Source organism: Nelumbo lutea, chromosome 8 (assembly GCF_056320005.1).
Source record: "Nelumbo lutea isolate HS-2025 chromosome 8, American lotus-T2T, whole genome shotgun sequence".
Classification (NCBI taxonomy): domain Eukaryota; kingdom Viridiplantae; phylum Streptophyta; class Magnoliopsida; order Proteales; family Nelumbonaceae; genus Nelumbo; species Nelumbo lutea.
This window is the reverse complement of record NC_142691.1, coordinates 42,922,093-42,994,181: the sequence shown is the minus strand read 5'-3', so window position 1 is coordinate 42,994,181 and position 72,089 is coordinate 42,922,093. Positions and strand designations below refer to the sequence as shown.

Sequence of the window (72,089 nt, the reverse complement as noted above, 5' to 3'; positions counted from 1 at the left end):
CAGTGTATGTGCACAAAACCGAAGTAATTCTGATCTGAAACCAACTAGCCAACACAATAGTAGCTGTCTGTAGATCTCTAACCCCCTTAGAACTCTGAGAACAGCTTTAAAACAAAACTGATATGCTAGGGAAAGTTAGGGTTTTAATCAGTCCTGAAAGGAAGCAATTCAGTCGCACAGTCCAAACTATATAGATGATCTTTCAGTAGGGTTTTAATCAGTCCTGAGAGGAAGCAATTCAGTCACACAGTCCAAACTGTATAGATGAGCTTGCAGTAGGGTTAATAAGAAACCCTAGAATCTGATCGGATCTACCAATCAACTTAAGAGTAGCTCTAGGTAGATCATAGAGTTCAGTCAACCACTAGAGCTTGCTGCAGATCACTTTCAAACCCTAGAGTAGAAAGAAACACAGTTCGGTCCAGGGTTTGATGTAAAACCCTAGGAAATCAAAGAGAGAAAGAGCTAGAATGATTCAGCCTTCCCCTCCAGATAGGTCCAACCTATCTTCTCTGAAAGAACTTCTATTAAAAAATAACAACTTACAAGGAAAAAATAGTTCACTGCCTTCTAGGGTTACCTGAACCCTAGTCTTCTCTGGTCCTTCCTGACCACCAACAGTCTGCAACCCTAGCAAGTTTCTAACAGCTGCTTGTACCTCTGGTGATCTCCAAGAATCAGTCTGTGAACTCCTCCTTTTCAGCTTTCAGTCCTAGGAGATTCTCATGTGGTCAACTGGTATTAGACTCAAATGAAAAACCCTAACTTGGCTCTGATACCATGTAGGTTTTCAAGACTGCTATTCAGTCTTGATCACTAAGAGATTTTAGGTTCAATGAGAAGAGAAAGTGAAGAAGATGTAGAAGAAAGAGTGATGGAAGAGCAATAGAACACAGATTTTGAGGAGAAGAACAGAATGTCAATCATTTTGCTGCCGCCACTTTAAGTTAATATATATAGGTTATGCTAGTTACGTGAAAGGACATATCTACCCTTGGTGTTTACATCATAATTGTGACTAGATAACAACCAATATAAAACTGAAACTAGAAATAACAAAACAACAAAATAACCACACCTGTGACTAGATACATTCTACCCTACGGACAAAGTGGTACCACAGCTGTGGGGCCCACATCAATGTTCTCTACAAAGAGTGCATCCCCGATCATTACCTTTGTCTGACAAAGGGGCTGATCCTGTCACTATGATCACCCACTCAGATGAATTCTCAGACTGTCCCAACATACCCAGGTTTTGACCCCCGCTAAGGATCTCACTGATTGGTACATCAAAGACAGCCCAATCCGACACCTAGTGCAGTATCATAATCAAGTCTAGGGGTCAGGTGTAACTTTCCAGTTTTGCCCATCAATCTCCAAGGTCCAGGGCAATACTGAAAATCTGGTCCAGTTCAAAGATTCAATTAATCCCACACTGTATGTGCATAGGGTCTCACCCTGGCAGCTGAGACAAGCCACCCCAACCGACTTGGTGGCACTACAGTGTTAGCTTTGTTAGGATAGGTCTCCTCAGACCGACCCACTCGCTATGAACATTCTAAACTAACACGAGTCTCATTAAGTGTCCAGTTTAAGCGTATTACACAGAATCATACCAAGGGAACATGAATCAAATATGCACTTTTATTCATTTACAATAAATTCATAAAGTACATCATTTTGATTGATGCTAAGGGCATACAAAACAGTCTAACAGCTCCCACTTGCACTTAGGTCCAATCAGGTACTAGCTAGAGTCCCATACTTTCCATGTGTTTCTCAAACACTTTCTGTGATAGTGGCTTTGTCAATGGGTCTTCTACATTTTCTGCTGATGCTACCTTCTGAATCAGGACGTCCCCTCTACCAACAATCTCCCTCAGTACATGGTACTTCCTCCCGATGTGCTTCAAATTCGAGTGGGCTCGTGGCTCCTTAGCCTGAGCAATAGCTCCATTGTTGTCACACAACAATGGGATGGGTGATGTCCTGGATGGAACTACTCCCAACTCGTGAACGAAGTTCTTCATCCACAGGACTTCCTTGGTAGCCTCACTTGCGGCAATGTACTTGGCCTCGGTCGTGGAGTCTGCAGTGGACCCCTGTTTGCTGCTTTTCCAGCAAACAGCACACAATCCTATCGTGAAAACATATCCAGATGTAGACTTTCTATCATCTGGATCCGACTGAAATCGGCATCTGTATACCCTTGGATCTATAGTGATCTACTATCAAATACTAGACAAAACTCTTTTGTCCTTCGAAAGTACTTAAGTATGTTTTTCACAGCAGCCCAATGCTCCTGCCTTGGGTTGGCCTGAAATCTGTTTACTACACTCACCCCGTGAGCAATGTCAGGGTGAGTGCACAACATGGCATACATGATGCTCCCTACGACAGAGGCATAGGGAACGTCTTTCATGCCATCAATCTCCTCAAAAGTCTTGGGAGACATTTTCTTGGAGAGAGTGACTCCGTGCCTGAAAGGAACATTTCCTTTCTTGGAGTTTTCCATGTTGTATCTTTTGACTATTTTGTCAATGTAGGCAGATTGGGGTAATCCTATTATCCGCTTCAATCTATCTCTATAGAGTCGAAGACCCAATATATAGGAGGCCTCTCCAAGGTCTTTCATGGAGAATTGTTGTGAAAGCCATATTTTCACGGTAGTCAACATTCCTACATCATTCCAAATGAGTAGAATGTCATCTACATACAGAACCAAGAAGGTAACCTTATCTCCACTGTACTTCTTGTAAACATAGGGTTGATTCGAATTCTATTCGAAGTCAGACGATTTGATGGCAGAGTGAAAACGGATGTTCCAACTTCTAGAAGCTTGCTAAAGTCCATAAATGGATCTATTATGTTTACATTCCATGTTTTCCTGACCCGCAGCTATGAAACCTTGCGGCTGCTGCATATAGATATCTTCAGTAAGATCTCCATTCAGGAATGCAGTTTTGACATCCATTTGCCAAATCTCATATTCATGGTATGCTACTACAGCTAGCAGGATTCTAATGGATTTAAGTTGGTCACTACCTGGTGATAACCATAACGGACTGGTGGCTTGGATACCCGAGTGTATCTTCTTGGTTGGTCACTACCTGGAACTTGTGGGACATCTCCCACTGCTCCTGAGCTCTCATCATCAAGAACAATTTCATGACGATGGGTGTCCAGGATATAATCGGTCTCCAAGAACTGGGCATTTCGACTGCAGAACACTTTCTGCTCACTTTGGTCATACAAAAGGTAACCTACAGAGCCTTTTGGGTAGCCTACAAATATGCAACGACTGGTCTTGGATTCCAACTTGTCCGCACTCATTCTTTTAACGTGTGCTGGACAACCCCAAATCTTCAAGTGTATAACACTTGGTTTCTTTCCGTTCCAAAGTTCATATGGAGTGTTCGGAACCGGTTTGGTTGGAACCCGATTCAACACGTAAATCGCAGTCTAATGCGTAACCCCAAAAGGATGTGGGCAACTCTGAGTGTATGAGAAGTGACCAGACCACATCCAATAAGGTCCTATTCCTCCTCTCTAAAACACCGTTAAGTAGTCCCTAAACTCGTTAGAGAGTCACTCGCCACCTCGATCAGATCGAAGGGCTTTAATTTCTCTCCCCAACTGTTTCTCGACCTCTTGTCTAAACTCTTTGAACTTTTCAAAGGATTCAGACTCATGTCTCATTAGGTACACGTAACCATATCGTGAGAAATCATCTGTGAAGGTGATGAAATACATGTATTGATTCTGTGTCCTAACACTCAGGGGACCACATACATCAGTATGTATTAGGTCAAGTGTGCCTGTACATCTTTCAGGCATACCGTTAAATGACCGTTTCGTCATCTTGCCTTGTAGGCAAGGCTCACAGGTGGGAAGATCTTCTACAGTTAAAAAATCCAAAAGACCATCCTTTACCAACCTTGTGATTCGGTCAACACCGATGTGACCAAGTTGATAATGCCACAGACACGTAAGATTAATTGTATCACGGGCTCTCTTTTTGGGGATTTCAACCGATGTAGTTTCGGTTTTGTTAGTTTCTAGAGAAGGATGTAGAACATAGAGACCGTTCTCCAGTTCCCCGTATGCGATGAATCTATTATTTCTTTTAATAATAATTATATTACTAAAGAAGACAGAATAACCATCTACACACAGTTTTGAAAGAAAAATCAAATTTCTTCTGGAGTTTTGTACCTAAAGACAATCTTTGAGTACAATCTTTCCTTTTCTAAAAGTTAACTCCACGGTTCCTATTGCCGCGGTTGCAATAGTTGCAGAAGTTTCCAAGTAGAGAGTGACTTCTCCTTCACTCAGCCTTCTACTTACCTTGAACCCTTGCAGTGAGTTACACGCATGAGTTGAAGCCCCGGAGTCAATACACCAGGACGCAGAATCTACCAATAAATTGGTTCTATAACATAAGATTCGAAATTACCTTTCTTGGATTCCAAGTAGGCAGGACAATTCAGTTTCCAGTGGCCGGTCTTCTTGCAGAAGTGACAGGCATTTGATGCTTTGTCTTTCTTCTACCTTTTGCCCTTGGTGGCTTTCTTCTGAGGCTTCTTTGCCTTCCTCTTTCTCTTGCCCGTTTTGCTAGCTTCAACAAGCATAGTTACAGGCTCATCCTTTTTAATCAGTTCTTCAGCTCTTTGCAACATATTGATGAGCTCTTGCAAGCTGACATTCAGCTTGTTCATGTTATAGTTCTTGATGAACAGATTAAAGGAAGGAGGCAAAGAATTAAGGATAGCATCTATCTGGGTTGCAAGGTCCAGCCCGGATCTAAGAGCCTCCAGTTCGTTGATGTAACCCATCATCCGAAGACAATGGTCGTGAACTTGTTGGCCCTTAGACATTTGAGTGGTCATGAACTGATTCAAGACCTTTTGCCGAGTAGAACGATTCTGCTCTACATACATCGTCCTCAGGCTGTCCAATATGTCATTGGCAAGTTCGATCTGATCGAACTGCCTCTGTATTGGGTTGTCCAAGGAGGCGATGATGTAACACCGGGCTAGGGAGTTTTTCTCCTCCCATTCCTGATAGTCTCTCCTTCGGGCCTCAGAAGCCCTGTCTCCGGGATGCTGCAAGGCAGGATTCTTTGCCACTTTGTCCAACTTTTCTGAAACTAGGCCCTTAAGCTTGTTGTCATCAAGAAGCTTTGCAAAAGATTCGTTTGCCATTTTCTGATAAAAGAGTAAACATCAGTCCACAACCTAATTTGATTCATGTTCATTTCATAGATATGGCTTTTAATCTTTGATCCATTTCCATTTATTCATCTCTGAGATTTTCCTCATTTTTCAGTGATGGATACTACGGGTTGTCTCTGGAAATGTGGGAAATCACATAGGGTGCATGGAGCCAACTGTTTCAGTTGCATAACCCCACCACCTTTCTATGAAGGATCATATCCACTCATCATATGAGTTTTCCCTTTGGCCTCTGTCATACAAGGTTCAGAGCCATTTTCAGGTAAACCTTTCTGTCTAGTGAGTGCTTACCCATCATATTCGTGAATGCCAAGGTACCATGAGAGAGTTCCCATTTTCTGGTGAAGCCCCTCCCACATCGGTCTATGACGCCCCTATCATCTTATGAAACACTCAGACAAGCCCAACAGCAAATGGATAGCCCATTTTTTGGTGCGTTTCCTCATTACCGAAGGACCCATCCTCATGCTAATCATGGAAGGCCTTTAGAGAGTTCATCATATGAATCTCCCTATCACTTGCACTCATATTAGCTGGAGGGAACAAATAACTATGCCCTTGTTTTATTTAGGTTAAAACAAAGTGGCTCCCACTAACTTTCATAAAACCAGATTTCGATGGGCCATAAATCGGCTAGGGTTCCACACGTAACCTCTCGATGACATGTGGGGCCCACCCCTGAGGGAGGTCATCCAATGACCAAAAGGGACACCATAGCAATGATGTGCATTCAGCCATGGTGTGCGCAAGTGCCACTGTCGAATGAGCATGGGCCAAGAACTTATGGCTCATGTACGCAGCACATCATACATCCATACATCTCATGCAGGGTTAAATTGATTCAATCATTTAATTATTTGTAAGGCCCATTGGAAGCCCGTTAAAATTCTATAATATTAACCATTAATATTATCTAGGTATATGGGCTGATTTAGGGTAACCCAGTTCGGCCCATATAGCTTTATCCTTTAAATGGGCTTAGAGTAGTTTTAACTATTCTAAACTGGGCCTTTACAAGTTGGGCCGAATTAACCATTTAATTAAATATCAACCCTTAGGCCCATTAGTGGGGAAAATTAGGGCTGACTTTCAGCCTTGAATAACCCTATTATTGGTCCAATTAGTTCGAACCAATCTTGGTTCGAATGGGTCTAGGGTTTGATTTTTAATTAAATCCTTAATTCAAGAAAATAATCTAAAATTAAATAATTGATAAAAGAAAAACAAAATAAGTTAATTAGGGCTGTTCGCACACTCCATCCTGTAAAACAAAGTGATGAACTTACAATTTATCTATAATTTTTGAGGACTTTAGCATGGATTTTTATGCCGGTTTTATTAATTTTTGCCTTAATTTAGCTTAATGCTAAGAATAGGTTCAGGGATAATCAATCCAAGAAAAGGAAGGAAAAAGGCAAGAAAAGAAGGTTCAAAAAGACCAATTTCAGTCCAGCCCGGTCGTGGAAGCAAGAGAGAGCACTTCGGCCCAAAAAGAGCAAGTGAATTCCTTGAGAAAACCCAAGAAAATAAAGCCTAGCTATGAGGAGAATTCGGCCCAGCAAGGAAGGCCCATTTTTAGCCCAAATAACAGCCTAGAGTGTAGCCCACATGAGCTCAAAAGCAAGATAAGTTGTAGCCCAAATAGCAGCCCAAAGGGAGCTAGGGGCGGCAACTTCTAGGAGTTTCTTGAAGAGAAGGAGGGAGCACTCCAGAAGGTTCATGAGGGGTGTAATACACCCCATTCTAGAGGCTTCAAGAAGGGGCAAGAGCCCCTTTGAAAAACTATATAAGGAGGCCTCTAGGAGGGGAGAAAGTTGTTCAATTGCTTGAGAGGAAGGCTCTCCCACTCTTAGAGGTTCGGCCACCTTGAGAGAAGAGAAGAGAAGAAGGCTAGGCGCAAGGAAGAAGAAGAAGAAGGGCTGAAGGAAGTTCAAGACAAGCAAGCTAGAAGAAGAAGGTGAGTTCGAATTGAGAGTTTGTGATTCAAAGATCTTCTGTAATAAATCATTTGTAGTTTCATTCTCTTTTGATTTGAATTCAGTTTCTTAGTTATATGTTCTTTCTTCTTTCTCCTTGTTTCCATTCTTCCTTGATGTATTTCAGCTTGTAAAATTTCAGTTCAGCAATCTAATTCTTTTTGATTCATTCAAATGGTCATGCATTGTATTTGAAGTTTCTTGAATAAGGGTGTGATTGTAGATTAATTCGGCCAACTAACCTTCAAAACTCAGATCTGAATTCTCAGATCTGAGATTGCAAGATCTGAATTGCTTGAAAGAGAATTCAGATATGCAATTTTCAGATTGGGCGAATTAATCTACAGCTTGGAATTCCTAGAGTGCTTGAGAGAGACTCTAGGAATTCAGATCTACTATTCAAGAACTGAATTGAGTGCAAGGTTAGATATAACTTGCACAATTCAGTTGGTGATCAATTCAGATTTGAATTGATGCCTTAGAAGTGTTTGAAGAAATGCATGCATGGGGATTAGATTCTTGTTAGAGATAGAAGAGCCGTCACTCATGCATAGGATGAACATGCACTCGAGAGAGGCTGTTCATGACCTTGGGGTTTCACCCAACCAAGGCTCAATCATGATTCATTCGAATGATCCAAATTGATAGATTACTGAATTCTGAGATTGACATTTACTGCTTACTCTTCTAACCTGATTTGAAGGCAATTGGGCCAATGATTTAGATAGATTTTAATTTAGGATTTCTTAGCTTTCATTAGAGTTTTGATTTATTTGTTGATCAGATAAGAAATGTTCAATTTAGTATTGGTAATTGTTTCCTAAATCCTCGTGGGAACGATACTTCACTCACTACTTTATTACTTGAATGGCTAGTGCACTTGCTAGTGTTACAATGAGCCACACATCACAAAGGTTAGATCACAGCTTGCTGTTTCTCAAACTGCAAATCGCAGATAGCGAATTTTCCTATTTAGTAAATCATATTTTCAAGGATCATTCTTGAACCATAAACTGAACCAGATCTGAACCAAAAGGAGGAGAGAGAGATAATACCTGGTACAGGGAAACAATATCTCTCAATGGAGGTGTTCACGTCCAAGGTAGAAACCAAAATTTGCTCCCACTGAAGATGGCGCAGTGCAAGGTGGAGCAGAATCAGCAGTGTCCTTCTTAAGAACTTGATTCTTCCTAAGAATCACCCGAACGGCTTGTGAATACAACTCCTACCAATCTTTTTTCCAAAAGATTGGAATCAAGATCCAATCTTGATTTCTCCCAAGGAATGGAGATCGAACTACAATAGGCTGCGGCTGCAGGAAGGAGGCGGCTAGAAAGAATTTGCAGGGTGCAGAATTCTTTCCTATGTGATGTTAGTTTTAAAGACAAGACATGATTCTGCTGTGTTGGATGTCTAAAGGCTGCCGCCTCCTCTTCCTTTTATAGACTTAAAGGGATCAGCTCCTAATCCCATTAGGAGTTGCTAACCCAAATAATATCTGGATTATAAGTCCCTTTAAGATAAGGGATAATCCATATCTTATCTGTGGATAAGATCAGACACCTCCTAATCTAATTAGGAAGTTTCCAAATCTAAATCTCATTTAGATCTTGGACTCATTGAGTGGATAGGGTGTGGGCCCAATCCTATCAACTGATCTTATCTCAAAATTCGCCCCTTAAAGACTAATCAAATTATCCCAGTTTGAAATGGGCTTAAGGCCCATTTAGGGTTATGTATTCATTAAGCCTTCCAAACTGCTGCCCAGTTGGGCTTCCTTGTATGGCGTGGGACCCAAACATTGATCTACACATCAGCTACTTGGGTTCAGCCCAGCCTTTGTTACAAGGCCTGGCCGAATACACTGTTATGGAGAGTGCACCCCCTGAAAACCCATCAGATGGGCTCTATGGGCCTAACACTTACCCTAAGTGGTCTTTGGGCCAAGCCACCTTGTAACACCCAGGGACTACGGGCAGATGCAAGATTAGCCCATCAGGTATTATCCTCAATGGCCTTACACATAACCTCTCCGCCCATAATGATCATACACTACTCGACAAGAGAGGACCTCTCCCTCGGCTGCAAGGAACAATGTTGCTCTCTCTCATATATGGATCCCGGGAATTAAAACCTATTTGCAAACATTTCGAAACCATAATATATATACTTTTATATCTCATATAAAATAGATTTTGCAAAACAAATCTCAATGATTGAAATCGGCTACTGGCAGTCTTGGTTTCCAACAGTGAGAGAGCATCCCCGATCATTACCTTTGTCCGACAAAGGGGCTGATCCTGTCACTATGATCACCCACTCAGATGAATTCTCAGACTGTCCCAACATACCCAGGTTTTCACCCCCGCTAAGGATCTCACTGATTGGTACATCAAAGATAGCCCAATCCTACACCTTGTGCAGTATCATAATCGAGTCTAGGGGTCGGGTGTGACTTTCCAGTTTTGCCCATCAATCTCCAATGTCCAGGGCAATACTAAAAATCTAGTCCAATTCAAAAATTCAATTAATCCCACACCGTATGTGCCTAGGGTCTCACCCTGGCAGCTGAGACAAGCCACCCCAACCAACTTGGTGGCACTACAGTGTCAGCCTAGTCAGGATAGGTCTCCCCAGATCGACCTACTGGCTGTGAAGATTCTAAACTAACACGAGTCTCTTTATGTGTCCAGTTTAAGGGTATTACACATAAACATACCAAGGGAACATGAGTCAAATATGCACTTTTATTCATTTACAATAAATTCATAAAGTACATCATTTTGATTGAAGCTAAGGGCATACAAAGCAGTCTAACAGCTCCCACTTGCACTTAGGTATAATCAGGTACTAGCTAGAGTCCCATGTTTTCCACGTGTTTCTCAAACACTTTCTGTGATAGTGGCTTTGTAAATGGGTCTGTTACATTTTCCGTTGATGCTACTTTATGAATCAAGACATCCCCTCTACCAATGATGAACCTACAATTTATCTATATTTTATGAGGAGGTTTTTGCATAAAATTTTATGCTGGTTAATTAGATTTTGCCCTATTTTAGCTTGATTGCAAGAAAGATTTCAGGGGGAGCCAAATCAACAAAAAGAAGGCAAAAGCAAGAAAAGAAAGCCCAAAATTTATCAAGTTCAGTCCGGCCCAGCCATGAGAGCAAGGGAGTTTCAATCGGCCCAAGTAGTGCAATCTAACTCTTTGGAAAATCCAAGGGAAGAAGCCTAACAAGAAGGAAATTTCGGCCCAGCCCATTTTTAGCCCAAATAACAACCTAGAGTGTAGCCCACATGAGCTCAAAAGCAAGCTAAGTTGTAGCCCAAATAGCAGCCCAAAGGGAGCTAGGGGCGGCAACTCGTAGATGTTTCTTGAAGAGAAGGAGGGAGCACTCTAGAAGGTTCATGAGGGGTGTAATACACCCAATTCTAGAGACTTCAAGAAGGGGCAAGAGCCCCCTTGAAAAACTATATAAGGAGGCCTCTAGGAGGGGAGAGAGTTGTTCAATTGCTTGAGAGGAAGGCTCTCCCACTCTTAGAGGTTCGGCCACCTTGAGAGAAGAGAAGAGAAGAAGGCTAGGCGCAAGGAAGAAGAAGAAGAAGGGCTGAAGGAAGTTCAAGACAAGCAAGCTAGAAGAAGAAGGTGAGTTTGAATTGAGGGTTTGTGATTCAAAGATCTTTTGTAATAAATCATTTGTAGTTTCATTATCTTTTGATTTGAATTCAGTTTCTTTGTTATATTTTCTTTCTTCTTTCTCCTTGTTTCCATTCTTCCTTGATGTATTTCAGCTTGTAAAATTTTAGTTCAACAATCTAATTCTTTTTGATTCATTCAAATGGTCATGAATTGTACTTGAAGTTTCTTGAATAAGGGTGTTATTGTAGAGTAATTCGGCCAACTAACCTTCAAAACTCAGATCTGAATTCTCAGATCTGAGATTGCAAGATCTGAATTGCTTGAAAGAGAATTCAGATCTGCAATTTTCAGATTGGCCGAATTAATATACAGCTTGGAATTCCTAGAGTGCTTGAGAGAGATTCTAGGAATTCAGATCTACTATTCAAGAACTGAATTGAGTGCAAGGTTAGAGATAACTTGCACAATTCAGTTGGTGATCAATTCAGATTTGAATTGATGCCTTAGAAGTGTTTGAAGAAATGCATGCATGGGGATTAGATTCTTGCTAGAGATAGAAGAATCGTCACTCATGCATAGGATGAACATGCGTTTGAGAGAGGCTGTTCATGACCTTGGGGTTTCACCAAACCAAGGCTCAATCATGATTTATTTGAATGATCCAAATTGATAGATTGCTGAATTCTGAGATTGACATTTACTGCTTACTCTTCTAACCTGATTTGAAGGCAATTGGGCCAATGATTTAGATAGATTTTAATTTAAGATTTTTTTAGCTTTCATTAAAGTTTTGATTTATTTGTTGATCAGATAAGAAGTGCTCAATTTAGTATTGGTAATTGTTTCCTAAATCCTCGTGGGAACGATACTTCACTCACTATTTTATTACTTGAACGGCTAGTGCACTTGCTAGTGTCACAATGAGCCACACATCAAGTTTTTGGCGCCATTGCCGGGGATTTATAGAAGCAATATTAGGAAACATTGAGCATTCTTAATCTGATCTCATTCAGCATTGCATTCATAGTTGGGTTAATTTGCTAACTTTTTCATTTCAGCTTGGACTGCAACTGCTGTACTACTGTAGTTATGTTTCTTCTTTCTTAAGTAGATTACTTTCTTTTTCTGGTTTCAGTTTCATTTTAATAAAGACATATTTGATTTGTATTCAATCTTGGTGTTGTTCCCTTTAAAAAGAAAAAAAAAAAGGAAAAAAATTCACATAAACATGAGTGTTGCAGATCTGAGTTGCATTCGGCACTCAGATCAGCAGATTTCAGATCTGTAGCACTCAGCCGAAAAGAATTGCTTGTGTTTCAGAATTTTATTTCTTTTTCCATTACAAAATATATATATATATATATATATATATATAAAATGAAAAAAAAGGAGATCTTTTGAACAACCAGAGGAGCAATTGAGAATTCGGATCAGAATTCAGATCTGAGTTCAAATCTGAATTCTGCTACAGCAGATTTGCAACAGTTCAGATCTGAGTTCCTCTGAACTCAGACCTGAACTAATGCAATTTTGAGGGGAATTGGGTGTCATAACCACCCCAATTTACCCTAGGACACTTCTGCTACTCCTCAAAGGCAATTTGGTAGAAATAACTGAAGGTAAGGCAATTGAGATTTCAGATCCGAACTCAGACTTGAGTTCAGACCTGAACTCTGCTATAGCAGAACTGCAATACTCAGAAAAAAAAAATCTGTTCTCAGCCCTTTATTATTCTTTTCTTTCATTACAAAAAGAAAAAAATATATATATTTAGATAGTGAAAAAAAAAAGAGAGAGAAAGAACCATATAACCGAAAGAATGGAAACCAAGGATTCAGATCAGAACTCAGATCTGAGTTCAGATCTGAGTTCTGCTGTAGCAGATCTGCAACAGTTCAGATCTGAGTTCTCCTGAACTCAGACCTGAACTGATGTAAATTTAAAGGATAATTGGGGGTTATCATCACCCCAATACACCCTACAAAAAAATCTGCTATCTCCCAAAAACAATTGGATAGTCATGGTTGAAGAAATTCGGATCTGCAATCACCTAGATCTGAACTGGGGTTGTGAATAGAGCAGGATACAGGGCATACTTTGCTGTATTAAATAACTTGTACTCCGATCTATCTGAGCTGATTTGGTTGAAGAAAAGTATATTTAATCTGAGAATTTTTTATGCCTCAAGAGATTTCATGCAAAAGTGGCACTTCCACACCATTTTTCTATTAGCATTCAGATCTATAGCAGGGCTGCTATAGTGCAACAGTTAGCAGACCTGATTTCAGATTTCTACAAAAGTTGTATGGACCGAATAGCTTGCAATACCAAACATTGCAGACCCAATTTTCAGGTCTTAGCAAGTGTTTCATATGCATCATCTATACAGGTTTGAACTTCAATTGTAGAGCTTAAAATCCTTAACCCAAGCCTAACTCAGGACTGGTTTTAGTTTATTTCAGATCCTTTTAAATTATTTTTCAGATCAGATCTGATTTCAGCCCTAAAGCATCACAGACTTGATTCCAACCTCAATGGATGTATATTGTAGTGTATACAAATGAGTGTGTATGAGATATACAGCTCAGATCTGAATTATTATTTGTTAATTTCTCTGGACTAACAATACCAAAGACTTGTAGATCTGAACTCAACTAAATTGGGTCTGAATTCAGATGTTGCAATCGATGGATGTAGATAAAGGAACCTTGAATAAGATGATTGGTTTAAATCTGCTTTTAGTATAATCGGCTTCATTTATTCATGATAGGATGTAGTTTTTTTTATTCCAATAATTCACTTTACATTTTCAATGTGATAGGATTAGTTATTTATTTTCTTTTGTGAATATTGGCATTTTTATTGCTTTGACTTTAACAGTTTATGACAAGCAGACCTGAACTGGAAGAGATCCTTTACGACTCGGAGATTGAACGGACTCTCCGTGTCCGTTTGAGAGCTGCTAGGCAAGTCAGACAAGAAGCACAAGAAATGGCTGAACAAAGAACTATGATGGATTATGCCAAGCCCACCCTCACCGGGACTGTCTCCAGCATTATCAGGCCAACTATTGCTGCCAATAACTTCGAAATTTAACCGGCCATAATCCAAATGATACAAAATACGGTTTAGTTTTGTGGTATGGCCCATGAGGATCCGAATGCCCATATTGCTAACTTCCTGGAAATCTGTGACACCTTCAAACACAATGGGGTAAGTGATGATGCCATCCGGCTGAGGTTATTCCCATTTTCTTTGAAGGATAAAGCCAAAGCTTGGTTGAACTCATTACCGGCAGGATCTATAGCCACATGGGACGAAATGGCCAGCCGTTTTCTCTCTAAATATTTTCTCCCTTCTAAAACTGCTAAAATGAGGAATGACATCACTACTTTTTTCCAGCAAGAGGGGGAATCTTTATATGAGTCATGGGAACGATACAAGGAGCTGTTAAGGAGAGTTCCTCACCATTGCCTCCCCATTTGGCTGCAAGTGCAGACTTTCTATAATGGTTTTACTGACTCAAATAAGACCATATTAGATGCTACAGCCGGAGGATCCATAAATAATAAAACTCCTGAGGTTGCCCATGCACTTATTGAGGAAATGGCAGCCAAGAACTATCAATGGCATTCGGAAAGAACTCAAACTAGGAAGCAGCAAGGCTTGCATAATGTTGACACTTATACAGCACTATCTGCACAAATAGGAGCACTCAGTAAGAAAATAGATGAAATGCAGATAGCTGCCATGCATGTGCAGCCTCTTAATTGTGAATTGTGTGGGGGAGGCCACATCAGTACAGACTGCCAAGTTGGCAATCAGTTCAGACCATCTACTGAACAAGTTGACTATGTCAGCAATTCGTCAAGACAGCAGGGTTACCAGAGTCACCATACTTTTCATCCAGGATGGAGGGGACATTCAAACCAGTCCTGGCCAAATCAGCATATTTCCAAGCCGTTCCACCAGACCTATCATCAGCCTGAACCAAAATCCAATTTGGAGGAACTGATGACAAAATTTATAGCAGGTGTAGAAACTAGGTTCCAGAACTAGGAAGCCTCAATCAAAAACCTGGAAAACCAAGTGGGGAAATTGGCACAATTAATCTCTTCCAGACTGCCGGGAACTCTTCCAAGCAACACTGAAGTGAATCCACGAGAGCAGGTGCAAGCTATTACCTTAAGAAGTGGAAAAGAGTTGCCTGAGGTAGAAAAGAAGAATTGGGCTGAACCCAAGGCAGAAACAAGCCTTGGGACCAGACAACAGAAGACGGAACAACCAGAAGCACAACAAGGGATGCACCAACAACCACAAGTTGCATTCCCTAACAGGCTGAAGCAAAAAAAATTGGAGAAGGAATTTGGTAAGTTTCTTGAAATATTTAAAAGTTTACATATTAATATTCCTTTTGCTGATGCTTTAGCCCAGATGCCACACTATGCAAGGTTTTTGAAGGAATTATTGGCAAACAAAAGGAAACTGGGAGATGTGGCTACAGTTGCATTAAATGAGGAATGTTCTGCTATCCTTCTGAACAAGCTGCCTCAGAAACTCAAAGATCCAGGGAGTTTCACTATTCCTTGTACCATTGGCAGTTTAAAAATTGAAAAGGCTTTATGTGACCTGGGAGCTAGCATCAATTTAATGCCATATTCTATCTTCAAGAAATTGGGGATGAATGAACCCCAACCCACTAGAGTGGCATTACAATTGGCTGATAGATCCATTAGACATCCTAGGGGGATCATAGAAGATGTGTTAGTTAAAGTTGACAAATTCATTTTTCCAGTTGATTTCATTGTGTTAGACATGCAAGAAGATGTGGAGGTCCCGCTTATCCTAGGGAGACCTTTCCTGGCTACCGGGAAAGCAATGATTGATGTCCAACAAGGACAACTCAGCCTTAGGATACAAGATGAGGAGATAATTTTTAAAATGTCTGATGCTATGAAACATGCACCCTCTAGTGATGATTCTTGTTTTATGATTGATGCCATTGAATTGACAATTGATGAATGCTTCCAGGTAAGTAGAATAACTGATCCTCTTGAACTCTGCCTCCAGCAGGGAGAACTTAAAGAGGGAGAAAATGAAAAAATAAACCTCATGATAGCATACCTGAACGATAAGCCTCAATTCAAGGGAAAGGGGTTTCTTAAATTAGAGAACTTAGGCAAATTGCCTGGACCATCAGGTAAGCCATTACCCCAAGAACCCCCCACCCTTGAACTGAAGCAATTACCATCCCATTTAGAGTATGCTTTCCTTGAGGAACCATCAGATCTCCCCGTGATAATTTCCGCAGCGCTGAATCCCTTACAAAGAGAAAAATTATTAAGAGTGCTGCGGGAACACAAAAATGCTATAGCTTGGAAGGTAGAAGATATCAAAGGCATTAATCCATCAATCTGCACTCACAGAATTTTGATGGAAAAGGACAGCAAGCCTTCCGTTCAACCCCAAAGGCGCCTGAACCCCAACATGAAAGAAGTAGTAAAGGCTGAAATAATTAAGTTGTTAGATGCTGGGATCATTTTTCCTATTTCTGATAGTTCTTGGGTAAGCCTTGTGCAAGTTGTGCCCAAAAAAGGGGGTGCGACTGTTGTTCCAAATGAGAAAAATGAACTCATCCCTACTAGAACCGTTACCGGATGGCGTGTGTGTATTGACTATAGAAAATTAAATGAAGCCACCCGGAAGGACCATTTCCCTCTCCCATTTATGGATCAAATGTTGGAGAGGCTAGCCGGGCATGAGTATTATTGTTTCTTGGATGGATATTCAGGGTATAACCAGATACCAATTGCACCAGAAGATCAAGAAAAGACCACTTTTATTTGCCCATATGGAACCTTTGCATACCGAAGGATGCCCTTTGGGTTATGCAATGCCCCAGCAACCTTTCAGCGATGTATGATGTCTATATTTTCTGATATGGTTGAAAAATTTATTGAGATCTTCATGGATGATTTTTCAGTTTTTGGCTCTTCGTTTGATGCATGTTTGAATAATCTGGAACAGGTGCTTACTAGATGTAAAGAAACACATCTTGTGTTGAATTGGGAGAAATGTCATTTTATGGTCAAGAAGGCATAGTGCTTGGACACAAGATCTCTCAAAGAGGTATAGAAGTCGACAAGGCCAAGGTGGAGGCAATTGAAAAATTGCCAACCCCAACATCTGTTCGTTCTTTGAGAAGTTTCTTAGGACATGTTGGATTCTATAGAAGGTTTATTAAAGATTTCTCAAAAATTTCCAAGCCATTATCTACCTTGCTTCAGAAAGAAGTGCCTTTTGAATTTTCAACTGAATGCCTTCATGCTTTCAACATCTTGAAAGAAAAATTGATCCATGCACCTATCATGGTAGCACCAGATTGGACCCTCCCATTTGAATTAATGTGTGATGCGAGTGATTTTGCTATAGGAGCTGTTTTAGGACAAAGAATGAACAAACATTTTCAGCCAATTTACTATGCTAGCAGAACCTTGACTGGACCCCAACTCAATTACACCACCACAGAAAAGGAGCTGCTAGCAGTAATATTTGCACTTGATAAGTTTCGTTCATATCTGATATTATCCAAGGTTGTTATCCACACAGATCACTTGGCATTAAGGCACTTGCTTACCAAGCAAAACTCAAAACCAAGACTGATCAGGTGGATCCTTTTATTGCAAGAGTTTGACATTGAGATTAGAGACCTGAAGGGTGCTGCAAACCTGGCTGCTGACCATCTCTCCCGGTTGGACACGGTAAGCTCGAAAGAGGAGATAACCAGCAACATTCGAGAAGAATTTCCGGATGAGCAGTTGTACTCAATACAGAAATACTCATATCCTTGGTATGCTGATTTTGCTAATTATCTAGCTGCACAAGTCCTTCCTCCTAACCTTTCATATCAACAGAAAAAGAAATTCCTTTCTGATGTAAAATACTATCTGTGGGAGGAACCCTTTTTGTATAAATTGTGTGCAGATCAGATCATAAGGAGATGTGTCCCCGAGGAGGAGATGGAGTCGGTACTCCAATTTTGCCATGATAAAGAAGCAGGAGGTCATTTTGGAGCTAGTCGCACTGCAGCCAAGGTTTTGCAATCAGGTTTTTATTGGCCCACACTTTTCAAAGATGCCCATCGGTATGTGTCCACATGTGACAAATGCCAAAGATCGGGAAACATTTCCCGACGGAATGAAATGCCCCTTTCCAATATTTTAATCTGTGAAATCTTTGATGTTTGGGGTATAGATTTCATGGGACCTTTCCCGAATTCTTTTGGGAATAAGTACATCCTCATTGCAGTTGACTATGTATCCAAATGGGTAGAAGCCATGGCTTTACCCACAAATGACTCAAGAAGGGTGGTACACTTCCTAAAGAAGCTATTCTCCCGATTTGGCACTCCGCGAGCTATAATTAGTGATAGGGGAACTCACTTCTGCAATAGCCAATTTGAGAGGTTAATGCAGAAATATGGAATTACACATAAATTAGTTACCCCTTATCACCCTCAAACCAGTGGCCAAGTGGAGTTGGCTAACAGGGAACTCAAAAGAATTCTGGAAAAGACCGTAGCATCCGCCAGAAAAGATTGGTCCATCAAATTAGATGATGCATTATGGGCATACAGAACTGCATTTAAGACACCCATTGGCATGTCCCCCTACAGATTGGTCTTTGGTAAAGCATGCCATTTACCAGTTGAATTGGAACACAAGGCCTATTGGGCTCTTAAATTCTTAAATTTTGACATTCAGGCCACAGGGGCTAAAAGGCGGTTGCAATTGAATGAATTGGATGAATTCAGACTTACCACCTATGAGAATGCCAAAGTTTATAAAGAAAGAATAAAAAACTGGCATGATAAGAACTTGCTGAGACGGGATTTTTATGTAGGCCAACAGGTATTGTTATATAATTCCCGTCTCCGCTTGTTTCCAAGTAAGCTGAGATCCAGGTGGTCTGGACCCTTTACCATTTCACAGGTTTTTCCCCATGGGGCTATAGAACTCACCCACCCGGTTCAGGGCATGTTTAAAGTAAATGGTCAGCGCCTGAAACCATATTTAATGGGCGGTACTGTACCCCCTCCATCCACTGTTTATCTTGATAACCAATAATCTCTTATGCTTGCTCATGAACAAGTTAAGGAATCTTTTTGTCATTTATCTTTTTAGAATATTAGTTAGTAAAATAAAGATCTTTTTCTCAAAATTCCAATTCTTTAAGGACTCAGTTCATCATTTTCTTTTCTTCAGTTTGCTCTAGCAAGTGTGATCCCCTAACACTACGAACATGAGGACAATGTTCATCTTAAGTGTGGGGGAGTGAGCCCGAGGCTAGGGTATGGGGGCTGAAACCATGCACCTCATTCACCCCAACACACATATGCAGGCAATGACATAACCATAAAAGACTGGAACCCCTCAAGTTCATTACTATTTATTTGATGATTTTTTTTTAAAGGAATTCAATGAGTTGAGGGAGACTGATGTACTTGTTAAGTTTTTATTCTTGTGAATGACCCAATTTGATATATGCATGAGAAAAGGGGAGCTGAATATGCTTTTCAGCATGACTAGCCCTAACTATCTTCATGTGTATGGAAGCCCTTGATTTTATGGTTAATGGTCAAGAGAGCTAGTGCACATCTAAAGTGCTGATTCTTGAGGTTCAAAAGCCCAAATTGACTCCGCTATTTTGAGCTGAATAGTAAAACTAGCAGCTCAGAACATGAGTCCTACCTCAAGTAAGTGACCAGTGTGAGATGGAGCATAAGATGCACTCACACCAAAAAAAAAAAAAAAAAAGAAAAAAAAGAAAAGGGTGAGATGGAGTATAAGATGCACTCACCCTTAGAAATAAGTAATTGTAGTGACAATCGAGGTTCAAAGGGGCACTCTAAAGTTGAACTCTCATTGAGATTTAGTTACAGATGTGAAACTTAGTAAAATTTGATTATTAACCTTGACAATTAAGGAGCTGATTTGTATATGAATTAGGAGTGAAGGCTAGACTATGATGAAATTCATATTCTCTTTTCCTTGGATCTGATACATATCTTAAATGGTAATTTACAAGAATAAGAGTTGAGCACTTACAAAAGTTCCCTGACTACTCAATGCATTTCTATCTTAAAAAGTTCACCAAGTAAATGGTGAGAACAGAAGGGGGGAATGTTAAGTTTCTGGCTGATGTCTTTGCTTGAAGACAAGCAAAAGCTTAAGTGTGGGGGTATTTGATGAACCTACAATTTATCTATATTTTATGAGGTTTTTGCATTGAAATTTTATGCTGGTTAATTAGATTTTGCCCTATTTTAGCTTGATTGCAAGAAATATTTCAGGGGGAGCCAAATCAACAAAAAGAGGCAAAATCAAGAAAAAAAAGCCCAAAATTTATCAAGTTCAGTCCGGCCCAGCCATGAGAGCAAGGGAGTTTCATTCGGCCCAAGTAGTGCAAGCTAACTCTTTGGAAAACCCAAGGGAAGAAGCCTAACAAGAAGGAAATTTCGGCCCAGCCCATTTTTAGCCCAAATAACAGCCTAGAGTGTAGCCCACATGAGCTTAAAAGCAAGCTAAGTTGTAGCCCAAATAGCAGCCCAAAGGGAGCTAGGGGCGGCAACTCGTAGATGTTTCTTGAAGAGAAGGAGGGAGCACTCTAAAAGGTTCATGAGGGGTGTAATACACCCAATTCTAGAGACTTCAAGAAGGGGCAAGAGCCCCCTTGAAAAACTATATAAGGAGGCCTCTAGGAGGGGAGAGAGTTGTTCAATTGCTTGAGAGGAAGGCTCTCCCACTCTTAGAGGTTCGGCCACCTTGAGAGAAGAGAAGAGAAGAAGGCTAGGCGCAAGGAAGAAGAAGAAGAAGGGCTGAAGGAAGTTCAAGACAAGCAAGCTAGAAGAAGAAGGTGAGTTTGAATTGAGGGTTTGTGATTCAAAGATCTTTTGTAATAAATCATTTGTAGTTTCATTCTCTTTTGATTTGAATTCAGTTTCTTTGTTATATTTTCTTTCTTCTTTTTCCTTGTTTCCATTCTTCCTTGATGTATTTCAGCTTGTAAAATTTCAGTTCAACAATCTAATTCTTTTTGATTCATTCAAATGGTCATGAATTATACTTGAAGTTTCTTGAATAAGGGTGTTATTGTAGAGTAATTCGGCCAACTAACCTTCAAAACTCAGATCTGAATTCTCAGATATGAGATTGCAAGATCTGAATTGCTTGAAAGAGAATTCAGATCTGCAATTTTCAGATTGGCCGAATTAATCTACAGCTTGGAATTCCTAGAGTGCTTGAGAGGGACTCTAGGAATTCAGATCTACTATTCAAGAACTGAATTGAGTGCAAGGTTAGAGATAACTTGCACAATTCAGTTGGTGATCAATTCAGATTTGAATTGATTCTTCAGAAGTGTTTGAAGAAATGCATGCATGGGGATTAGATTCTTGTTAGAGATAGAAGAGCCGTCACTCATGCATAGGATGAACATGCGTTTGAGAGAGGCTGTTCATGACCTTGGGGTTTCACCAAACCAAGGCTCAATCATGATTTATTCGAATGATCCAAATTGATAGATTGCTGAATTCTGAGATTGACATTTACTGCTTACTCTTCTAACCTGATTTGAAGGCAATTGGGCCAATGATTTAGATAGATTTTAATTTAGGATTTTTTTTAGCTTTCATTAAAGTTTTGATTTATTTGTTGATCAGATAAGAAGTGCTCAATTTAGTATTGGTAATTGTTTCCTAAATCCTCGTGGGAACGATACTTCACTCACTACTTTATTACTTGAATGGATAGTGCACTTGCTAGTGTCACAATGAGCCACACATCAACCAACAATCTCCCTCAATACATGGTACTTCCTCTCGATGTGCTTCGACTTCGAGTGGGCTCGTGGCTTCTTAGCCTGAGCAATAGCTCCATTGTTGTCACACAACAATGGGATGGGTGATGTGTTGGATGGAACTTCTCCCAACTCGTGAACGAACTTCTTCATCCACTCGGCTTCCTTGGAAGCCTCACTTGCGGCAATGTACTCGGCCTCAGTCGTGGAGTCTGTAGTGGACCCCTGTTTGCTGTTTTTCCTGCAAACAACACATGATCCTATCGTGAAAACATATGCAGATGAAGACTTTCTATCATTTGGATCCAACTGGAATTTGGCATCTGTATACCCTTGGATCTGTAGTGACCTACCATCGAATATTAGACAAAACTCTTTTGTCCTTCGAAGGTACTTAAGTATGTTTTTCACAGCAGTCCAATGCTCCTGCCCTGGGTTGGCCTGAAATCTGCTTATTACACTCATCGCCTGAGCAATCTCAGGGCGAGTGCACAGCATGGCATACAGGATGCTCCCTACGGCAAAGGCATAGGGAACGTCTTTAATGCCGTCAATCTCCTCAGAAGTCTTGGGAGACATCTTCTTGGAGAGAGTGACTCCGTGCCTGAAAGGAACATTTCCTTTCTTGGTGTTTTCCATGTTGTATCTTTTAACTATTTTGTCAATGTAGGCAGATTGGGATAATCCTATTATCCGCTTCGATCTATCTCTATAGAGTCGAAGACCTAGTATATAGGTGGCCTCTCCAAGGTCTTTCATGGAGAATTGCTGTGAAAGCCATATTTTCACGGTAGTCAACATTCCTACATCATTCCCAATGAGTAGAATGTCATCTACATACAGAACCAAAAAGGTAACCTTATCTCCACTGTACTTCCTATAAACATAGGGTTGATTCGAATTCTGCTCGAAGTCAAATGATTTGACGGCAGAGTCAAAATGGATGTTCCAACTTCTAGAAGCTTGCTTAAGTCCATAAATGGATCTATTAAATTTACATACCATGTTTTCCTGACCCGCAACTATGAAGCCTTGCGGCTGCTGCATATAGATATCTTCAGTAAGATCTCCATTCAGGAATGTAGTTTTGACATCCATTTGCCAAATCTCATAATCATTGTATGCTGCTACAGCTAGCAGGATCCTAATGGATTTAAGCATGGCGATAGACGAAAAGGTTTCCTCATAATCGATGCCCTCTTTCTTAGTGAACCCTTTCGCCACCAGACGAGCTTTGAAAGTCTCAACCTTACCATCGGGGCCCTTCTTCCTCTTGTAAATCCATTTGCAACCAATTACTTTTACCCCGGAGGGTGAATCTACTACAGTCCAGACTCTGTTTGTCTCCATTGAGTCCATCTCTGCTCTCATGGCCTCCACCCACATCTAGGAATCTATGTCCAACATAACTTCTGCATAAGTCACGGGATCCTCCTCACTAGTCAAGGTTTCCACCAGGTAACTATCCTGGTCATAACCATAACGGCTGGTGGCCTGGATACCCGAGTAGATCTTCTAGGTTGGTCACTACCTGGAACTTATGGGACATCTCCCACTGCTCCTGAACTCTCCTCATCAAGAACAATTTCCTGACGATGGGTGTCCAGGATATAATCGGTCTCCAAGAACTGGGCATTTCGACTGTAGAACACTTTCTGCTCACTTGGGTCATAGAAAAGGTAACCTACAGAGCCTTTTGGGTAGCCTACAAATAGGCAATGACTCATCTTGGATTCCAACTTGTCCGCACTCTTTCTTTTAACGTGTGCTGGACAACCCCAAATCTTCAAGTGTCTGACACTTGGTTTCTTTCCGGTCCAAAGTTCATATGGAGTGTTCAGAACCGATTTGGTTGGAACCCGATTCAGCACGTAAATCACAGTCTCTAATGCGTAACCCCAAAAGGATGTGGGCAACTCTGAGTGTATGAGAAGTGACCGGACCATATCCAATAAGGTCCTATTCCTCCTCTCTGAAACACCGTTAAGTTGTTGTGTGGCAGGAGGAGCTAATTGTGATATTATCCCATTGTCCTTTAAGTAGTTCCTGAACTCATCAGAGAGATACTCGCCACCTCGATCAGATTGAAGGGCTTTAATTTCTCTCCCCAACTGTTTCTCGACCTCTTGTCTAAAATTTTTGAACTTTTCAAAGGATTCAGACTTATGTCTCATTTGGTACACGTAACCATATCGTGAGAAATCATCTGTGAAGGTGATGAAATACACGTATTGATTCTGTGTCCTAACACTCAGGGGACCACATACATCAATATGTATTGAGTCATGTGTGCTTGTACATCTTTCAGGCTTACTGTTAAATGGCCATTTCGTTATCTTGCCTTCTAGGCAAGGTTCACAGGTGGGAAGATTTTCTACAGTTAGAAAATCCAAAGGACCATCCTTTACCAACCTTGTTATTCGGTCAACACCGATGTGGCCAAGTCGGTAATGCCACAGACACGTGGGATTAACTGTATCACAGGCTCTCTTTTTGGGGATTTCAACTGACATAGTTTCCGTTATGTTAGTTTCTAGAGAAGGATGTTGAACATAGAGACCATTCTCTAGTTCCCCGTATGCGATGAATATGTTATTTCTTTTAATAGTAATCATATTACTAAAGAAGACAGAAGAACCATCTGCACATAGTTTTGAAACAGAAATCAAATTTTTCTTAAGTTTTGTACCTAAAGACAATCTTTGAGTACAATCTTTCATTCTCTAAAAGTTAACTCCACGGTTCCTAGTACCCAAGTAGAGAGTGACTTCTCCTTCACTCAGCCTTCTGCTTACCTTGAACCCCTGCAGTGAGTTATATGCATGAGTTGAAGGCCTGGAGTCAATACACCAGGACGCAAAATCTACCAATAAATTGGTTTCTATAACACAAGATTCAAAATTACCTTTCTTGGGTTCCAGGTAGGCAGGACAATTCCGTTTCCAGTGGCCGGTCTTCTTGCAAAAGTGACAAGCATCCGATGCTTTGTCTTTCATCAGCCTTTTTCCCTTGGTGGCTTTCTTCTGAGGCTTCTTTGCCTTCCTCTTTCTCTTGCCCGTTTTGCTAGCTTCAACAAGCATAGTTATAGGCTCATCATTTCTAATAAGTTCTTCAGCTCTTTGCAACATATTGCTGAGCTCTTGCAAACTGACATTCAACTTGTTCATGTTATAGTTCCTGATGAACGGATTAAAGGAAGGAGGCAAAGAATTAAGGATAGCATCTATCTGGGTTGCAAGGTCCAGCCCGGATCCAAGAGCCTCTAGTTCGTTGATGTAACCCATCATCCGAAGACAATGGTCGTGAACTTGTTGGCCCTTAGACATTTGAGTGGTCATGAACTGATTCAAGACCTTTTGTCGAGTAGAATGATTCTGCTCTTCATACATCGTCCTCAGGCTGTCCAATATGTCATTGGCAAGTTCGATCTGATCGAACTACCTCTGTATTGGGTTGTCCAAGGAGGCGATGATGTAACACCGGGCTAGGGAGTTTTTCTCCTCCCATTCCTGATAGTCTCTCCTTCGGGCCTTAGAAGCCCTGTCTCCCGGACGCTCCGGGGCAGGATTCTTTGCCACTTTGTCAAACTTTTCTGAAGCTAGGACTAGCATAAGGTTCCTGTACCTGTCGGCGTAGTTTAGGCCCTTAAGCTTGTTGTCATCAAGAAGCTTTGCAAAAGATCCGTTTGCCATTTTCTGATAAAAGAGCAAACATCAGTCCACAACCTAATTTGATTCATGTTCATTTCATAGATATGCCTTTTTATCTAGATCCATTTCCATTTATTCATCTCTGAGATTTCCCTCATTTCTCAGTGATGGAGACTACGGGTTGTCTCTGGAAATGTGGGAAATCACATAGGGTGCATGGAGCCAACTGTTTCAGCTGCATAACCCCACCACCTTTCTATGAAGGATCATATCCACTCATCATATGAGTTTTCCCTTTGGCCTCTGTCAGACAAGGTTCGAGCCGTTTTTAGGTAAATTTTTCTATCCCGTGAGTGCTTACCCATCATATTCATGAACGCCAATGTACTGTGAGAGAGTTCCCATTTTCTAGTGAAGCCCCTCCCACATCGGTCTATGACGCCCTTATCATCTTATGAAACACTTAGACAAACCCAACAACAAATGGATAGCCCATTTTCTGGTGCGTTTCCTCATTACTGAAGGAGCCATCCTCATTCTAATGATGGAAGGCCTTTAGAGAGTTCATCATATGAATCTCCCTATCACTTGCACTCATATTAGCTAGAGGGAACAAATAACTGCGCCATAGTTTGATTTAGGTCTAAACAAAGTGGCTCCCACTAACTTTCATAAAGCCAGATTTCGGTGGGCCTTAAATCGGCTAGGGTTCCACACGTAACCTCTCGATGAGGTGTGGGGCCCACCAATGAGGGAGGTCATCCAATGACCAAAAGGGACACCATGGAAATGATGTGCATTTAGCCATGGTGTGTGCAAGAGCCACCGTTGAATGAGCATGGGCCAAGTACTTATGGCCTATGTACACAGCACATCAGACATCCCTACATCTCATGTAGGGATAAATTGATCCAATCAATTAATTATTTGTAAAGCCCATTGGAAGCCCGTTAAAATCCCATAATATTAACCATTATTATTATCTAGGTATATGGGCTGAATTAGGGTTACCCAGTTCAGCCCATATAGCTTTATCCTTTAAATGGGCTTATAGCAGTTTTAACTATTTAAAACTAGGCCTTTACAGGTTGGGCCGAATTAACCATTTAATTAAATATCAATCCTTAGGCCCATTAGTGGGAAAAATTAGGGCTGACTTTCAGCTTTGATTAAACCCTAGAATTGGTCCAAACAGTTTGAACCAATATTGGTTCGAATGGGTCTAGGGTTTGATTTTTAATTAAATCCTTAATTCAAGAAAATAATTTGAAATTAAATAACTGATAAAAGAAAAACAAAATCAGTTAATCAGGGCTGTTCAGACACTCCATCCTGAAGGGATGAGAGATCCATCACTTGGATGCCCAAAGATTGCGGAATAAGGGGCGAATTTCAAAAATTTTTCCCCTCCCTTCAATTGGGAATCACATTCCCTATTTAGAAAATCATATTTTCAAGGATAAATCTTGAACCTTAAACTGAACCAGATTTGAACCAAAAGGAATGAGAGAGAATAATACCTGATACGGAGAAGTAATATCTCCCAACGAAGGTGTTCACGCCCAAGGAAGGATCCAAAGATTGCTCCCACTGAAGATGGCGCAGTGCAGGATGGAGCAGAATTAGCAGTGTTTTTGCCCAAGAACTCTGTCCTTCGCAAGAAACAATAGAATGGAATGTGAGTACAGCTTCCTTTTCAATCCTTTCTCAAAGAACTGATGTCAAGATCCAAACTTGACTTTTTCCACAGCTGGAGATCGAACTAGCAAACAGGGCGACAAGAGCAGGGAGGCAGCAAGAGAGTATTCGCAGGCTACAGAATTCTCTCTTCTTGATTTCAGCACTAAAGAGGATCTGATGTGTTTCTTGTTGGTCTCTCAAGGGTACTGCACCCTCCTTCTTTTTGTTAACTTAAAAGATCAGCTCCTAATCCCATTAGGAGGTGCTTATCCAAATCATATTTGGATCATCCTTCTCTTTTAATGATAAGGATAAACCCTTATCTTATCTGCAGATTAGATTAGCTTTGTCCTAATCCCATTAGTAGGTTTCTAGATCTGAATTACATTTAGATTTGGACTCTCTGAGTGGATAGGATTAAGACCCTATCCTATCTGCTAATCCATCTAAGAATTTGCCCCTTTAATTAACTAAATAAATAGCCCAGTTCGAAATGGGCTTTAGGCCCATTAAGCTTATGTGCTCACTCAACCTTCCTAATTGCTGCCCAGTTGGGCTTCCTTGTATGGCGTGGGATCCAAGCATTGATCTACACATCAGCCACATGGGTTCGGCCCAGCCTTTGTTACAAGGCCTGGTCGAATACACTGTTAAAGATAGTGCACCCCCTGAAACCCATCAAATGGTCTCTATGGGCCCAACACTTACCCTAAGTGGTCCCTGGGCCAAGCCACCTTGTAACACCCAGGGACTGTGGGCAGATGCAAGATTAGCCCATCAGGTATTATCCTCAATGGTCTTACACTTAACCTCTCAGCCCTTAATGATCATACACTGCCCGACAAGAGAGGACCTCTCCCTTGGCTGCAAGGAACAGTGTTGCACTCTCCCCTTATATGGATCCCGGGAATTAAAACCTTTTGCAAACATTTTAGAAACCATAATATATATACTTTTATATCTAATATAAAATATACTTTGCAAAACAAATCTCAACGGTTGAAATCGGCTGTCGGCAGTCTTGGTTTCCAACAGTGAGAGCGCATCCCCAATCATTACCTTTGTCCGATAAAGGGGCTGATCCTGTCACTATGATCACCCACTCAAATGAATTCTCGGATTGTCCCAACATACCCAGGTTTTGACCCCCGCTAAGGATATCACTGATTGGTACATCAAAGACACCCTGATCTGACACCTAGTGCAATATCATAATCGAGTCTAGGGGTCGGGTGTAACTTTCCAGTTTTGCCCATCAATCTCCAAGGTCCAGGGCAATACTGGAAATCTGGTCCAGTTCAAAGATTCAATTAATCCCACACTTTATGTGCCTGGGGTATCACCCCGGTAGCTGAGACAAGCCACCTCAACCGACTTGATGGCACCACAGTGTCAGCCTTGTCAGGATAGGTATCCCCAGATCGACCCACTGGCTGTGAACTTTCTAAACTAACACAAGTCTCAATAAGTGTCCAGTTTAAGGGTATTACACAGAAACATACCAAGGGAACATGAAACAAATATGCACTTTTATTCATTTACAATAAACTCATAAAGTACATCAATTTTGATTGAAGCTAAGGGCATACAAAACTGTCTAACACATCCTGCAAAACAAAGGTTAGATCACAGCTTGTTGTTTCTCAAACAGCAAATTATAAAGATTTCGATCCAAAAATAAAAATAAAAATCTCCTATTCTGCAAAATCTCCTTCTCCTTCTCTGCGCCGCCATCTTCGATCCAAAAATAAAAATAAATAGAAATGCTATTTCTTTTAATTATTACATCAGATCGAATGCCTATACATTGAGTCTAAAATAAAAAAAATTATTTACAGACCAAAATAAATAAATAAATTCAATAAACTGCAAATCTTGCAGTTCTCCCTACGCAAACCAAGATTTCGATCTCCTCTTGTACGAACAACCCATAATTCAAGAAAATTATAAAAAATTATTCTAAATAATAATCAGATTTATTTAAAATTAATTTCAGATTATTTGCCCATTTGTTTTGGGAACAAATTTCCCAAAACCCACATGTGTGCAAATTGGGTAGAACACCTTCTCCCTACTTGCGCAGGTTCAGATCTGAAACAGAATGTTTCAAGATTTGAACCATGGCTCTGATACCACTGAAGGGATAGGAAATCCATCATATGGACGCCCAAGATTGCGGAATAAAGGGGACGAATATCAAAAATTTTTCTTTCCCTTCAACTGGGAATCGAATTACCTATTTAGAAAATCATATTTTCAAGGATCATTCTTGAACCATAAACTGAACCAGATCTGAACCAAAAGGAGGAGAGAGAGATAATACCTAATACAGAGAAACAATATCTCTCAATGGAGGTGTTCACGCCCAAGGTAGAAACCAAAATCTGCTCCCACTGAAGATGGCGCAGTGCAAGGTGGAGCAGAATCAACAATGTCCTTCCTAAGAACTTGATTCTTCCTGAGAATCACCTGGACGGTTTGTGAATACAACTCCTACCAATCTTTTCTCCAAAAGATTGGAATCCAGATCCAATCTTGATTTCTCCCAAGGAATGGAGATCGAACTGCAATAGGTTGCGGCTGTAGGAAGGAGGCGGCTAGAAAGAATTTGCAGGGTGCAGAATTCTTTCCTCTGTGATCTCAGCTCTAAAGACAAGACTTAAGTCTGTTGTGTTGGATGTCTAAAGGCTACCGCCCCCTCTTCCTTTTATAGACTTAAAGGGATCAGCTCCTAATCCCATTAGGAGTTGCTAACCCAAATAATATCTAGATTAGACATCCCTTTAAGATAAGGGATAATCCTTATCTTATCTGTGGATTAGATCAGCCAGTTCCTAATCTAATTAGGAACCCAGCATTCAATCAACACTTATCACCACTCAACTGGGTACGATAGCGTTCCATGTTAAACAATGATAGCATTAAGATTTGTGAAAACAGTTAAACCAAAATAACAATAATTGAGATAGCTGCAATTACTGAATTTTGTTCCAGCAATTCTTTTAGGTTGAACCATGTTAAAACATTGGTCAAAGGCTGTCACAAACAATTGACCCAAAAAGATATCAACCTAATTGCTACTTGTACCATTATTCGTGACAATTACGGATCACCGAAATCATGGATAGCAGTAGGAAAATCAACAATAATTCAGTTTGTCAGACTAATTAACATTAACATCCAATAAAAATATGCACAAGAATCAATGAATACTTGAATTAAAAAGCAAGAAAATAAATTAACTACAGAACCTCACAATGACACAATCGAACCTCTCCCCTTGAACCAGAAAAAAGAAGCTTAGCTGCTCATGATCTGCACAATCTCCATGCTTTGCTTCTCCATGGCCGAACTGATCTTCTTGAGTTGCTTGATGCTTGATTGCTGGATGATTGAGTGATTTCTAGAGCTGGTTCGCCCCTCTCTTTATATAGTCAAAGGAGAGGGCTATTTTCCAACTCCTTCTAGGAGATCATCTTATTCTTAGGGAGTTTTGATCTTATCTTGAACTAATCCTATCCTATCTCTTATTTAATGCTCTAATCTCAATCTTCTTATCTCTCTAGCATTACATTCAAGAATTTAGATCTGATAAAACTCTCTCATTGGAGATTACATTCGAAATTCGGACTCTTAACTCTTGAATTCGAGTTGGGATGCTTCAAGCTACTTCTGCGAGTTGGGCTTAAGTTGTGAAATGGGCCTGGCTGCGAACTTGCTCCGACTTTGGGCTCGTTTTCGTACTCTATGCGGGCCGAATCTGTCAAAACCCAAAACATAAACGTTGTGGGCCTTCCTTTTATCTTTCTAATGCTTCTTGAATTGTCCAATTCGGTGTCCGGAATTGAGAGTTAGGCCCAGATTACTGACTGTCGCCGAAACTGTGCAAAATCACCCGATTTGTCCAATTTTCTTCCAATTGCCTTCTTTATTGCCCTAAATCGAAATACAAGAGTAATGAGTCCATTTAAGTGATAAATAAATGTAAAAGAATGAATATTAGGGGATAAAATTAGGGTTCGTTTTGGTCTCATCAAATCCCCCCACACTTAAACTTTGCCCGTCCTCGGGCAAGGCAAAAACTCAAGTAACACAAGAGAGACTAACTATTGATTTTCAATTTTTCTTTTTCTCTACTTGAGGCCTGGTTCATTTCATGCTTTAGTTCAGACTTGGTAACCTTTCCCTTTTCATCTCTTTCTCCCCTTTTTCTTGTCCAAGAGTGATGGCAAATCACCATTCCTCATAGTCCCAAGTTAAATCGATAGTCAAGAAGACAAGCCTTCCAGGGCTGAAACTCCTTGGACTGCACGGGTCCTCATTGCTTTTAACAAACCAATTCAGCCAGATGCAATTACTTTCCTTTGAATCAAAACAAGGTGTGCTTATTGCAATAAGCTTGCTATGTATCACATCTTCACCACTTAATGTGAATTCCTAGGATCTGAAGGTGAGAATGGGGTTGGGGTTCTAGGGTGAGTGCATTTTATGCTCCATCTCACCCTTGCCTTCTTTTCAAGATGTGAGTGCATTTTATGCTCCATCTCACACTTGCTTTCATTTCTAAATGTGAGTGCATTTTATGCTCCATCTCACACTTGTTTTTTTGTTTCTAGATGTGAGTGCATTTTATGCTCCATCTCACATTAGTTACTATTTTATTTTCAAACTCCTCTTTTTTTTTTTTTCACAAGAATCACAGGGTTTCACCGCCTGATCCATGAATTCATTGATCGTGGTCTCTATATGCCTAACATAGCAAGTTCTAGAATAATCAACCCATGTTTGACAGATAATTATGTGAAAATCAATCAAACCCTTATGCATCTTGCCTATTGATCGGTTAAAATCATGAGGTACCATATGCAGCCAATAAAGATTCAGTTAGTCATGCTTGCATCCTATCTTATCTATTCAACCTAAGCACATGATTCTTGATAAGTTGAAATCGTTCAAGGATAAGTTTCTAGGGAGCAGAAATTTCAAGAAGGTAAGGTATCTCAAATTTCCATCAGATTTCCCTAATCCCCCCACACTTAAATTATACATTGTCCCCAATGTATGTGATTATGCATAAAGTAGAAGGATTTGGGGGTACTTCCCTGTTTGTCTTGTTGGGTTCCTGCTAAACACAAAAATCAAAACCAAACAAAATAACAAAATTAGCTAAACACAATGGGTTGCCTCCCACAAGCGCAATTGTTTAACATCGTTATGCTCGACGTCCTCTTTTTTTTTTTTCCTTAATCCAATAAATACCGTGGAATGTCCAATGAGATGTCTACCGTAGAGGGGACATTTGCATCCTCATGGAACATCTTCAATCGATGTCCTTTCACCTTGAAGATCTTACCTGTGTCGAGACTTTTGATCTCTACTGCACCATAGGGAAAAACATTAGTCACAGTAAACGGTCCCATCCACCTGGAACGCAGCTTACCTGGCATGAGTTGAAGTCGAGAATTATACAATAAGACTTTTTGTCCAATTTTAAATTGTTTTCTTAAGAGTGCATTGTCATGGAACGATTTGGTCTTTTCTTTGTAGATTCTTGAATTCTCGTATGCCTCTAACCTCAACTCTTCCAGCTCTTGCAACTGGAGCTTCCTTTCCTTCCCTGCTTCTTCCATATTCATGTTGCATTGCTTGATTGCCCAATAGGCCCTATGTTCAATTTCCACCGGCAAGTGGCAAGATTTGACAAAAATTAACCTGTAAGGGGACATACCTATTGGGGTCTTGTAAGCTGTCTGATATGCCCAGAGAGCATCATCTAGACGTAGGTTCCAATCCTTCCTTCCTGGATTCACGTTCTTTTCCAAGATGGACTTTACCTCTCTATTGGAAATTTCAGCTTGCCCGTTAGTCTGGGGATGATAAGCAGTGGCAATTCGGTGATGCACCCCATATCTTCTCAACAAGGCTTCAACTGTTCTATTGCAAAAATGGGTCCCTTGATCGCTTATGATGGCTCGAGGAATGCCAAACCTACTGAAAATGTTAGACTTTATAAACCCTACAACACATTTAGAATCATCAGTTTTGGTGGCTTTGGCTTCCACCCATTTTGAGACATAATCGACTGCCAAAAGTATGTAAGAAAAACCACAAGATGGGGGAAAGGGTCCCATGAAATCAATGCCCCAAACATCAAATATTTCACATATAAGAATGGGGGTTTGGGGCATCTCATTCCTACGAGATAGTGTACCTGTTTGTTGACATCTTTCACAGTTTTTACAAAACAAGTAGGCATCTCTAAATAGGGTGGCCCAATATAGCCCACTATCCAAGATCTTTCGAGCAGTCCTCTTTGGCCCAAAATGGCCCCCACAAGCATAATTATGACAAAACTTTAGAATTGACATCTGCTCCTCCTCAGGGACACATCTCCTAATCATTTGTTCATAACAAAATTTCCATAGGTAGGGTTCATCCCATACATAATATTTTGCCTCATACTTGACTTTATTCTTTATGGATCTGCTAAGGTTATTAGGCAAAATTCCCGTGACCAAGTAATTCACAATGTCAGCATACCATGGAGTCATACCTCTCATGTGAAACAACTGCTCATCAGGAAACAACTCACAAAAGGGAGAGGAGTCCTCATCTTTCACCATCCTACTTAGGTGATCAGCCACCGAATTTTCAGCTCCACTTCGATCCTTGATTTCTAGATCGAACTCTTGGAGCAAGAGTATCCACCTTATCAGCCTCGGTTTCAACTCCTTCTTTGCTAGTAGGTATCTCAAAGCTGCATGGTCAGAAAAACAATCACTTTAGAGCCAAGCAAATATGACCTAAATTTGTCTAAAGCAAACACAATAGCTAATAACTCTTTTTCAGTGGTTGTGTAATTGCTCTGTGCAGCATTCAACATTTTGGAAGCGTAGTGAATGACATGGCTCTTCCCATTTATTCGCTGTCCTAGAACAGCCCCTACTGCATAATTACTTGCATCTGTCATGATCTCAAAGGGCAAGTTCCAATCGGGTGGTTGAATTATGGGTGCAATGGTTAATAAATTTTTAAGCTTGTTAAAAGCTTCCTTGCACTCATCATCAAAATCGAAAGGCGCATCTTTTTGCAGCAAACTGGACAATGGCAGAGCAATTTTTGAAAAATCTTTGATGAACCTACGATAAAAGCCTGCATGTCCAAGAAAAGAACGAACCTCCCTAACATTTGTAGGGTAAGGTAAACTCACAATCAAATTAATTTTTGCCTTGTCGACTTCTATTCCTCTGGCTGAAACTACATGTCCCAACACAATACCCTCCTTCACCATAAAATGACATTTTTCATAGTTTAAGACAAGATTTGTTTCCACACACCTATTCAGAATTTTACTTAAACTATTCAAACAATCATCAAACGAATCACCATAAACAGTAAAATCATCCATGAACACTTCAATGCATTTTTCAATAAAATCAGAAAATATGCTCATCATGCATCTTTGAAAAGTGCCCGGAGCGTTACACAAACCAAAGGGCATTCGTCTGTAGGCGAAGGTGCCGAATGGACAAGTGAATGTCGTTTTCTCTTGGTCCTCCTACGCAATAACAATCTGATAATACCCGGAGAATCCATCGAGAAAACAAAAGAAAGCCTTACCTGCCAGTCTCTCTAGCATTTGATCAATGAAGGGTAGGGGAAAATGGTCCTTTCGAGTGGCCAAGTTGAGTTTTCGAAAATCTATTACCATTCGCCAGCCACCTTGTACCCTCATGGGAATTAGTTCATTATTTTTACTTTTTAATAAAGTCATCCTAGTTTTCTTAGGCACAACATGAATAGGACTTACCCGTTTGCTATCTGAAATTGGATAAATTATCCCTTCATCTAACAGTTTAAGCACCTCTTTCATTACTACCTCTTTCATCACCAGGTTGAGTTTTCTTTGTGGTTCTCTAACTGGTTTAGCATCATCTTCCAAAAGGATCCTATGCATGCAAATCGAGGGGCTGACCCCTTTTATGTCGGCTAGGGTCCATCCAATCGCCTCCTTATGGTCCTTTAGGACATTGATGAGCCTCTCCTCTTGCTCCTCAGTCAACCCTTTTGCAATGATCACAGGCAGTGTCTCTTTTTCACCCAAGTAGGCATATTTTAGGTGATCAGGTAGGGTCTTTAGTTCCAGCTCCGGAGCCTGCAAAACAGAGGGCAGCAGCCTTGCGTGAGAAACCTTTGATTGAACATCAGAAATCCTTACCTCCTGTTCAGGTTCCAGAGTATCATAGGATGCATCGATCTCCTCCTCCCTGTCTGATTGTGCCTTATATTCTAGCTCATCATCCATGTCCTCCTCTCCAAAGACTTCCTGCACAATCGAATCGATAGTATCAATAGAGCAGATCGAATGACACTCACTAGGATATTTCATTGCATCAAAAATATTAAATTTTACAATCTCTCCATCAAACTCGACGGAGAGGGTACCCTCGTCCACATCTATTTTGGTCTTGGCCGTTCTCATGAATGGACGACCTAATAGAAGTGGGGCTGAACTCGTGGTTGTGCCTTCTTCCATCTTCAGGATGTAAAAATCAGCTGGAAAGATCAAATCGTTAACCTGCACTAATACATCCTCAACAATTCCTTCTGGGTATGCATTAGAACGATCAGCCAATTGAATAACAACTCTAGTCTCTTTTAAAGGACCTAGTCTCAATGCACAGTAAATCGAGTATGGCATGACATTAATAGATGCACCTAAGTCCAACATGGCACGCTCGATTCGTTTATTGCCAATCACACAGGGTAGGGTAAACATACCTGGATCAGCACGCTTTTCTGGCAGGGTCCTCATGATCACGGCTGAAACGTTCTCTCCTACTCTTACCTTTTCATCAATTCGCAGCCTCCTCTTGTTAGTGCATAACTCTTTCAAAAATTTTGCATATTTAGGGATTTGTTTTATTGCATCTAGCAAGGAATGTTGATCTCCACCTTCCTGAAGGTTTCTAACACTTCTTGTTCATATTCCTCTTTCTTTGAAATTGCCAACCTGCTAGGAAAAGGTGGTACAACATTAGTAACCTTAGGGAGAGGGGGGTCCGATTTTACCTCAATGGGGCTATCGTTTGACCCTTGTCCTTCCTCTTCCTTGGCTGCCTTCGATGGTGAACTTGGTTGGGACTGCAACTCTCTTCCGCTTCTCAACACCACCGCACTTGCATTCTCTTTCAGATTAACTACCGTTTGTGAGGGTAGTTTCCCAGAGTTCTGCTTCTCCAACTTGCTGATGGAAGTGGCAAGTTGGTTAATTTGGTTCCCCAAATTCTGAATGCTAGCTCTTGTTTCCTGCTGAAATTGCTCAGTATTAGTAGCTAGAGCCTTAACTATTTCATCCAAAGACATACCTGAATTCGGGGGTTGGCTTTGCGCTGTGATGGGTGTTAAAAACTGGGGCTGTCGACTGAGAAATTGGGGCTGATATTTCTGCTGTCCTCCTTGGGTCCCGTAGCTTAAGTTTGGATGATCTCTCCACCCCGGACTGTAATGATTGGAGTAAGGATCATACTTTCGTTGGGGCTGGCCCGGGAATCCTCCCATGGCATTGACTTGCTGCATCGGGCCATCTTGTAATGATGGACACATGTCCGTAGGATGTCCATGGATCGAACAGATACCACACACCCTGGCAGTTTGTAACTGTCCTGCTGCGAGCTGCTTAACCAAGGCAGTTAAATCAGAAATCTGGTTTTCTAAATTTGCATGGCTTACCTCGTTAACCCTTCGAATGGTACCTTCTGTCCTTGTACCAAATTGCTTAGAATTTTCGGCCATATTGGAGATTAATTCCCTGGCCGCTTCAGGTGTCTTGTTCACTAGAGCTCCTCCACTGGCTGCATCGACCATACTTCTATCCTTGGGCTGAAGCCCTTCATAGAAGTATTGGATTAACAATTGTTCAGGAATTTGGTGGTGGGGACAACTAGCAACAAGTTGCTTAAACCTTTCCCAATATTCATATAATGTCTCACCACCAAACTACCGAACTCCACATATTTCTTTTCTTATATTTGCAGCCCGGGATGCAGGAAAATATTTATCTAAAAATATCCTATTCATTTCATCCCATGTGCGTACTGAACCGGGAGGGAGAATATACAACCAATCCTTTGCTTTATCTCTTAAAGTAAATGGAAAGGCTATGAGTTTTACCTGGTCCTCGGTCATACCGTGGGGTTTCATGCTTGAACAGACGAAATGAAATTCCTTTAGATGTTTGTGAGGGTCCTCACCTGGGAAACCATGAAACAGAGGTAATAATTGAATCAAACCAGATTTGAGTTCAAAGGCTACCTCAAGAGTGGGGTACGTGATGCATAAAGGTTGTTGGTTCAGAATTGGTGCAGCCAACTCCCTTAATGTCCTCTCTTTGTCAGCCATTCTTTCTACTTCTTCGAAGATGGGAAGATCACAATCTGAATTCACCTTCTTTGGTGAATGATCCTTCCTTTGCTTCGCCTCCTTTCTTAAACGACGGGTGGTCCTCTCAATTTCGGGATTGTACTCGAGTTCACCTCGTTGAGAAGCACGAGTCATAAAACAAAAGAGGTTAACAAGAGGAAGGTAATAGCTAAGAAATTAAAGTTGCTCCCCGGCAACGGCGCCAAAATTTTGACGGGTTTGTCGAAGCCCTCAAAATTAGTACTAGTCCCACAATAAAATATTTGCAATAAAAGTGGTTCTAGGTCGAATCCCATAGGGAGCAAATCAGTAATCTCTTAGCCGAATGGATAAAGTAATTATGTGGGAATATTAAATAAATAAAATTAAAAGAATAACAAACTAAACAAACAAGAGAAAATCAGTCTTACCGAATTCTGGTTCAAGGGTTCGGGTTGAATCGATTGGCCATCGATCCTAGGTACAATTCAGCATTCTTGCAATTCAAGCATTTAACCTTAGATTTATTAGGATAGCCATAATAAACCTTATGTTTTCCTAATTCAGTTGACCAAACCCAGCATTCAATCAACACTTATCACCACTCAACTGGGTACGATAGCGTTCCATGTTAAACAATGATAGCATTAAGATTTGTGAAAACAGTTAAACCAAAATAACAATAATTGAGATAGCTGCAATTACTGAATTTTGTTCCATCAATTCTTTTAGGTTGAACCATGTTAAAACATTGGTCAAAGGCTGTCACGAACAATTGACCCAAAAAGATATCAACCTAATTGCTACTTGTACCATTATTCGTGACAATTACGGATCACCGAAATCATGGATAGCAGTAGGAAAATCAACATTAATTCAGTTTGTCAGACTAATTAACATTAACATCCAATAAAAATATGCACAAGAATCAATGAATACTTGAATTAAAAAGCAAGAAAATAAATTAACTACAGAACCTCACAATGACACAATCGAACCTCTCCCCTTGAACCAGAAAAAAGAAGCTTAGCTGCTCATGATCTGCGCAATCTCCATGCTTTGCTTCTCCATGGCCGAACTGATCTTCTTGAGTTGCTTGATGCTTGATTACTGGATGATTGAGTGATTTCTAGAGCTGGTGCGCCCCCCTCTTTATATAGCCAAAGGAGAGGGCTGTTTTCCAACTCCTTCTAGGAGATCATCTTATCCTTAGGGAGTTTTGATCTTATCTTGAACTAATCCTATCCTATCTCTTATCTAATGCCCTAATCTCAATCTTCTTATCTCTCTAGGATTACATTCAAGAATTTAGATCTGATAAAACTCTCTCCTTGGAGATTACATTCGAAATTCGGACTCTTAACTCTTGAATTCGAGTTGGGCTGCTTCAAGCTACTTCTGCGAGTTGGGCTTAAGTTGTAAAATGGGCTTGGCTGCGAACTTGCTCCGACTTTGGGCTCGTTTACGTACTCGATGTGTGCCGAATCTGTCAAAACCCAAAACATAAAAGTTGTGGGCCTTCCTTTCATCTTTCTAATGCTTCTTGAATTGTCCAATTCGGTGTCCGGAATTGAGAGTTAGGCCCAGATTACTGACTGTCGCCGAAACTGTGCAAAATCACCCGATTTGTCCAGTTTTCTTCCAATTGCCTTCTTTATTGCCCTAAATCGAAATACAAGAGTAATGAGTCCATTTAAGTGATAAATAAATGTAAAAGAATGAATATTAGGGGATAAAATTAGGGTTCATTTTGGTCTCATCACTCATCAGATAGGCTCTATGGGCCCAACACCTACCCTAACTGGTCCCTGGGCCAAGCCACCTTGTAATACCCAGGGACTGTGGGCAGATGCAAGATTATCCCATCAGGTATTTTCCTCAATGGCCTTACACTTAACCACTCAGCCCATTATGATCATACACTGCCCAACAAGAGAGGACCTCTCCCTCGGCTGCAAAGAACAGTGTTGCACTCTCTCATATATGGATCCCGGGAATTAAAAACTATTTGCAAAACAAATCTCAACGATGGAAATTGGCTGCCGGTAGTCTTAGTATCAATCAGTGAGAGAGCATCCCCGATCATTACCTTTGTCCGACAAAGGGGCTGATCCTGTCACTATGATCACCCACTCAGATGAATTCTCAAACTGTCCCAACATACCCTGGTTTTGACCCCCACTAAGGATCTCACTGATTGGTACATCAAAGACAGCCCAATCCGACACCTAGTGCAATATCATAATCGAGTTTAGGGGTCGGGTGTAACTTTCTAGTTTTGCCCATCAGTCTCCAAGGTCCAGGGCAATACTGAAAATCTGGTCCAGTTCAAAGATTCAATTAATCTCACACTGTATGAGCCTAGGTCTCACCCTGGCAGCTGAGACAAGCCACCCCAACCGACTTGGTGGCACTACAGTGTCAGCCTTGTCAAGATAGGTCTCCCCAGACCGACCCACTGGCTGTGAACATTCTAAACTAACACGAGTCTCATTAAGTGTCCAGTTTAAGGGTATTACACAGAAACATACCAAGGGAACATGAATCAAATATGCACTTTTATTCATTTACAATAAATTCATAAAATATTTCATTTTGAATGAAGCTAAGGTTATACAAAACTGTCTAACAGCTCCCACTTGCACTTAGGTCCAATCAGGTACTAGACAGAGTCCCATGCTTTCCACGTGTTTCCCAAACACTTTCTGTGATAGTGGCTTTGTCATTGGGTCTGCTACATTTTCCGCTAATGCTACCTTCTGAATTAGGATGTCCCCTCTACCAACAATCTCCCTCAGTACATGGTACTTCCTCTCGATGTGCTTCGACTTCGAGTGGGCTCGTGGCTCCTTAGCCTGAGCAATAGCTCCATTGTTGTCACACAACAATGCGATGGGTGATGTGCTGGATGGAACTACTCCCAACTCGTGAACAAACTTCTTCATCCACACGGCTTCCTTGGCAGCCTCACTTGCGGCAATGTACTCAACCTTGGTCGTGGAGTCTGTAGTGGACCCTTGTTTGCTGCTTTTACAGCAAACAGCACACGATCCTATCGTGAAAACATATCCAGATGTAGACTTTCTATCATCTGGATACGACTCAAAATCGGCATCTGTATACCCTTGGATCTGTAGTGACCTACCATCGAATACTAGACAAAACTCTTTTGTCCTTCGAAGGTACTTAAGTATGTTTTTCACAGCAGTCCAATGCTCCTACCCTGAGTTGGCCTAAAATCTGTTTACTACACTCACCACCTGATCAATCTCAGGGCGAGTGCACAACATGGCATACATGATGCTCCCTATGGCAAAGGCATAGGGAACGTCTTTCATGCCATCAATCTCCTCTGAAGTCTTGGGAGACATCTTTTTGGAGAGAGTGACTCCGTGCCTAAAAGGAACATTTCCTTTCTTTGAGTTTTCCATGCTGTATCTTTTGACTATTTTGTCAATGTAGGCGGATTGGGATAATCCTATTATCCGCTTCGATCTATCTCTATAGAGTCGAAGACCCAGTATATAGGACGCCTCTCTAAGGTCTTTCATGGAGAATTACTGTGAAAGCCATAATTTCACGGTAGTCAACATTCCTACCTCATTCCCAATGAGTAGAATGTCATCTACATACAGAACCAAGAAGATAACCTTATCTCCACTATACTTCTTGTAAACATAGGGTTGATTCGAATTCTACTTGAAGTCAAACGATTTGACAGCAGAGTCAAAACAGATGTTCAAACTTATAGAAGCTTGCTTAAGTCCATAAATGGATCTATTAAGTTTACATACAATGTTTTCCTGACCCGCAACTATGAAGCCTTGCGGCTGCTGCATATAGATATCTTCAGTAAGATCTCCATTCAGGAATGCAGTTTTGAGATCCATTTGCCAAATCTCATAATCATGGTCTGCTGCTACAGCTAGCAGGATCCTAATGGATTTAAGCATGACCACAGGCGAAAAGGTTTCCTCATAATCGATGCCCTCTTTCTGAGTGTACCCTTTCGCCACCAGATGAGCTTTGAAGGTCTCAACCTTACCATCGGGGCCCTTCTTCCTCTTGTAAATCCATTTGCAACCGATTGCTTTTACCCCAGAGGGCTGATCTATTAGAGTCCAGACTCCATTGGTCTCCATTGAGTCCATCTCTGCTCTCATGACCTCCACCCACTTCTGGGAATCTATGTCCAACATAACTTCCACGTAAGTCACAGGATCCTCCTCACTAGTCAAGGTTTCCACCAAGTAACTATCCTGGTCATAACCATAATGGACTGGTGGCCTAGATACCCGAGTGGATCTTCTAGGTTGGTCACTACCTGGAACTTGTGGGACATCTCCCACTACTCCTGAGCTCTCCTCATCAAGAACAATTTCCTGACGATGGGTGTCCAGGATATAATCGGTCTCCAAGAACTGGGCATTTCGACTACTAATAGGCAACCGCTGGTCTTGGATTTCAACTTGTCCGCACTCGTTCTTTTAATGTGTGCTGGACAACGCTAAATCTTTAAGTGTCGGACACTTTGTTTCTTTCAGTCCAAAGTTCATATGGAGTGTTCGGAACTGATTTGGTTGGAACCCGATTCAACACGTAAATCGTAGTCTCTTATGCATAACCCCAAAAGGATGTGGGCAACTCTGAGTGTATGAGAAGTGACCGGACCATATCCAATAAGGTCCTATTCCTCCTCTCTGAAACACCGTTAAGTTGTGGTGTGGCAGGAGGAGCTAATTGTGATATTATCCCATTGTCCTTTAAGTAGTCCCTGAACTCATCAGAGAGATGCTTGCCACCTCGATCTGACCATAGGACTTTAATTTCTCTCCCCAACTGTTTCTTGACCTCTTGTCTAAACTCTTTGAACTTTTCAAAGGATTCAGACTTATGTCCCATTAGGTACATGTAACCATATCGTGAGAAATCATCTGTGAAGGTGATGAAATACACGTATTGATTCTGTGTCCTAATACTCAGGGGAGCACATACATTAGTATGTATTAGGTCAAGTGTGCCTGTACATATTTTAGGCTTACCGTTAAATGGCCATTTCGTCATGTTGCCTTGTAGGCAAGGCTCATAGGTGGGAAAATCTTCTACTGTTAGAAAATCCAAAGGACCATCCTTTACCAACCTTGTGATTCGGTTAACACTGATGTAGCCAAGTCGGTAATGCCACAGACACATGGGATTAACTGTATCACGGGCTCTCTTTTTGGGGATTTCAGCCGACGTAGTTTCAGTTATGTTATTTCTAGAGAAGGATGTAGAACATAGAGACTGTTCTCCAGTTCCCCGTATGCGATGAATCTGTTATTTCTTTTAATAGTAATCATATTACTAAAGAAGACAGAATAACAATCTACACATAGTTTTGAAACAGAAATCAAATTTCTTCTTAAGTTTTGTACCTAAAGACAATCTTTGAGTACAATCTTTTCCTCTCTAAAAGTTAACTCCACGGTTCCTATTGCCGCGGCTGCAACAATTGCAGTAGTCCCCAAGTAGAGAGTGACTTCTCCTTCACTCAGCCTTCTGCTTACCTTGAACCCCTGCATTGAGTTACATGCATGAGTTGAAGCCCTAGAGTCAATATACCAGGACGCAGAATCTACCAATAAATTGGTTTCTATAACACAAGATTCAAAATTACCTTTCTTGGATTCCAGGTAGGTAGGACAATTCCGTTTCTCGTGGCCAGTCTTCTTGCAGAAGTGACAGGCATCCGATGCTTTGTCTTTCTTCTGCCTTTTGCCCTTGGTGGCTTTCTTCTGAGGCTTCTTTGCCTTCCTCTTTCTCTTGCCCGTTTTGCTAGCTTCAACAAGCATAGTTACAGGCTCATCCTTTTTAATCAGTTCTTCAGCTCTTTGCAACATATTGCTGAGCTCTTGCAAACTGACATTCAGCTTGTTAATGTTATAGTTCATGATGAACGGATTAAAGGAAGGAGGCAAAGAATTAAGGATAGCATCTATCTGGGTTGCGAGGTCCAACCCGGATCTAAGAGCCTCTAGTTCGTTGATGTAACCCATCATCCAAAGACAATGGTTGTGAACTTGTTGGCCCTTAGACATTTGAGTGGCCATGAACTGCTTCAAGACCTTTTGCCGAATAGAATGATTCTGCTCTTCATACATCATCCTCAGGCTGTCCAATATGTCTTTGGCAAGTTCAATCTGATCGAACTGCCTCTGTATTGGGTTGTCCAAGGAGGCGATGATGTAACACTAGGCTAGGGAGTTTTTCTCCTCCCATTCTTAATAGTCTTTCCTTCGGGCCTCAGAAGCCCTGTCTCTCGGACGCTCCGGGGCAGGATTCTTTGCCACTTTGTCCAGCTTTTCAAAAGCTAGGACCAGCATAAGGTTCCTGTACCAGTCGGCATAGTTTGGGCCCTTAAGCTTGTTGTCATCAAGAAGCTTTGCAAATGATCCATTTTCCATTTTCTCATAAAAGAGCAAACATCAGTCCACAACCTAATTTGATTCATGTTCATTTCATAGATATGGATTTTAATCTCGATCAATTTCCATTTAATCATCTCTGAGATTTCCTTCATTTCTCAGTGATGGAGACTACCGGTTGTCTCTAGAAATGTGGGAAATCACATAGGGTGCATGGAGCCAACTGTTTCAGCTGCATAACCCCACCACCTTTCTATGAAGGATCATTGATGAACCAACAATTTATCTATATTTTATGAGGCTTTTGCATAAAATTTTATGCCGGTTTAATTAGATTTTGCCCTATTTTAGCTTGATTGCAAGAAAGATTTCAGGGGCAGCCAAATCCAGAAAAAGAAGGCAAAAGCAAGAAAAGAAAGCCTAAAATTTATCATGTTCAGCCCAGCCCAACCATGAGAGCAAGGGAGTTTTATTCAGCCCAAGTAGTGCAAACTAACTCTATGAAAAACCCAAGGGAAGAAGCCTAGCAAGAAGGAAGTTTTGGCCCAGCCCATTTTTAGCCCAAAGAACAGCCTAGAGTGTAGGCTACATGAGCTCAAAAGAAAACTAAGTTGTAGCCCAAATAGCAGCCCAAAGGGAGCTAGGGGCGGCAACTCCTAGAAGTTTCTTGAAGAGAAGGTGGTAACACTCTAGAAGATTCATGAGGGGTGTAATACATCCAATTCTAGAGACTTCAAGAAGGGGCAAGAACCCCCTTGAAAAACTATATAAGGAGGCCTTTAGGAGGGGGGAGAGGTGTTCAATTGCTTGAGAGGAAGGCTCTCCCACTCCTAGAGGTTCGGCTACCTTGAGAGAAGAGAAGAAAAGAAAGTTAGGCGCAAGGAAGAAGAAGAAGAAGGGCTGAAGGAAGTTCAAGACAAGCAAGATAGAGGAGAAGGTGAGTTCGAAATTGGGGGTTTGTGATTCAAAGATCATTTGTAATAAGTCAAGTGTAATTTCATTCTCCTTTAATTTGAATTTTGTTTCTTTGTTATATTTTCTTTCTTCTTTCTCCTTCTTCCATTCTTCCTTAATGTATTTCAGCTTGTAAAATTTCAGTTCAGCAATCTAATTCTTTTTGATTCATTCGAATGGTCATGAATTGTACTTGGAGTATCTTGAATAAGAGTGTTTTTGTAGATTAATTCGGCCAACTAACCTTCAAAACTCAGATCTGAATTCTCAGATCTGAGATTGCAAGATCTGAATTGCTTGAAAGAGAATTCAGATCTGCAATTTTCAGATTGGCCGAATGGATCTAAAGCTTGGAATTCCTAGAGTGCTTGAGAGAGACTCTAGGAATTCAGATCTACTATTCAAGAACTGAATTGGATGCAAGATTAGAGATAACTTGCACAATTCAGTTGGTGATCAATTCAGTTATGAATTGATGCCTTAGAAGTGTTTGAAGAAATGCATGCAAAGGGATTAGATTCTTGTTAGATATAGAAGAATTGTCACTCATGCATAGGATGAACATGTGCTTGAGAGAGGCTGTTCATGACCTTGGGGTTTCACCAAACCAAGGCTCAATTATGATTTATTCGAATGATCCAAATTGATAGATTGCTGAATTCTGAGATTGAAATTTACTGCTTACTCTTGTAACCTGATTTGAAGGCAATTGGACCAATGATTTAGATAGATTTTAATTTAGGATTTTTAGCTTTCATTAATGTTTTGATTTATTCATTAATCAGATAAGAAGTACTCAATTTAGTATTGATACTTGTTTCCTAAATCCTCGTGGGAACGATACTTCACTCACTACTTTATTACTTGAATGGCTAGTGCACTTGCTAGTATCACAATGAGCCACACATCAAGTTTTTGGCGCCGTTTCCGGGGAATTAGAGAAGCAATATTAGGAAACATTGAGCATTCTTAATCTGGTCTCATTCAGCATTGCATTCATAGTTGGTTTAATTTGCTTAACTTTACATTTCAGCTTTGAATGCAATTGCTGTACTACTGTAGTTATGTTTCTTATTTCTTAAGTAGATTACTTTCTTTTTCTGGTTTTAGTTTCATTTTAATAAAGGTATATTTCATTTCCTTTCAATCTTCGTGTTGTTACATTCAAAAAGAAAAAAAAAAAATTCACAAAAACATGAGTGTTGCAGATCTGAGTTGCATTCGGCACTCAGATCAGCAGAATTCAGATTTGCAGCACTCAGCCGAAAAGAATTGCTTGTGTTTCAGACTTTTATTTCTTTTTCCATTACAAAAAGAAAAAAATGTATAAAATGAAAAAAAAAAAGATCTTTTGAACAACAAGAGGAGCAATTGAGAATTCGGATCAGAACTCAGATATGAGTTCAGATCTGAGTTCTGCTATTGCATATCTGCAACAGTTCAGATCTGAGTTCCTCTGAACTCAGACCTGAACTGATGCAATTTTGAGGGGAATTGGGTGTCATCACCAGCCCAATTCACCCTAGGGCACTTCTGCTATTCCCCAAAAAAAATTTGGTAGCAATAACTGAAGGTAAGGCAATTGAGAATTCAGATCCGAACTCAGACTTGAGTTTAGACCTGAATTCTGCTATTGCAGAACTGCTCAGTTTAGATGAACTCAGACCTGAACTGATACAAGTTTAAGGTGAATTGGGTGTCATCATCACCCCAATTCACCCTATGATACATCCGACATACCCCAAAGGTAATTGGATAGCAAAGAATGAGAAAAAAAATTCAGATCTGAACTGATACAGATCTGAACTGTAGTTGAGGACTGAACTGATATAGAGCACATTTTGGATTTTGGGTGAACTGAACATTTGCTTTATCCACTTGTAACCGAGCTACATTAGCTAAGGAGGTGTATGTTTGGATTGAATAATTGTGATGCCTCAGTTATTTAATAAAAAATTAGCACTTTCCAAGTATTTCTATTAGCATTCAGATCTGTAGCAGGGCTGGTATAGTACAACAGTTAGCAGACCTGATTTCAGATTTCTACAAAAGTTGTGTGGACCGAATAGCTTGCAATACCAAACATTGCAGACCCGATTTTCAGGTCTTAGCAAGTGTTTGATATGCATCAGCTATACAGGTTTGGGCTTCAATTGTAGAGCTTAAAATCCTTAAACCAAGCCTAACTCAGGACTGGTTTTAGTTTATTTCAGGTCCTTTTAATATATTTTTTAGATCAGATCTGATATCAGCCCTAAAGCATCACAGATTTGATTCTAACCTTAATGGATGTATATTGTAGTGTATACCAATGAGTGTGTATGAGATATACAGCTCAGATCTGAATTATTATTTGTTAATTTTCTCTGGACTAACAATACCAAAGACTTGCAGATCTGAACTCAACTAAATTGGATCTGAATTCAGATGTTGCAAAGGATGGATGTTGATAAAGGAACCTTGAATAAGATGTTGATCTGCTTTTAATTAGTGGTATTTATTTGTTTTAGGATGTAGGTTTGTATATTCCAATACTTCACTATACCTTTTCAGTTGTAATAAGGTTAGTTATTTTGTGAATATTGGCTTGTTTATTGCCTTGACTTTCGCAGTTTCTAACAAGCAGAGTCGAGCTGGAGGAAATCCTCTACGACCCGGAGATTGAAAGAACTCTCCGTGTCAGACTAAGAGCAGCCAAACAAGTCCAGCAAGAAGCTCAAGAAGCTCAAGATGCTCAAGAAATGGCTGAGCAGAGGACTATGATGGACTATGCCAAACCCACTCTCATTGGAGCTGCCTCCAGCATTATCAGGCCCAATATTGCTACTAACAACTTTGAGATCAAACCTGCCATCATACAAATGATTCAAAACATGGTGCAATTCTGTGGATTGGCCCATGAAGATCCGAATGCCCATATTGCTAACTTCTTGGAAATCTGTGACACCTTCAAACACAATGGGGTAAGTGATGATGCTATCCAGCTGAGGTTATTCCCATTTTCTTTGAAGGATAAAGCCAAAGCTTGGTTGAACTCATTATCGGCAGGATCTATAGCCACATGGGATGAAATGGCTAGCCAATTCCTCTCTAAATATTTTCCCCCTTCTAAAACTGCTAAAATGAGGAATGACATCACTACTTTTTTTCAGCAAGAGAGGGAATCTTTATACGAGTCATGGGAACGATACAAGGAGCTGTTAAGGAGAGTTCCTCACCATGGCCTCCCCATTTGGCTGCAAGTGCAGACTATCTATAATGGTCTTACTGACTCAAATAAGACCATATTAGATGCTGCAGCCGGAGGGTTCATAAACAATAAGACTCCCGAGGAGATGGCAGCCAATAACTACCAATGGCATTCAGAAATGACACCAGTTAGAAAGCAGCATGGCCTTCATAATGTGGATACATACACAACTCTCTCTGCACAAATAGGAGCACTTAGAAAAAAAATTGATGAGATGCAGATGGCAGCTATGCATGTGCAGTATGATAAGTGTGAGGGAGGCCATAATAGCACTGAATGCCAAGTTGGCAGTCAGTCTTTTCAGTCCATAGAACAAGTAGACTTTGTTGGCAACTTTACAAGACAGCCAAGAAATCAGTACCATCATGCCCATAACCCCGGATGGAGAGGCCACCTGAATCAGCCATGGTAGAATCAGCATGCACCTAAGCCTTTCCACCACAACTTCCATCAGCCGGAAATGAAATCTAACTTGGAGGAGCTGATGACCAAGTTCATAGCTAGTGCGGAAACTAGATTTCAGAATAACGAAACATCGATAAGGAACTTGGAAACTCAGGTTGGGCAGCTAGCACAGATGATTTCAGAAAGGGTTCCAGGTACCTTACCTAGTAACACCGTGGTAAACCCAAGGGAACAAGAGGTTGTTGGGAGAATTCCAAATTCAAATACTTAGTCATAAACTATCTTACTTGCTTTTTGTTTTTATTTTTCATAGCATTTAAGTTTAAAATTTAATTGAATAAAGATACTGATCTCCTCTTCTAGTTTGCAATTGATTTCTAGCAGAAGAAGTTTTCCACTAACAACATATTGTAGAATTTAAGAATGATCTTCAGGGAAGTCCTCTAAACACCTCCTATTACTTGATGATGCTCTTGCTAGTTTTATTGTTACTGCCTAACACTATGAACATTGAGGACAATGTTCATCTTAAGTGTGGGGGAGTGAGCCCGAGGCTAGGGTATGGGGGCTGAAACCATGCACCTCATTCACCCCAACACACATATGCAGGCAATGACATAACAAAAAAAAAAAGGGACTGGAACTCCTCAAGTTCATTACTATCTATTTGATGATTTTTAAGAATGATTTTAATGAGTTGAGGGAGACCAATGTATTTGCTAAGTTTTTATTCTTGCAAATGACCCAACTTAGTATATGCATGAGAAAAAGGGGAGTTGAATATGTCTTTCAGCATGACTAGCCCTAACTACCTTCATGTGTATGAAAGCACTTGATTTCATGGTTAATGGTCAAGAGAGCTAGTGCACATCTGAAGTGCTGATTCTTAAAGTTCAAAGAAGGACAAAAGCCCAAATTGACTCCGCTATTTTGAGCTGAATAGTAAAACTAGCAGCTCAAAACATGAGTTTTTTTTATCTACCTCAAGCTTGTGACCAGTGTGAGATGGAGCATAAAATGCACTCACCCCTAGAAATAAGTAATGATGGTGACAGTTGAGGTCCAAGAGGGCATACTAAGTTGAACTCTCATTAAGATAAAGTTACAGATGTGAAACTTAGTGTAATTTGATTATTAACTTTGACAATTAAGGAGCTTAATTATATATTGATTGGGAGTGAAGGCTGGACTTTAATGAAATTTGTATTCTCCTTTCCTTGGATCTTATACATATGTTAAATGGTAATTTACAAGAATAAGAATTGAGCACTTACAACAATTCCCCGACTATTCAATGCATTTCTATCTTAAAAAGTTCACCAGGTAAATAGTGAGAATAGAAGGGGGGAATGTTCAGTTTATGGCTGATGTCTTTGCTTGAGGACAAGCAAAAGCTTAAGTGTGGGGGTATTTGATGAACCTACAATTTATCTATATTTTATGAGGTTTTTGCATGAAATTTTATGCCGGTTTAATTAGATTTTTCCCTATTTTAGCTTGATTGCAAGAAAGATTTCAGGGGGAGCCAAATCAAGAAAAAGAAGGCAAAAGCAAGAAAAGAAAGTCCAAAATTTATCAAGTTCAGCCCAGTCCAGCCATAAGAGCAAGGGAGTTTCATTCGACCCAAGTAGTGCAAACAAACTCTTTGGAAAACCTAAGGGAAGAAGCCTAGAAAGAAGGAAATTTCGGCCCAACCCATTTTTAGCCCAAAGAACAGCCTAGAGTGTAGGCTACATGAGCTCAAAAGCAAGCTAAGTTGCAGCCCAAATAGCAGCCCAAAGGGAGCTAGGGGTGGCAACTCCTAGAAGTTTCTTGAAGAGAAGGAGGGAGAACTCTAGAAGGTTCATGAGGGGTGTAATACACCCAATTCTAGAGACTTCAAGAAGGATCAAGAGCCCCCTTGAAAAACTATATAAGGAGGCCTCTAGGAGGGGGGAGAGGTGTTCAATTGCTTGAGATGAAGGATCTCCCACTCTTAGAGGTTCGGCTACCTTGAGAGAAGAGAAGAAAAGAAGGTTAGGTGCAAGGAAGAAGAAGAAGAAGGGCTGAAGGAAGTTCAAGACAAGCAAGCTAGAAGAGAAGGTGAGTTCGAAATTGGGGTTTTGTGATTCAAAGATCATTTGTAATAAGTCAAGTGTAGTTTCATTCTCCTTTAATTTGAATTCTATTTCTTTGTTATATTTTCTTTCTTCTTTCTCATTCTTCCATTCTTCCTTGATGTATTTCAGCTTGTAAAATTTCAGTTCAGCAATCTAATTCTTTTTGATTCATTCGAATGGTCCTGAATTGTACTTGGAGTTTCTTGAATAAGGGTGTTTTTGTAGATTAATTCAGCCAACTAACCTTCAAAACTCAGATCTGAGATTGCAAGATCTGAATTGTTTGAAAGAGAATTCAGATCTACAATTTTCAGATTGGCCGAATGGATCTAAAGCTTGGAATTCCTAGAGTGCTTGAGAGAGACTCTAGGAATTCAGATCTACTATTCAAGAACTGAATTGGATGCAAGATTAGAGATAACTTGCACAATTCAGTTGGTGATCAATTCAGTTATGAATTGATGCCTTAGAAGTGTTTGAAGAAATGCATGCAAAGGGATTAGATTCTTGTTAGATATAGAAGAATTGTCACTCATGCATAGGATGAACATGTGCTTGAGAGAGGCTGTTCATGACCTTGGGGTTTCACCAAACCAAGGCTCAATTATGATTTATTCGAATGATCCAAATTGATAAATTGCTGAATTCTGAGATTGAAATTTACTGCTTACTCTTGTAACCTGATTTGAAGGCAATTGGACCAATGATTTAGATAGATTTTAATTTAGGATTTTTAGCTTTCATTAAAGTTTTGATTTATTCATTAATTAGATAAGAAGTACTCAATTTAGTATTGATACTTGTTTCCTAAATCCTCGTGGGAACGATACTTCACTCACTACTTTATTACTTGAATGGCTAGTGCACTTGCTAGTGTCACAATGAGCGACACATCAATCATATCCACTCATCATATGAGTTTTCCCTTTGGCCTTTGTCAGACAAGGTTCGAGCCATTTTTAGGTAAACCGTTCTGTCCAGTGAGTGCTTACCCATCATATTCGTGAACGCCAAGGTACCGTGAGAGAGTTCCCATTTTCTAGTGAAGCCCCTCCCACATCAGTTTATGACGCCCCTATCATCTTATGAAACACTCAGACAAGCCCAACAACAAATGGATAGCCCATTTTCTGGTGCGTTTCCTCATTACTTAATGACCCATCCTCATGCTAATGATGGAAGGCCTTTAGAGAGTTCATCATATGAATCTCCCTATCACTTGCACTCATATTAGCTCGAGGGAACAAATAACTACGCCCTAGTTTGATTTAGGTCAAACCAAAGTGGCTCCCACTAACTTTCATAAAGCCAGATTTCGGTGGGCCTTAAAATGGGCTAGGGTTCCACATGTAACCTCTCGATGAGGTATGGGGCCCACCACTGAGGGAGGTCATCCAATCACCAAAAGGGACACCATGGCAATGATGTGCATTCAGCCATGGTGTGCGCAAGAGCCACTGTCGAATGAGCATGGGCCAAGTACTTATGGCCCATGTACGCAGCACATCACACATCCATACATCTCATGCAGGGATAAATTGATCCAAACAATTAATTATTTGTAAGGCCCATTGGAAGCCCATTAAAATTCCATAATATTAACCATTAATGTTATCTAGGTATATGGGCTGAATTAGGGTTACCCAATTCGGCCCATATAGCTTTATCCTTTAAATGGGCTTATAGCAGTTTTAACTATTTAAAACTGGCCCTTTACAGGCTGGGCCGAATTAACCATTTAATTAAATATCAATCCTCAGGCCCATTAGTGGGAAAAATTAGGGCTGACTTTCAGCCTTGATTAGACCCTAGAATTGGTCCAAACAGTTTGAACCAATCTTGGTTCGAATGGGTCTAGGGTTTTATTTTTAATTAAATCCTTAATTCAAGAAAATAATCTGAAATTAAATAACTGATAAAAGAAAAACAAAATCAGTTAATCAAGGCTGTTCGCGCACTCCATCCTACGAAACAAAGGTTAGATCACAGCTTTCTGTTTCTCAAACTGCAAATCGCAGATAGCAAATTTCCCATCTGCGAAATCTCCTTCTCTGTGCCGCCATCTTCGATAATTATTACATCAGACCGAATGCCTATACATTAAGTCTAAAATAAAAAAAAAAATTATTTATAGATCAAAATAAATAAATAAATTCAATAAACTGCAAATCTTGCAATTCTCCCTGCGCAAATTGGGTAGAATGCCTTCTCCCTATTTGCGCAGGTTCAGATCTGAAACAGAATGGTTCAAGATTTGAACCATGGCTCTGATACCACTGAAGGGATAGGAAATCCATCATATGGAGGCCCAAGATTGCGGAATAAAGGGGGAAAATTTCAAAAATTTTTCTTTCCCTTCAAGTGGGAATCGAATTCCCTATTTAGAAAATCATATTTTCAAGGATCATTTTTGAACCATAAAATGAACCAGATCTGAACCAAAAGGAGGAGAGAGAGATAATACCTGATACAGAGAAACAATATCTCTCAATGGGGGTGTTCACACCCAAGGTAGAAACCAAAATCTGCTCCCACTGAAAATGGCGCAGAGCAAGGTGGAGCAGAATCAATAGTGTCCTTCCTAAGAACTTGATTCTTCCTAAGAATCACTTAGACGGCTTGTGAATACAATTCCTACCAATCTTTTTGCCAAAAGATTGGAATCAAGATCCAATCTCATTTAGATCTTGGACTCATCGAGTGGATAGGGTGTGGGCCCAATCCTATCAGCTGATCTTATCTCAAAATTCGCCCCTTAAAGACTAATCAAATTAGCCCAGTTCGAAATGGGCTTAAGGCCCATTTAGGGTTATGTATTCATTAAGCCTTCCAAATTGCTGCCCAGTTGGGCTTCCTTGTATGGCGTGGGACCCAAACATTGATCTACACATCAGCCACATGGGTTCAGCCCAGCCTTTGTTACATGGCCTGGCCGAATACACTGTTATGGACAGTGCACCCCCTAAAAACCCATCAGATGGGCTCTATGGGCCCAACACTAACCCTAAGTGGTCCCTGTGACAAGCCACCTTGTAACACCCAGGGACTGTGAGCAGATGCAAGATTAGCCCATCAGGTATTATCCTCAATGGCCTTACACTTAACCTCGAAGCCCATAATGATCATACACTGCCCGACAAGAGAGGACCTCTCCCTCGGCTGCAAGGAACAGTGTTGCACTCTCTCATATATGGATCCTGGGAATTAAAACCTATTTGCTAACATTTCGAAACCATAATATATATACTTTTATATCTCATATAAAATATATTTTGTAAAACAAATCACAACGATTGAAATCGACTGCTGGCAGTCTTGGTTTCCTTCAGTGAGAGTGCATCCCCGATCATTACCTTTGTCCGACAAAGGGACTGATCCTGTCATTATGATCACCCACTCAGATAAATTCTCAAACTATCCCAACATACCCAGGTTTTGACCCCCGCTAAGGATCTCGCTGATTGGTACATCAAAGACAGCCCAATCCGACACCTAGTGCAGTATCATAATCGAGTCTAGGGGTCGGGTGTAACTTTCCAGTTTTGCCCCTTAATCTCCAAGGTCCAGGGAAATACTGAAAATCTGGTCCAGTTCAAAGATTCAATTAATCCCACACTGTATGTGCCTAGGGTCTCACCCTAGCAGCTGAGACAAGCCACCCCAACCGACTAGGCGCAAGGAAGAAGAAGAAGAAGGGCTGAAGGAAGTTCAAGACAAGCAAGCTAGAAGAGAAGGTGAGTTCAAATTGAGGGTTTGTGATTCAAAGATCTTTTGTAATAAATCATTTGTAGTTTCATTCTCTTTTGATTTGAATTCAGTTTCTTTGTATATTTTCTTTATTCTTTCTCCTTGTTTCCATTCTTCCTTGATGTATTTCAGCTTGTAAAATTTCAGTTCAGCAATCTAACTCTTTTTGATTCATTCAAATGGTCATGTATTGTACTTGAAGTTTCTTGAATAAGGGTGTGATTGTATAGTAATTCGGCCAACTAACCTTCAAAACTCAGATCTGAATTCTCAGATCTGAGATTGTAAGATCTGAATTGCTTGAAAGAGAATTCAGATCTGCAATTTTCAGATTGGGTGAATTAATCTACAGCTTGAAATTCTTAGAGTGCTTGAGAGAGACTCTAGGAATTCAGATCTACTATTCAAGAACTGAATTGAGTGCAAGGTTAGAGATAACTTGCACAATTCAGTTGGTGATCAATTCAGATTTGAATTGATGCCTTAGAAGTGTTTGAAGAAATGCATGCATGGGGATTAGATTCTTGCTAGAGATAGAAGAACCGTCACTCATGCATAGGATGAACATGCGCTTGAGAGAGGCTATTCATGACCTTGGGGTTTCACCAAACCAAGGGTCAATCATGATTCATTCGATTGATCCAAATTGTTAGATTGCTGAATTCTGAGATTGACATTTACTGCTTACTCTTCTAACCTGAATTGAAGGCAATTGGGCCAATGATTTAGATAGATTTTAATTTAGGATTTCTTAGCTTTCATTAGAGTTTTGATTTATTTGTTGATCAGATAAGAAGTGCTCAATTTAGTATTGGTAATTGTTTCCTAAATCCTCGTGGGAATGATACTTCACTCTCTACTTTATTACTTGAACGGCTAGTGCACTTGCTAGTGTCACAATGAGCAACACATCAAGTTTTTTGCGCCGTTGCCGAGGAACTTAGAGAAGCAATATTAGGAAACATTGAGCATTCTTAATCTGATCTCATTCAGCATTGCATTCATAGTTGGGTTAATTTGCTAACTTTTTTATTTTAGCTTGGACTGCAACTGCTGTACTACTGTAGTTATGTTTCTTCTTTCTTAAGTAGATTACTTTCTTTTTCTGGTTTCAATTTCTTTTTAATAAAGACATATTTGATTACTATTCAATCTTGGTGTTGTTCCCTTCAAAAGGAAAAAAAAAAGAAAAAAATTCACATAAACATGAGTGTTGCAGATCTGATTTGCATTCGGCACTCAGATCAGCAGATTTCAGATCTGCAGCACTCAGCCGAAAAGAATTGCTTGTGTTTCAGAATTTTATTTCTTTTTCCATTACAAAAAGAAAAAATATATATATATATATAAAATGAAAAAAAAAAGATCTTTTGAACAACAAGAGGAGCAATTGAAAATTCGGATCAGAATTCAGATCTGAGTTCAGATCTGAATTCTGCTACAGCAGATTTGCAATAGTTCAGATCTGAGTTCCTCTGAACTCAGACCTGAACTGATGCAATTTTGATGGGAATTGGGTGTCATAACCACCCCAATTTACCCTAGGATACTTCTGCTACTCCTCAAAAACAATTTAGTAGCAATAACTGAAGTTAAGGCAATTGAGAATTCAGATCCGAACTCAGACTTGAGTTCAGACCTGAATTCTGCTATTGCAAAACTGCTCAGTTCAGATCTGAGTTCAGATGAACTCAGACCTGAACTGATACAAGTTTAAGGTGAATTGGGTGCCATCATCACCCCAACTCACCCTATGATAAATCCGACATACCCCAAAGGTAATTGGATAGCAAAGAATGAAAAAGAAAATTCAGATCTGAACTGATACAGATCTGAACTATAGTTGAAGACTGAACTGATACAGAGCACATTTTGGATTTTTGGGTGACTTGAACATTTGCTTTATCCACTTGTAACCGAGCTACATTAGCTACGGAGGTGTATGTTTGGATTGAATAATTGTTATGCCTCAGATATTTAAGAAAAATTAGCACTTTCCAAGTATTTCTATTAGCATTCAGATCTGTAGCAGGGCTGCTATAGTGCAACAGTTAGCAGACCTGATTTCAGATTTCTACAAAAGTTGTATGGACCGAATAGCTTGCAATACCAAACATTGCAGACCCAATTTTCAGGTCTTAGCAAGTGTTTGATATGCATCAGCTATACAGGTTTGAGCTTCAATTGTAGAGTTTAAAATCTTTAACCCAAGCCTAACTCAGGACTGGTTTTAGTTTATTTCAGATCCTTTTAAATTATTTTTCAGATCAGATCTGATTTCAGCCCTAAAAGCATCACAGATTTGATTCCAACCTTAATGGATGTATATTGTAGTGTATACCAATGAGTGTGTATGAGATATACAGCTCAGATCTGAATTATTATTTGTTAATTTCTCTAGACTAACAATACCAAAGACTTGTAGATCTGAACTCAGATCTAAATTGGGTCTGAATTCAGATGTTGCAATCAATGGATGTAAATAAAGGAACCTTGAATAAGATGATTGGTTTAAATATGCTTTTAGTATAATCGGCTTCATTTATTCATGATAGGATGTAGGTTTTGTATTCCAATACTTCACTTTACATTTTCAGTGTGATAGGATTAGTTATTTATTTTCTTTTGTGAATATTGGCATTTTTATTGCTTTGACTTTAACAGTTTATGACAAGCAGACCTGAACTGGAAGAGATCCTTTACGACCCGGAGATTGAACGGACTCTCCGTGTCCGTTTGAGAGCTGCTAAGCAAGTCAGACAAGAAGCACAATAAATGGCTGAACAAAGAACTATGATGGATTATGCCAAGCCCACCCTCACCGGGACTGTCTCCAGCATTATCAGGCCAACTATTGCTGCCAATAACTTCGAAATTAAACTGGCCATAATCCAAATGATACAAAATACGGTTCAGTTTTGTGGTATGGCCCATGAGGATCCGAATGCCCATATTGCTAACATCTTGGAAATTTGTGACACCTTCAAACACAATGGGGTAAGTGATGATGCCATCCGGCTGAGGTTATTCCCATTTTCTTTGAAGGATAAAGCCAAAGCTTGGTTGAACTCATTACCGGCAGGATCTATAGCCACATGGGACGAAATGGCCAGCCGTTTTCTCTCTAAATATTTTCCCCCTTCTAAAACTGCTAAAATGAGGAATGACATCACTACTTTTTTCCAGCAAGAGGGGGAATCTTTATATGAGTCATGGGAACGTTACAAGGAGCTGTTAAGGAGAGTTCCTCACCATGGCCTCCCCATTTGGCTGTAAGTGCAGACTTTCTATAATGGTCTTACTGACTCAAATAAGACCATATTAGATGCTGTAGCCGGAGGATCCATAAATAATAAAACTCCTGAGGTTGCCCATGCACTTATTGAGGAAATGGCAGCCAACAATTATCAATGGCATTCGGAAAGAACTCAAACTAGGAAGCAGCAAGGCTTGCATAATGTTGACACTTATACAGCACTATCTGCACAAATAGGAGCACTCAGTAAAATAATAGATGAAATGCAGATAGCTGCCATGCATGTGCAGTCTCTTAATTGTGAATTGTGTGGGGGAGGCCACATCAGTACAGATTGCCAAGTTGGCAATCAGTTCAGACCATCTACTGAACAAGTTGACTATGTCAGCAATTCGTCAAGACAGCAGGGTTACCAGAGTTACCATACTTTTCATCCTGGATGGAGGGGGCATTCAAACCAGTCCTGGCCAAATCAGCATATTTCCAAGCCGTTCCACCAGACTTATCATCAGCCTGAACCAAAATCCAATTTGGAGGAACTGATGACAAAATTTATAGTAGGTGCATAAACTAGGTTCCAAAACCAGGAAGCCTCAATCAAAAACCTGGAAAACCAAGTGGGGCAATTGGCACAATTAATCTCTTCCAGACTGCCGGGAACTCTTCCAAGCAACACTGAAGTGAATCCACGAGAGCAGGTGCAAGCTATTACCTTAAGAAGTGGAAAAGAGTTGCCTGAGGTAGAAAAGAAGAATTGGGCTGAACTCAAGGCAGAAACAAGCCTTGGAACCAGACAACAGAAGACGGAACAACCAGAAGCACAACAAGGGATGCACCAACAACCGCAAGTTCCATTCCCTAACAGGCTGAAGCAACAAAAATTGGAGAAGGAATTTGGTAAGTTTCTTGAAATATTTAAAAGTTTACATATTAATATTCCTTTTGCTGATGCTTTAGCCCAGATGCCACACTATGCAAGGTTTTTGAAGGAATTATTGGCAAACAAAAGGAAACTGGGAGATGTGGCTACAGTTGCATTAAATGAGGAATGTTCTGCTATCCTTTTGAACAAGCTGCCTCAGAAACTCAAAGATCCAGGGAGTTTCACTATTCCTTGTACCATTGGCAGTTTAAAAATTGAAAAAGCTTTATGTGACCTAGGAGCTAGCATCAATTTAATGCCATACTCTATCTTCAAGAAATTGGGGTTGAATGAACCCCAACCCACTAGAGTGGCATTACAATTGGTAGATAGATCCATTAGACATCCTAGGGGGATCATAGAAGATGTGTTAGTTAAAGTTGACAAATTCATTTTTCCAGTTGATTTCATTGTGTTAGACATGCAAGAAGATGTGGAGGTCCCGCTTATCCTAGGGGGACCTTTCCTGGCTACCGGGAAAGCAATGATTGATGTCCAACAAGGACAACTCAGCCTTAGGATACAAGATGAGGAGATAATTTTTAAAATGTCTGATGCTATGAAACATGCACCCTCTAGTGATGATTCTTGTTTTATGATTGATGCCATTGAATTGACAATTGATGAATGCTTCCAGGTAAGTAGAATAACTGATCCTCTTGAAATCTGCCTCCAGCAGGGAGAACTTGAAGAAGCAGAAAATGAAAAAATAAACCTCATGATAGCATACCTGAACGATAATCCTCAATTCAAGGGAAAGGGGTTTCTTAAATTAGAGAACTTAGGCAAATTGCCTGGACCATCAGGTAAGCCATCACCCCAAGAACCCCCCACCCTTGAACTGAAGCAATTACCATCCCATTTAGAGTATGCTTTCCTTGAGGAACCATCAGATCTCCCCGTGATAATTTCCGTAGCGCTGAATCCCTTACAAAGAGAAAAATTATTAAGAGTGCTGCGGGAACACAAAAATGCTATAGCTTGGAAGGTAGAAGATATCAAAGGCATTAATCCATCAATCTGCACTCACAGAATTTTGATGGAAGAGGACAGCAAGCCTTCCGTTCAACCCCAAAGGCGCCTGAACCCCAACATGAAAAAGTAGTAAAGGCTGAAATAATTAAGTTGTTAGATGCTGGGATCATTTATCCTATTTCTGATAGTTCTTGGGTAAGCCCTGTGCAAGTTGTGCCCAAAAAAGGGGGTACGACTGTTGTTCTAAATGAGAAAAATGAACTCATCCCTACTAGAACCATTACCGGATGGCGTGTGTGTATTGACTATAGAAAATTAAATGAAGCCACCCGGAAGGACCATTTCCCTCTCCCATTTATGGATCAAATGTTGGAGAGATGGCGTGTGTGTATTGACTATAGAAAATTAAATGAAGCCACCCGGAAGGACCATTTCCCTCTCCCATTTATGGATCAAATGTTGGAGAGGCTAGCCGGGCATGAGTATTATTGTTTCTTGGATGGATATTCAGGGTATAACCAGATACCAATTGCACCAGAAGATCAAGAAAAGACCACTTTTACTTGCCCATATGGAACCTTTGCATACCGAAGGATGCCGTTTGGGTTATGCAATGCCCCAGCAACCTTTCAGCGATGTATGATGTCTATATTTTCTGATATGGTTGAAAAATTTATTGAGATCTTCATGGATGATTTTTTAGTTTTTGGCTCTTCGTTTGATGCATGTTTGAATAATCTGGAACAGGTGCTTACTAGATGTAAAGAAACACATCTTGTGTTGAATTGGGAGAAATGTCATTTTATGGTGCAAGTAGGCATAGTGCTTGGACACAAGATCTCTCAAAGAGGTATAGAAGTCGACAAGGCCAAGGTGGAGGCAATTGAAAAATTGCCAACCCCAACATCTGTTCGTTCTTTGAGAAGTTTCTTAGGACATGTCGGATTCTATAGAAGGTTTATTAAAAATTTCTCAAAAATTTCCAAGCCATTATCTACCTTGCTTCAGAAAGAAGTGCCTTTTGAATTTTCAACTGAATGCCTTCATGCTTTCAACATCTTGAAAGACAAATTGATCCATGCACCTATCATGGTAGCACCAGATTGGACCCTCCCATTTGAATTGATGTGTGATGCGAGTGATTTTGCTATAGGAGCTATTTTAGGACAAAGAAAGAACAAACATTTTCAGCCAATTTACTATGCTAGCAGAAACTTGATTGGACCCCAACTCAATTACACCACCACAGAAAAGGAGCTGTTAGCAGTAATATTTGCACTTGATAAGTTTCGTTCATATCTGATATTATCCAAGGTTGTTGTCCACACAGATCACTCGGCATTAAGGCACTTGCTTACCAAGCAAAACTCAAAACCAAGACTGATCAGGTGGATCCTTTTATTGCAAGAGTTTGACATTGAGATTAGAGACCTGAAGGGTGCTGCAAACCTGGCTGCTGACCATCTCTCCCGGATGGACACGATAAGCTCAAAAGAGGATATAACTAGCAACATTAGAGAAGAATTTCCGGATGAGCAGTTGCACTCAATACAGAAATACTCATATCCTTGGTATGCTGATTTTGCTAATTATCTAGCTGCACAAGTCCTTCCTCCTAACCTTTCATATCAACAGAAAAAGAAATTCTTTTCTGATGTAAAATACTATCTGTGGGAGGAACCCTTTTTGTATAAATTGTGTGCAGATCAGATCATAAGGCGATGTGTCCCCGAGGAGGAGATGGAGTCGGTACTCCAATTTTGCCATGATAAAGAAGCAGGAGGTCATTTTGGAGCTAGTCGCACTGCAGCCAAGGTTTTGCAATCAGGTTTTTATTGGCCCACACTTTTCAAAGATGCCCATCGGTATGTGTCCACATGTGACAAATGCCAAAGATCGGGAAACATTTCCCGACAAAATGAAATGCCCCTTTCCAATATTCTAATCTGTGAAATCTTTGATGTTTGGGGTATAGATTTCATGGGACCTTTCCCGAATTCTTTTGGGAATAAGTACATCCTCATTGCAGTTGACTATGTATCCAAATGGGTAGAAGCCATGGCTTTACCCACAAATGACTCAAGAAGGGTGGTACACTTCCTAAAGAAGCTTTTCTCCCGATTTGGCACTCCGCGAGCTATAATTAGTGATAGGGGAACTCACTTCTGCAATAGCCAATTTGAGAGGTTAATGCAGAAATATGGAATTACACATAAATTAGCTACCCCTTATCACCCTCAAACCAGTGGCCAAGTGGAGTTGGCTAACAGGGAACTCAAAAGAATTCTGGAAAAGACCATAGCATCAGCCAGAAAAGATTGGTCCATCAAATTAGATGATGCATTATGGGCATACAGAACTGCATTTAAGACACCCATTGGCATGTCCCCCTACAGATTGGTCTTTGGTAAAGCATGCCATTTACCAGTTGAATTGGAACACAAGGCCTATTGGGCTCTTAAATTCTTAAATTTTGACATTCAGGCCACAGGGGCTAAAAGGCGGTTGCAATTGAATGAATTGGATGAATTCAGACTTACCACCTATGAGAATGCCAAAGTTTATAAAGAAAGAATAAAAAACTGGCATGATAAGAACTTGCTGAGACGGGACTTTTATGTAGGCCAACAGGTATTGTTATATAATTCCCGTCTCCGCTTGTTTCCAGGTAAGCTGAGATCCAGGTGGTCTGGACCCTTTACCATTTTACAGGTTTTTCCCCAGGGGGCTATAGAACTCACCCACCCGGTTCAGGGCACGTTTAAAGTAAATGGTCAGCGCCTGAAACCATATTTAATGGGCGGTACTGTACCCCCTCCATCCACTGTTTATCTTGATAACCAATAATCTTTTATGCTTGCTCATGAACAGGTTAAGGAATCTTTTTGTCATTTTTAGAATATCAGTTAGTAAAATAAAGATCTTTTTCTCAAAATTCCAATTCTTTAAGGACTCAGTTCATCATTTTCTTTTCTTCAGTTTGCTCTAGCAAGTTTGATCCCCTAACACTACGAACATTGAGGACAATGTTCATCTTAAGTGTGGGGGAGTGAGCCCGAGGCTAGGGTATGGGGGTTGAAACCATGCACCTCATTCACCCCAAACACACATATGCAGGCAATGACATAACCAAAAAAGATTGGAACCCCTCAAGTTCATTACTATTTATTTGATGATTTTTTTTTTTAAAGGAATTCAATGAGTTGAGGGAGACTGATGTACTTGTTAAGTTTTTATTCTTGTGAATGACCCAATTTGATATATGCATGAGAAAAGGGGAGCTGAATATGCCTTTCAGCATGACTAGCCCTAACTTCCTTCATGTGTATGGAAGCCCTTGATTTCATTGTTAATGGTCAAGAAAGCTAGTGCACATCTGAAGTGTTGATTCTTGAGGTTCAATAATTGCAAAGAAGGTTCAAAAGCCCAAATTGACTCCGCTATTTTGAGCTGAATAGTAAAACTAGCAGCTCAGAACATGAGTCCTACCTCAAGTAAGTGACCAGTGTGAGATGGAGCATAAGATGCACTCACACCAAAAAAAAAAAAAAAAAAAAAAAAAAAAAAAGGAGAGAAAAGTGTGTGAGATGGAGCATAAAATGCACTCACACCGAAGAAAAAAAAAAAAAAAAAAAAAAAAAAAAAAAAAAAAAAAAAAAAGAAGAAAAGGGTGAGATGGAGCATAAGATGCACTCACCCTTAGAAATAAGTAATTGTGGTGACAACCGAGGTTCAAAGGGGCACTCTAAAGTTGAAATCTCATTGAGATTTAGTTACAGATGTGAAACTTAGTGAAATTTGATCATTAACCTTGACAATTAAGGAGCTGATTTATATATGAATTAGGAGTGAAGGCTAGACTATGATGAAATTCATATTCTCCTTTCCTTGGATCTGATACATATCTTAAATGGTAATTTACAAGAATAAGAGTTGAGCACTTACAAAAGTTCCCCGACTACTCAATGCATTTCTATCTTAAAAAGTTCACCAGGTAAATGGTCAGAACAGAAGGGGGGAATGTTAAGTTTATGGCTGATGTCTTTGCTTGAGGACAAGCAAAAGCTTAAGTGTGGGGGTATTTGATGAACCTACAATTTATCTATATTTTATGAGGTTTTTGCATGAAATTTTATGATGGTTTAATTAAATTTTATGATGAACCTACAAGAAAGATTTCAGGGGGAGCCAAATCAACAAAAAGAAGGCAAAAACAAGAAAAGAAAACCCAAAATTTATCAAGTTCAGCCCGGCCCATCCATGAGAGCAAGAGAATTTCATTCGGCCCAAGAAGAGCAAGTGAAACTCTTTGGAAAATCTAAGGGAAGAAGCCTAGCAAGAAGGAAATTTCGGCCCAGCCCATTTTTAGCCCAAATAACAGCCTAGAGTGTAGCCCACATAGCTCAAAAGCAAGCTAAGTTGTAGCCCAAATAGCAGCCCAAAGGGAGCTAGGGGCGGCAACTTCTAGGTGTTTCTTGAAGAGAAGGAGGGAGCACTCTAGAAGGTTCATGAGGGGTGTAATACACCCCATTCTAGAGGCTTCAAGAAGGGGCAAGAGCCCCCTTGAAAAACTATATAAGGAGGCCTCTAGGAGGGGAGAAAGTTGTTCAATTGCTTGAGAGGAAGGCTCTCCCACTCTTAGAGGTTCGGCCACCTTGAGAGAAGAGAAGAGAAGAAGGCTAGGCGCAAGGAAGAAGAAGAAGAAGGCTGAAGGAAGTTCATGACAAGCAAGCTAGAAGAAGAAGGTGAGTTCGAATTGAGGGTTTGTGATTCAAATATCTTTTGTAATAAATCATTTGTAGTTTAATTCTCTTTTGATTTGAATTCAGTTTCTTAGTTATATTTTCTTTCTTCTTTCTCCTTGTTTCCATTGTTCCTTGATGTATTTCAGCTTGTAAAATTTCAGTTCAGCAATCTAATTCTTTTTGATTCATTCAAATGATCATGGATTGTACTTGAAGTTTCTTGAATAAAGGTGTTATTGCAGATCAATTCGGCCAACTAACCTTCAAAACTCATATCTGAATTCTCAGATCTGAGATTGCAAGATCTGAATTGCTTGAAAGAGAATTCAGATCTGCAAATTTCAGATTGGGCGAATTAATCTACAGCTTGGAATTCCTAGAGTGCTTGAGAGACTCTAGGAATTCAGATCTACTATTCAAGAACTGAATTGAGTGCAAGGTTAGAGATAACTTGCACAATTCAGTTGGTGATCAATTCAAATTTGAATTGATGCCTTAGAAGTGTTTGAAGAAATGCATGCATGGGGATTAGATTCTTGCTAGAGATAGAAGAACCGTCACTCATGCATAGGATGAACATGCGCTTGAGAGAGGCTGTTCATGACCTTGGGGTTTCACCAAACCAAGGGTCAATCATGATTCATTCAAATGATCCAAATTGATAGATTGCTGAATTATGAGATTGACATTTACTGCTTACTCTTCTAACCTGAATTGAAGGCAATTGGGCCAATGATTTAGATAGATTTTAATTTAGGATTTCTTAGCTTTCATTAGAGTTTAGATTTATTTGTTGATCAGATAAGAAGTGCTCAATTTAGTATTGGTAATTGTTTCCTAAATCCTCGTGGGAACGATACTTCACTCTCTACTTTATTACTTGAACAACTAGTGCACTTGCTAGTGTCACAATGAGCCACACATCATAAATTGATCCAATCAATTAATTATTTGTAAGGCCCATTGGAAGCTCGTTAAAATTCCATAATATTAACCATTAATATTATCTAGGTATATGGGCTGAATTAGGGTTACCCAGTTCGACCCATATAGCTTTATCCTTTAAATGGGCTGATAGCAATTTTAACTATTTAAAACTAGGCCTTTACAGGCTGGGCTGAATTAACCTTTTAATTAAATATCAATCCTCAGGCCCATTAGTGGGAAAAATTAGGGCTGACTTTCAGCATTGATTAAACCCTAGAATTGGTCCAAACAGTTTGAACCAATCTTGGTTCGAATGGGTCTAGGGTTTGATTTTTAATTAAATCCTTAATTCAAGAAAATAATCTGAAATTAAATAACTGATAAAAGAAAAACAAAATCAGTTAATCAGGGCTGTTCGCACACTCCATCCTGCAAAACAAAGGTTAGATCACAGCTTGCTATTTCTCAAACTGCAAATCGCAGATAGCGAATTTCCCATCTACGAAATCTCCTTCTCTGCGCCGCCATCTTCGATCCAAAAATAAAAATAAATAGAAATCCTATTTCTATTAATTATTACATCAGATCGAATGCCTATACATTGAGTCTAAAATAAAAAAAAAAATTATTTATAGTCCAAAATAAATAAATAAATTCAATAAACTACAAATCTTGCAGTTCTCCCTACGCAAACCAAGATTTCGATCTCCTCTTGTAGGAACAACCCACAATTCAAGAAAATTATAAAGAACTATTCTAAATAATAATCAAATTTATTTAAAATTAATTTTAGATTATTTTCCCATCTATTTTGGGATCAAATTTCCCAAAACCCATATCAGCGCAAATTGGGTAGAACACCTTCTCCCTATTTGCTCAGGTTCAGATCTGAAACAGAATGGTTCAAGATTTGAATCATGGCTCTGATACCACTGAAGGGATAGGAAATCCATCATATGGACGCCCAAGATTGTGGAAAAAAGGGGGCGAATTTCAAAAATTTTTCTTTCCCTTCAACTGGGAATCGAATTCCCTATTTAGAAAATCATATTTTCAAGGATCATTCTTGAACCATAAACTGAACCAGATCTGAACCAAAAGAAGGAGAGAGAGATGACTTCCTGCATCTGGCCATCTTGTAATGATGGACACATGTTCGTAGGATGTCTAGGGATCGAACAGATACCACACACCCTGGCTGTTTGTAACTGTCCTACTACGAGCTGCTTAACCAAAGCAGTTAATTCAGGAATTTGGTTTTCTAAATTTGCATGGCCTACCTCGTTAACACTTCTAATGGTACCTTCTGTCCTTGTACCGAATTGCTCAGAATTTTCAGCCATATTGGAGATTAATTCCTTGGCCGCTTCAGGTGTCTTGTTCACTAGAGCCCCTCCACTGACTGCATCGACCATACTTCTATCCATGGGCTGAAGCCCTTCATAGAAGTATTGGATTAACAATTGTTTAGGAATTTGGTGGTGGGGACAACTAGCAACAACTTGCTTAAACCTTTCCCAATATTCATATAATGTCTCACCACCAAACTGCCGAACTCCACATATTTCTTTTCTTATATTCGCAGCCCGGGACATAGGAAAATATTTATCTAAAAATATCCTATTCATTTCATCCCATGTGTGTACAGAACCGGGAGGGAGAATTTACAACAAATCCTTTGCTTTATCTCTTAAAGTAAATGGAAAGGCTATGAGTTTTACCTAGTCCTCGGTCATACCGTGGGGTTTCATGCTTGAACAGACGACATGAAATTCCTTTAGATGTTTGTGAGGGTCCTCACCTGGGAAACCATGAAACAGAGGTAATAATTGAATCAAACCAGATTTGAGTTCAAAGGCTACCTCAAGAGTGGGGTACGTGATGCATAAGGGCTGTTGGTTCATAATTGGTGCAACCAACTCCCTTAATGTCCTCTCTCTGTCAGCCATTCTTTCTACTTCTTCGAAGATGGGAAAATCACAAGTGGGTAGATCGATATCTGAGTTCACCCTTTTAGGTGAGCGATCCTTCCTTTGCTTCACCTCCTTCCTTAAATGACGGGTGGTCTTCTCAATTTCAGGGTTGTACTGAAGTTCACCTCGTTGAGAAGCACGAGTCATAAACAAGAAGATTAACAAAAGAAGGAAATAGCTAAGAAATTAACATTGCTCCCTGGCTACGGCGCCAAAATTTTGACGGGTTGGTCGAAGCCCTCAAAATTAGTACTAGTCCCACAATAAAATATTTGCAGTAAAAGTGGTTCTAGGTCGAATCCCACAGGGAGTAAATCAGTAACCTCTTAGCAGAATGGATACTATAATTGAGTGGGGAAATTTAATAACTAGAATTAAAAGAACAAGAAAGCACTTAAACAAACAAGAGAAAATTCAATCTTACCGAATTCTGGTTCAAGGGTTCGGGTTGAATCGATTGGCTATCGATCCTAGTCACAATTCAGCATTCTTGCAATTCAAGCATTTAACCTTAGATTTACTAGGATAGCCATAATAAACCTTGTGTTTTCCTAATTCAGTTGACCAAACCCAACATTCGATCAACAGTTATCACCACTCAACTGGGTACGATAGCGTTCCATGTTAAACATTGATAGCATTAAGATTTGTGAAAACAGTTAAACCAAAATAACACTAATTGAGATAGCTACAATTATTGAATTTTATTCCATCGATTCCTTTAGGTTGAACCATGATAAAACATTGGTCAAAGGCTGTCACAAACAATTGACCCAAAAAGATATCAACCTAATTGCTACTTGTACCATTATTCGTGACAATTGCGGATCACCAAAATCATGGATAGCAATAGGAAAATCAACATTAATTCAGTTTGTCAAACTAATTAACATCAACATCCAATAAAAATATGCACAAGAATCAATGAATACTTGAATTAGAAAGCAAGAAAATAAAGTAACTACAGAACCTCACAATGACACAATCGAACCTCCCCCTTTGAACCAGAAAAAAGAAGCTTAGCTACTCATGATCTGTGCAATCTCCATGCTTTTCTTCTCCATAGCCGAACTGCTTCCTTGAGCTTCTTGGCCTCTTGATGATCTTTTGGATCTTGGAATGAGTGATGCTAGAGCTGGTTCACCCCCCTCTTTATATAGCCAAAGGAGAGGGCTGTTTTCCAACTCCTTCTAGGAGATCATCTTATCTTCAGGGAGTCTTGATCTTCTTTGAACTAATCTTATCCTATCTCTTATCTAATCCCCAACCTTCTTATCCTTATAGGATTACATTCAAAGTTTAGATCTAATAAGATTCTCTCCCTCTTGGGAGATTACATTCGAATTAGGACTCTAGACTCTTGTATCCGAGTTAGGCTTCTCTGCTACTTGGGCTGCTTCCAGGTTCTTCTGCGAGTTGAGCTTCAGCTATTAAATGGGCCTGGCTGCGAATTTGCTCCGACTTTGGGCCCGGTTTTGTACTCGATGCAGATCGAACCAGTCAATTCCCAAAACATAAAAGTTGTGGGCCTTTCGTTCTTATTTCTAATGCTTCTTGAATTGCCCAATTCGGAGTCCGGAATTGAGAGTTAGGCCCAGATCACTGACTATCGCCGAAACTGTGCAAAATCACCCGAATTGGCATGTTTCCTTCCAATTGCCTTCTTCATTGCCCTGAATCGAAATACAAGAGTAATGAGTGCATTTAAGTGTTAAAATAATGAAAAAAATGAAAATTAGGGGACAAAAATAGGGTTCTTTTCAGTCTCATCAGCGCCCTTGCCCTTCTGGTTGATCTCTTCCTCCATGACTATAAACTTGTCCACGAGCTTAAGGAATTCGGTTATGGTCGCCGGTTGGTTGACGACCATGTGCCATTTGAACTCTTTATGCGTCACGCCCTTCTTGGCTACTGCAAGGCACACGGCAGGGTCCAAGCACAGTATCTACATGCACGCATCGTTGAACCACTTGATATAGCCCCGAATGGACTCTCCCTCTCTCTGGACTATGTTGAGAAGGCTTTCCTCAATTTGCGGGCACCGTTTGCTGGTAACAAAGTGGGACATGAAGGCTTGCGTGAACTGTGCCCAACTTCTTATCAATCCGGGTGTCAAGTTTCGGTACCATGTGTGGGCCATTCCTCTGAGAGTGGTGGAGAAGGCCATGCACATACAAGACCCACTGGCCCTCGCCAAGTGCATCTGCGATTGGAAGGCGTCTACATGGTCATTTGGGTCACACGACCTGTCATACTTGTCGAGAGGGGGTAGCTTCAAGTCTTTAGTTATTGGAACTGCCAAGAGCTCGGGAGACAAGGGGGATGGAACTGAAAGGAGGGGAGCCTTAGCTTCGCCCGAGCTTACCTCTTCTCTGCCTCTGAGCTCGAGCAGGTTGTGTGGGGCAGATCGGCGAGCTCAGCGGTGGCGTCTCTACTTCTTGGTGGGCTCAACATTCATGCTGCTCACCTCCGTGCTGTTTGGAATGGTTTGTGCAGGAAGTAGCTCGGGCCACTGGTGATGGCTGTGGACAAAGGGATCCTGCTTGGAGTCTACAGCGAGGATCTCAAACCGGTTCTCTAGGAGCGGGGTTTCGAACTTTGACTGTTCAGGTGATGTAGACCTAGCGAGTTGGCGTCCTCCCAACTTGACTACCCGCGGCGAGACCGGGGTGGCCGGTCTTTCTTGTCTGCCGCGGTGAAAGAATGGTAGGATCCATCTAATGGATGCAATAAAAGTTGTGAAATGGGTGGGCGAATTTCAAAAATTTTCCTACCTTCTCCCAACTGGGAATCATATTCCCTAAATTTAGAATACAATATTCAAGGATCCTACTTGAACCATAATCAAACCAGATCTGTACCAAAAGACAAATGGGAGGAATATACCTGATCCGGAGAAGCACTATCTCCCAAAGTTGGTGTTCACGCCCAAAGAATGCTCCAAGATCCATTCCTACTGAAGATGACACAGCTGTGGATGAAACAGAACCAGCAGAGTGCGTCCTACACACTGGATCCTTCACAAGAATCCTCTGGAAGTACTAAACACTGAATCTTTTTCAGTCTTTCTTGCAAGACTGATGTCAAGAACAGATTTCTTGACTTTCTTTTTCTGCAAAGATCTAATCTTGCAAAAACAAATGGCGGCGGCAAGAGGAGAACTCCAAAGGCGAAAAAGCTGAACTGCTTCTTCTTTCTTTTTCTGGAGTATGAGATCTGATCTCAATTCGCAGGAACCTTTCTTGCGATTTTTCTTGATTCAAAATCTGTTGGATTTCTCTCCTTTTTTTGGTTAGGGTTTCTCCTCCTTTCTTCTTGATTAAGAAACCTCCTAATTAGGAGTTATCCCAATCCAAATCAGTATTTGGATAGGGGATAATCTTAATCCTATCTGCAGATAAAGTTAGCTTACTCCTGATCTTATCAGGAGGTTACCAGATTCAAATCTAATTTGAATTTGGTCTCCAAGAGTGGATAAGGCTAAAGGCCCAATCCTTTTACTAACATTAATCTCAGATTCGCCCCAAGGATGGGTGATCATATCAGCCCACCTCGAAATGGGCTTCTGGCCCATTAAGTGTTTAGTGTCTAATTACTTTCCAATCTGCTGCCCAGTTGGGCTTCTTTGTATGGCGTGGGACCCAAGCATTGATCTACACACCAGCCACATGGGTTCGGCCCAACCGTTAATACAAGGCCCAACCGAATTCACTGAAAAACTCAATGAACCCCTTGAGTCCATCATATGGACCCTATGGGCCCAACACTTACATTAAGTGGTCCCTGGGCCAAGCCATCTTATAAAAACCTAGGGACTGTTGGCAGGTGCAAGATTAGCCCATCAGGTATTATCCTCAATGGTCTTACACTTAACCTCTCAGCCCTTAATGATCAAGCACTGCCCGACAAGAGAGGACCTCTCCCTCGACTGCAAGGAACAGTGCCGCACTCTCCTCTCACATGGATCTCGAGAATTAAAACTATTTGCAAACAATTTGAAGCCGTACATATATATATATATATATATATATATATATATATATATAAATATATTAATTTTGCAAAACAAAATTCCAACGATTGAAATCAATTGCCAACAGTTTGGTTTCCATTAGAGAGAGTGCATTCCCGATCATTACCCTTTGTCCGACAAAGTGGCTGATTCTGTCACTATGATCACCCACTCAGATGAATTCTCAAACTACCCCAACATACCCAGGTTTTGATCCCCGCTAAGGATCTCACTGATTGGCATATCAAAGGCAGCCTGATCCAACACCTAGTGAAGTGTCATAATCAAGTCTAGGGATCAGGTGTAACTTTCCAGTTTTGCCCATCTATCTCCAAGGTCCAGGGCAATACTGGATATCTGGTCCGGTTCAAGGATTCAAGTAATCCCATACTGCATGTGCCTCGGGTCTTACCCTGATGGCTGAGACAGGCCATCCCAACACTTGGTGGCACACCAGCATCAGCCTTGGCAGGATAAATCTCCCCAGACTTATCCAACAGCTGTGAACATTTAAAACTAACATGAATCTCTATAAATGTCCAGTTTTAGGGTTTTACACAGAATTAAACCAAACAACATGAATCAAACATGCACTTTATTTATTTCCACTAAATAACAAAAGTACATCAAATCAGATTGAAGCTAAGGGCATACAAAAACTGTCTAACAACTCCCACTTGCACTTAGGTCCAATCTGGTACAAGTTGGAGTCCCATACTTTCCACGTGTTTCTCAAACACCTTCTGTGTCAGTGGCTTAGTCAATGGGTCTGCCACATTATCTGCTGATGCTACCTTTTGAATTAGGACGTCCCCTCTACCAGCGATCTCCCACAGTACATGGTACTTTCTCTCGATGTGCTTTGACTTCGAGTGAGCCCGAGGCTCTTTATCCCAGGCGATCGCTCCATTGTTGTCACACAACAACGGGATGGGTGATGTGCTGGATGGAATCGCTCCCAATTCGTGTAAGAACTT

At 40.4% G+C, this 72,089-nt stretch overlaps 3 non-coding genes across 3 annotated transcripts; all 3 read right to left on the bottom strand.

Annotated features, from left to right (window-relative positions):
* Window positions 1-14,221: 14,221 nt before the first annotated feature.
* LOC148843926 (small nucleolar RNA R71) lies at window positions 14,222-14,328 on the bottom strand. Its single transcript, XR_016103929.1, has one exon. It is a non-coding gene; the product is annotated as a small nucleolar RNA R71 (small nucleolar RNA).
* A 33,592-nt stretch (window positions 14,329-47,920) lies between these two features.
* On the bottom strand, window positions 47,921-48,027 carry LOC148843925 (small nucleolar RNA R71). The gene has a single exon (XR_016103942.1). It is a non-coding gene; the product is annotated as a small nucleolar RNA R71 (small nucleolar RNA).
* Window positions 48,028-57,455: 9,428 nt separating this feature from the next.
* LOC148843924 (small nucleolar RNA R71) lies at window positions 57,456-57,562 on the bottom strand. Its single transcript, XR_016103907.1, has one exon. It is a non-coding gene; the product is annotated as a small nucleolar RNA R71 (small nucleolar RNA).
* Between the last annotated feature and the right edge of the window lie 14,527 nt (window positions 57,563-72,089).